At 44.0% G+C, this 60,262-nt stretch overlaps 2 protein-coding genes across 7 annotated transcripts; both read right to left on the bottom strand.

Annotated features, from left to right (window-relative positions):
* Positions 1–7,677: 7,677 nt before the first annotated feature.
* Positions 7,678–29,926, bottom strand: LOC115385354 (FAD-dependent oxidoreductase domain-containing protein 2-like). 5 transcript variants are annotated; one of them, XM_030087337.1, is made up of 12 exons: positions 21,211–21,474; positions 20,692–20,757; positions 20,492–20,583; positions 19,515–19,732; positions 19,122–19,427; positions 18,781–19,032; positions 17,517–17,825; positions 17,271–17,437; positions 17,009–17,174; positions 16,320–16,546; positions 16,044–16,214; positions 7,678–8,420 (listed from the first exon to the last, which is right to left on the bottom strand). In XM_030087337.1, the coding sequence occupies exons 2-12, from the start codon at positions 20,696–20,698 to the stop codon at positions 8,287–8,289; spliced, it is 2,049 nt and encodes a 682-aa protein (XP_029943197.1). In that variant the 5' UTR covers positions 20,699–20,757; positions 21,211–21,474; the 3' UTR covers positions 7,678–8,286. The 5 variants fall into 5 exon arrangements, with proteins under 5 accessions (XP_029943197.1, XP_029943198.1, XP_029943199.1 ...); XM_030087338.1 differs by lacking the exons at positions 20,492–20,583; positions 20,692–20,757; positions 21,211–21,474 and adding an exon at positions 29,795–29,926 and having other exon boundaries at positions 19,515–19,735; XM_030087339.1 differs by lacking the exons at positions 20,492–20,583; positions 20,692–20,757; positions 21,211–21,474 and adding an exon at positions 29,795–29,920.
* Positions 29,927–30,271: 345 nt separating this feature from the next.
* Positions 30,272–50,614, bottom strand: LOC115385360 (uncharacterized). Of its 2 annotated transcripts, XM_030087343.1 has the most exons (16): positions 50,501–50,614; positions 49,065–49,219; positions 48,146–48,305; positions 47,543–47,735; positions 47,153–47,263; positions 44,809–44,925; positions 43,709–43,825; positions 42,515–42,631; positions 41,229–41,345; positions 40,036–40,152; positions 38,749–38,865; positions 37,646–37,762; positions 36,462–36,620; positions 33,286–35,938; positions 32,730–32,867; positions 30,272–31,978 (listed from the first exon to the last, which is right to left on the bottom strand). In XM_030087343.1, the coding sequence occupies exons 2-16, from the start codon at positions 49,201–49,203 to the stop codon at positions 31,758–31,760; spliced, it is 4,593 nt and encodes a 1,530-aa protein (XP_029943203.1). In that variant the 5' UTR covers positions 49,204–49,219; positions 50,501–50,614; the 3' UTR covers positions 30,272–31,757. The 2 variants fall into 2 exon arrangements, with proteins under 2 accessions (XP_029943203.1, XP_029943204.1); XM_030087344.1 differs by lacking the exons at positions 44,809–44,925; positions 50,501–50,614 and having other exon boundaries at positions 49,065–49,994.
* Positions 50,615–60,262: the final 9,648 nt, after the last annotated feature.

Raw genomic sequence — 60,262 nt, 5'->3', positions numbered from 1 at the left:
GAAGACCTGCTGAGGAGAACAGATTTCTGATTAAATTTTCAGACGACACAGTTCTGGTTTCTCTACTGTCACGAAAGGATGGAAATCATGGTCCTGCTTCAGGCCATTTGGTAAAGGGGTCATTTTATGCTATTTTTCAGTCACGTCATATAGGTCACGGATGCCCAAAAACATAGTATATAAGTTTGTTTGCCCCAAATTCATCCTATGTTTGGAGTTTGAGCATTCTAAAAAGTGGCTCTGAGGAGCCTTCTTCAGAACAGCCTGTTTTTGACAGCCTATTTTCCGTGATGAACTTGAACGCATCTGGCCACGCCCACCTCGTAAATTCACTGTCGTTAAGAAAGCACCTTACAGGAAGTTACACCGGAAGTTTCAAAATAAAACACAATGCACGACCTCACGGACGTAAACTTTTTCCTATATGTTGTTATTCCGCCGCCTCGGGAGGAGAGAATCAGCTGAACAGGGTCCAGACAGCAGCAAACGCGGAAATTACTGTTTTATATAGAATGAACCATACAAAAGGAACTATTGGATAAAGAAAAGCACTCATTTGAGATCAAAACATAATTGTACTCATCCTTGCTGGAAGTGCTAAATTACAGCTCAATGTGGCTGGACGAGCAGAGCCACCTTGCAGAAGCGAAATGAGGTGTGTTTTTTATTTTATTTTCTGTTTATATCATGTGTTCGTGTGACATCGAGAGCAGAGAGCCTCTCCGAGGAGCAGCCCTCTTCATCCGGACGGCGCTGCCGGTGAGTGTTGACTTTGCGCCCGGCGCGCAGGTCGCCTCCGCTGGGCTCCGGAGCTTCGCAGCGTCCCGGCGAGGAGAGGAGCGACCCAGCGGCGGCGCGCGAGCCGTGCGTCTCCGCCGGCTTCGGGACCAGCTTCCGTGGAGCAGCTCCGGGCCGTTTACCCAATCGGCCCCGACTCGGCCCTGGAAGTCAGACGCCCGGGCGCCGTCACAGCCGCGGCCGACTCAAAGTGCCTCTCTGCTGGGGAGAGGAGCTCCGCTACGCTCCCATCCGAGCTAACTGTGGCTAAGTTAGCAAAAACTGTCAGCTGGTCAGCTGACCCACCTGAAGACGGCGGAGGAGCTGACTTTATGAAAACACTGGCGATGGATGAGAAAATACAGGCGAGATGAGCGACCTGTCCGGGGGCCGGCCAAAGGCTGGATTCTCTTCCGGGGGGGAATGGTGTTCCTCTTCATGACGTCAGAAAGAGGAGGATTTCAGAAGCGTTGTTTGAGTGTATATTTTCTTAAAAGTGGAGTGCAGTGGAGGTGACTGAATTTTTCACTTGTGGGGGATCATACAGAGGCTCTGGGAGGCAATATGACTGTAAAGACACCTTTTTAAAGTGAATTTTGCATAATATGACCCCTTTAAGTGGTGCGAGGAAAGTTACCTTGACTTAAATGTTTTAAAAACTAAGGATACGGTCATTGATTTTAGACGGACTTCCTCCCACAGTGTCAGTGTCATCCATGGAGAAAACGTGGAAATTGTCAATAGTTATAAATATCTGGGCACGGTGATAGATGACAAATTCAAATTTGACATGAACACTGAGAACATTTTACTGCTTGTTTATTGAGAGTTTACTCACATTTTCTTTTATCTGTTGGTTTCAATCCTTGTCTGTGTGAGACAAAAACAAACTGCAGAACATTGTCAAGACCTGTTCTAAAATTACAGGTGTGAAACTGAGAGACTTGCATTCTCTGTGGGAGCGGCAGGTGCTGAGTAAAGCACAGAGTATCTTGGCTCAGCCTCTTCATCCTCTGACTCTAGAGTTTATCTTGATGCCTTCTGGACACCGGTATTATGCTCCAGCTCGGAAAACTAATTGTTTTTCAAATCTTTTGAACAGATTATCACCTTAGATAACGTCAGTGTATCCTCCTCCTCTACTGTCAGGAACCTCAGGGTCTTATTTGATCAGGATATCTCCTTTAAAGCACACATCAACCTGGCTTGTAAAACAGCATATTTCCACTTGCGCAACATAGCTAAAATAAGGAATATTCTACCTAGAAGCGATGCAGAAAAACTCATCCATGCATTTGTTTCCACTCGACTGGACTACTGCAACTCCCTTCTCGCAGCCTGCCCAAAAAGTGCATTAAAAAACTTTCAGTTGGTTCAAAATGCGGCCGCCAGATTATTAACCGGAACTCAAAGACATGAACACATTACTCCCGTTCTAAAATCTCTTCACTGGCTTCCTGTGGAGTTTAGAGTTAGATTTAAAATCCTTCTCCTTCTGAGAATGGTGGCTGAGGTTATTGACCTGCCAGTTTCTCACATCATTAATTTAAGTCTGACTAAATGTTTTTTCCCCACACAATGGAAAACTGCTAAAACAATTCCTCTGATTAAAAATAGTAAAGAACCGTTGTCAGGTAAAAACAGCAGACCGATTAGCTTATTGCCTGTGTTAAGCAAAATCATGGAAAAGGTGGCATATGATCAAATACAAACATACTTTTCAAAGAATGGGTTGAATACAATCTATCAGCATGCATATAAAAAGGGTCATTCCACTTCAACTGCACTCACTCAAATTACTGATTATTGGTTAAATGAAATGGATAACAAAAATCTTATAGGAAGCGTATTTTTAGATCTAAGCGCAGCCTTTGATGTGTTAGACTATAATATATTATTGAATAAATTGTGCTGTTATGGATTTGAATCATCAGCTTTAAACTGGATGGAAAGTTATTTAAATAATCGTATGTACAGCGTTTTCTTTAATGGTAGTTATTCTGTGACTGAGGGAATGAGTTCTGGAGTGCCCCAGGGCAGTTGTTTGGGACCCCTTTTATTTTCTATTTTTACAAATGATTTTCCACTTGTACTAAAACATGCAACCATGGCCATATATGCCGATAACACAACACTATATGCATCTGCGCCTACTGGACAACAACTCAGCAACATCTTAAATGAGGAGTTGGCAACAGCAGCATGCTGGATTCGAAATAAAAAGTTAGTAATCAATGCAGACAAAGCTAAATGTATGTTAATTGAATCACAATATATGTTGAAAACAGTTAAAGAAAAATTACACTTAAAATTAGAAGAAACTGAAATTGAACAGATAGAAGAAATGAAATTATTGGGTGTAATTGTAGATTCCAAATTAACATGGACCAGTCACATAAATTACATGTTGCAGAAAATGGGTAGAAGCGTGGGCATGGTTAGACACTGTAGAAAATGGATTCCACAATATTTGGCCGAACAACTAGTTCAGTCATTAGTACTTTCTCAAATGGATTATGTGTCTGTTATGTGGTCAAATACTAGTGAAAATAATTTGCACAGGTTACAAGTTGCCCAAAATAAAGCAGCACGCATTGTGTTGGGTTGCCCTTACAGAACCAGTGTAACATTCATATACAGTGAGCTTGCCTGGTTGATGGTAAAGAGTCGGCTGAAATATCATTTGTTGACATTAATTAGAAATCTTATTATAGCCAAAACACCAGCAATTATTTATCGTAAATTATCATTCTTTTCTAATGTTCATAATTATGTCAAAGTAGTAATGTGAATTTTTATTAAATATTGGTACAGTAAAATCTCTTGGGAATATTGATGAAGGTAGAGGAGCATATGAGGAATATTTTCATTGAGGTGGTTTGTGAAAACAATTTGATCTTTTTCAAAAATGAATTTTTCCATATTAATATTATAGTGAATGAGATCATCTAATATTTCCATGAATTTTTATTAAATATTGGTACAGTAAAATCTCTTGGGAATATTGATGAAGGTAGAGGAGCATATGAGGAATATTTTCATTGAGGTGGTTTGTGAAAACAATTTGATCTTTTTCAAAAATGAATTTTTCCATATTAATATTATAGTGAATGAGATCATCTAATATTTCCATGAATTTTTATTAAATATTGGTACAGTAAAATCTCTTGGGAATATTGATGCACATAGAGGGCCTTATAAAGAATATTTCTATTTAGGTGGTTTGTGAAATCAATTTGATTTTTTTCAATAAATTTTTCAGTATTAATATTATAGTGAATGACGATGATGTGATATTTCCATTAGTTTTTATTAAATATTGGTACAGTAAAATCTCTTGGCAATACTGATGAAGGTAGAGGTGCACATGAGGAATAATTCTATTTAGGTGGTTTGTGAAAACAATTTGACTTTTTTCAAACATTAATTTTTCCATATTAATATTAAACTGAATGGAGTATGGAATATGTGCAACACTTTTTTATTGGATATTGGGTTTTGTTTAAATTTGTTTAAATGATTGAGTGTAAACGAACAAATGAGTCTGTATTTCTCTATTTCAATTATATCTGTTGTTTATAAATAACAAGACTGAATACAGTTAAACAACTTGGAAATGATCACACTGCTATTTTTCAATAGAGACCACAATTGCAATTTCCGAACTCACTTGAACGCTCCATCCAAAAGCTACCGTAGGGCTCAGTACAAAAGTGCAACAGATTTTTAAGTGGAGATAGTGGGACTAGCTCTCAGAGAAGTGCGGATAGCACAACTGCAGTGTCCAACGGTACGGGTGAACACTGGCCTGTCCGACACACAGATGCGCACCTTGCTATCCCCAAATCTAGGTACATAAATTACAATGTTTCATCAGGTACGCATTTTTTAATTTGGTAGTGCATGCGCACCAGCGCACCGCTTATGTGCACCCCTGTTTATACATTATTTATACATTTTAAACTACAGAGCTATTACCATGTGTGCACGACAGTTATGTGCACAGTGTGCATGGTTTATTTGGTCTGTATATGAGTGCAAGAGGTAGAAACTCAGACGTAAAGCTGATCAGGAACAGTGCCAACCAAGATAAATTCTTCATCCTCAACTTAAATTCAGAACCACTGTCTGAGAGAAGAAGACTGTCTGCATTTTTCACACCTAAAAATGCTAAATTCATGCAACAAATAGCAGATTGGGTTACTTTTGACTAGGAATGCTTGCCAAAATAATGGGCATGAATGAATTAAGAAAATATTCAAAAAAAATAACTTTTGGGATCTGTTTTCCTTCAGCATTATTACAATATTACAGTTTCTTCTGCTCAGCTTTTGTCTGTTTGCACTTCTTTCAAATCTTTAAAAGGACCTAAACGTCTTGGACCTGCAAGCGACTTTCCTGATGCTGAGTCTTGTGAGGGTGTGTTTGTTTGTCTTTCAGTTAAAGCCAGTTTCAATTGACATGTTAAATGCTGATCATCAGCAAATGTTTGGTATAATTAGGCAAATATTTAGTGGATGGGACATTTATGCATGTTCATTTATTTTTCACCTTTGTTTGCTTGTTTCTGTCAGTTGACATTTTAAGTTTCCTTTCTGCTGGATTTGGCCATGATTCTTCATGGGATTCAGGTGTGTTGAAGCAGGGAGACATGGAAAACATGCAGGGCTGCGGCTCTCCAGGAATGCAGTTTGACACCCCTGTCCTAAAATGTCCCTGCCAATGCAAATGTGCACATTTGAATGTTCTGATCACACAATATCAGTTGGAATTAAAGCTGCAACCAGAGTTGGACAGGTCCTCACATCCTTGGTGACCAGCGATTCTAATCATATCCCCCAGGTGGCGCTGTGACTGACAGCGTATTTATCACAAGTTTGAGGAGCATGCACAGCATGTGCAGGCCAGCCATGCAGCACTTCTTATTCATCCGCGCATGGCGCATTGCTCTGGAATTCATGAAAACTGGACCGCGATCACACATATGAAGTCTCAGTCAGACTGAAGCACGTAGTTGCACACCAGTGTCTATTTGTTTGCGACGTATCTTTTTTCCAGTGGGTTTCCATGGCTATGCACTTTGACTTTTGACTAACATTGTGATAGCTCTTCATGTATGCGCTGGTCAAACTCATCCCAAGGAGGCATTCACTACTTAATATGACAAATTTGAAAATCAGGTGGAATTTCAGTTCATTCAAAATGGCCTACTTCCTGTTGGGTTTATGGCACGGGTCCAAGAGGCTTTGTTGTGTGGTGGGATAGACAGATGTATATTGTCTGTCATTGAACTGATAGTAATGTGCGCGCCAATTTTGGAAGGATTTTGAGCATTTCGCCGACTAATTTCAAGGATGATATTACAAACTTTTCAGCAAAGCCTGATGCCTCAAACTGCCTGTAACCAATGTGACTATGACCGAATTTTACAGTGTGGATGTTTTCAGACATGGACTGCTGCCAGTCATATGCACTTTGGACCTGATTCAGTAATGTTTCAAGTTTTCATGGTTTTGTTCACCTGCATTTCTACTTCATGCCGCTAGGTGTGCTGTGTGAATGCTCAACCTTATGCAGGCTCTCTCTACATGTCAGAAAAAAAGTGTGTTATAGACAAAAAGAAGTGCGCCAGAAGAAGCTGTTACATGTTCAATGATGAAACAAACCGTTTTCCAGTAAAGGAGAAGTACTGAACCATCGTTTCCATGCATTTTATTCATGCAGAAGCAGTGAAATTGAATCACAGGTCTTACCCACTAGGAGAATGTTCTTTCACACCATTTACACATAACACCAAATTCTTTTGTGCAGTCTGATGTGCTACATACCAAATTTCATAGATGTACGCTGAAACATGCTGCCCACAGTAGACATTAAAAGTCAGAAAAAATTGAAGAGGGCTCCATGGAGCTATTTTGGCACACACATCCGCAATGACTATAAAATAATAAGAAAAAAAATGTTCACCAATTCTGACTTGTGTGGAATTTTCTTGCAAGTTTGAGTGTGTTTAGGCCTCAAAAATGCAGCAGTTCCAGCAGAATTAGAAAGAAGAATTCCTTACATTCAAATAGGGTCCCTCGCACCCTTGGTGCTCTCAGGCTCATGCTATGTTCACACCGGACGCGTTGCAAGCTTCAGAGGCGTCACTGACGCCTCAAAGTTGACGCGTGTGAAGTGTGGAATTCGACGCGTGTTCAAATTACACACGAAGCTTGCAACACTGGCGACGCGCGGGAGTGGGAGGAGCTTGTGTACTGTCTTCATGTTGACAATGGCGGAATCGGTGCCGAAATCGATCTGCTAAAGCTGATTTCACTTTAGCTCTAAACTCTTCAAATGTATAACTATATCAAGATTTTTTTTTTTTAATTTGGCGACAAAGTGGTCGTTTAGAGCCCGAGTGTGACGTTTGTTTGTCCGAATACCAACTGTTTATGATTTTCTTCGGGCGAATTCGGCAAAATGTAAGCCAGCCGCAGTGAGCGGCTCCAGCACGGAGAGAAGCAGAGCACACATGAACCCTGGACCCGCCACGGGGGCCCCCCGCCACGGCGCCGTGGCGGGCTGTTCCCCCGACCCAGCGGTCCAGCCTCCGATTGGCTTTGGCGGCGGGCGACGCGGATCACACCGTCGGCCGCCCCCGCCTCTCCGACCGGCTCCTCGGCGAGCCGCAGCAGGACCGAGACGCACGGTCTCACCCAGCGGTCCTACAGAGCGGGCCCGCCGCTGGGTGAGACCGCGCGTCTCGGTCCTGCTGCGGGTCGCCGAGGAGCCGGTCGGAGAGGCGGGGGCGGCCGATGGTGTGATCCGCGTCGCCCGCCGCCAAAGCCGGTCGGAGGCTGGGCCGCTGGGTCGGGGGAACAGCCCGCCACGACGCCGTGGCGGTGGGCCCCCGTGGCGGGTCGTGTTCGTGTGTGCCCGCCGGCGACCGCACAGTTTCTCACACCCTCCAGGGCCGGATCCAGATCACGGGGCCAGCGTGAGGATGAGGTTCGCTTTCGGCGGTACTTCCGCCTCTCCCGGGCCCAGTTTGACGAGCTTCTGGCCTGCATCAGCGCTCAGAGTGCTCGTCTGTGATTGGATGACGCGCGCGTTGACGCTTCGAAAGTTCAATTTTCCCAACTTCAGGCGTTGACGCCCGCAACGCGTGACGTGCGTGACGCGCTTCGCCAACGCTCGAAAAGCTCGGAAAGCGACGCTCGAAAAGCGCCTGATGCGCGTCAGGTCCGTTGAAGCTCGTCCACCATAGACTTTGAATGTAAAAGCGACGCCCGTGACGCTTGCAACGCTTCCAGTGTGAACGCACCATCAGACCTCAAATATACTCACAGCGATATTATGAAATCTCTATTAGTAGGAACTGTGTCAGAGAGAATACATGAGTGTGATACTTTGGCAGACTGTTGGGACAACAATCATAGGCCAAGTCCTGAAGACATGGAGGTTCCAGCTGACACCGGGTTGTCAGGGATTGGCAGGTCAGTTCCAGGTAAACCAAGTTCCTGATCAGCCAGAGAGTCCAGAGGTAGGAAAGTGCTGCTGAAGCTCAGAGCTGTGGATTACACCCTGCTGCTTCAGGTATCCCTGCTGGCAGAACGGTGGCGGCTTGTGGTGGGTAAGAGACGAGCGGAAACACGACTCTGAAAGATAGAAAGAAACCTTGGTTGATTCAGATATGTACAGCAAGCCAGCTGTTGAGACTCAGGGAATAATTATGGCAGAAACCTTAAACAGCAGAGGGCACCAAAGCAATAACTTATGTGCAACTAAGAAAAAGAAATGAACCCACCATTTTCACAACCTGAGCTCGACCTGCTGGGAGTGCTGGGCTGCTGCTGGACATAACCAGCTAGCAGTCAGTTGTGATTTGAATCTGTGAACAAATCCACTTCTCTAAGTTCTAAGTCAGCGGTTTTCAAAGTGTGAGGCGCGCCTCCCCTGGGGGGCGCCAGAGGGTTTCAGGGGAGGCGCGGCGCGACAGAGAAGAAAAACAAAAACTGTGGGAGATTCCGAAGCAGTCGAGCAGTGTGTCCTGTGAGATTCCAGTGTGAGGCCGGTGTAATTTGGTTTTGAGCTTTCCAACCTGGCGTCAGGAAAAAGCTCCAGAGTTTGGCTGGATTTCACACCAAAAGATGAAACTGGGGCGACTGGCAGCTTGCAAAGTTTTCATGACATGGATATTTTTTTCTTCTGTTCAGGATGAAAATATTAAAGAGTTAATGCAAACACCCATTTGTATTGTGGATCAGCTCCAGCATCCTGCAGCTCACACGGCTGGATGAAGTGGTACAGTGAATTTGGATGAATGTTGCATTAAGCTGGAAGATTTGAACCCTTTTTGAGAGTGATAAAGTTATTCTGAGTGAGAAGTTCTACTTAACTGGAACGCAGCATCATTTCAGTGGCCAAAGCTGGTTGGAGTGTCTAAAGAACCTCCAATGTTTAGGAGCCAATGCTCTTTGTTTGTAGTGTTGTTAAGTGAAGCTCTAAAAGCCTTTCAAAGACATTCATATCAAAGCTCGTTTTATGCTTCAGAGCAGGGGTCAGCAACCTTTTTGACATGGAGTGCCATTTTTAAATTTTCACAAAAAAAAAAAAAAAAAAAAGCATGTCCAACATTTTATTCCACTCTTGCAGAACACATACAAAGACATTTTGTTCCTGTTATTAACCCAAAAAATTGCTTTCATAAACATTCCACTGGTAAGAGAGTGAAAAACCGAGACTACAGTACAACTGTACTGTCTGTATATTATAACAAAGCAGTCACAACAGCACCATATCTGCAGTATAGCATTGCAGAACAGCAGTAAGGGCAAAAAAATTTTTCTTGCAACCCTCTGACATATACCGTATTGGCCCGAATATAAGACGACTCTGATTATAAGATGATCCCTATTTTTCAAATCATTTTGTGAAAATAAAAATATGTTGAAGACAATAAGGTTACTCACAAAAAGACTTTTTATTGTACAATTATTTAAACTCAAAAACTCACAACAGACATAATATTTCATGTGATTTAAGATAAAAAAATATTACTACAGTATTAAATAAAAAATATATTCTCTTTCTCAAAATAAGCAACAATTAAAGCTTGTGTCCGGAGTTTTGAAAGAGAGAAGTTTTTTGTTTTTAATCCAATGTCTCAGGTTCCGCCCTCCCTTTGCTTCCATGAGCGACCAAGCCACGCCCCCTTAATTGTGCACGCTATTATCCGTCCGGTGAAAATGAGAGCCTCTGAGTCCTCCAGCATCCTCCATGTTTAGCTGTTTACGATGGATGTTCAGCAGACAGTGGATATATCCGAGGTAAGTGGGGCGGCTGCTGCGGAGCTAACTCTCCTCTGCTGGGTGAGCGGCCGTGCTCTCTGAGTGCGACGCTGCGTGCACACTTTGATTGACAGCACGAGAATGCGGAAGCTCGAACTCTATTGGCTGATGCTGACCGGCGCTTTTTCGGATAACATGGGGGTCTATGAGACGAAGGTGGGGCTCATAAATAAATTTTCATATTGCTTTATGCTAATATTATATTGTAGTATCGAACCAGACTGACACATTTAAAGGGGAACGGTCGTTTTTATAATCTGGACCTTATTTCACATTCGTCACAACAACATTTACTCCCCTGTTTGACTTTCGTGTGATTTGCAGTTGGTTCGGAGATAATTAGATGCTCCCATATCCATATAACGGCAGCGGGCGGGGCACCGACATGCAGCCGTTACAGACGCTCTTTTCTCTTATGTTTGTTGTGGGGTGGTAGATACATGTAAATTTATTAAGTCAGCATCACTTAACGCTGTTGGGAAGTCTGTAAAACGGCTAGATTGAGCAACTCTCCGGGAGCGCTGAAGCGATGATGTCATCACACTGCGCCGCGGCGCACATTCATTCTGTTTGTTTACATGGAAGTAGCGTCTCTGCTCTGCAGTCAGACCACGGCATCTCCATTGGCTTTTTAGTCAGTCAGAGTTTATTTTCAGCTGGTTGTAACTTTGGTACAATGGTTCCAGTGTGCATATATCCTGGCTGTGAAAGTGAAATGACCAGCTGGACGTCACTGAGCTCACAGGCTCCCACTTCGTGACCGGGATTTATTGAAGCTATGGCTAATAGCGCTCAACACGGACCCCAGCATCAAAGTTCCAACTTTACCACATTTGGATTATCGGGTGTGTAGTGCCCACTTCACATCTGAGGACTTCTTCCCAGTTCAGGAATGAAATGAAGACCAGAAGATCCAGAGAATGAACCTCAAAAAGAATGCTATTCCAGCGGCTGCAGGAGGAGGACAGGTCGAGGTAACGTGATGCTAAAAATATTCATTTTTTTCTTTACTAATGTCTAAAAAAGCCGATGGAGATGCCGTGGTCTGACTGCAGAGCAGAGACGCTACTTCCATGTAAACAAACAGAATGAATGTGCGCCGCGGCGCAGTGTGATGACATCATCGCTTCAGAGCTCCCAGAGAGTTGCTCAATCTATCCGTTTTACAGACTTCCCAACAGCGTTAAGTGATGCTGACTTAATAAATTTACATGTATCTACCACACCACAACAAACATAAGAGAAAAGAGCGTCTGTAACGGCTGCATGTCGGTGCCCCGCCCGCTGCCGTTATATGGATATGGGAGTATCTAATTATCTCCGAACCAACTGCAAATCACACGAAAGTCAAACGGGTGAGTAAATGTTGTTGTGACGAATGTGAAATAAGGTCCAGATTGTAAAAACGGCCGTTCCCCTTTAAGCTCTGTTCAAAAATGATACATACATTGGAAACAAACGGAAACTCCGGACACCAGCTTTAAGTTCCCTCAAAGATTGAATAACTGCATTAATGATGTAAATAACTTTATAACCATCAAATTCAAGTTCTATTCAACTTCATGAATGGACAACACCACTCAATAATTCAGCCCTCCTGAATGTTGGGTTCAGTCTGGCCTGTAGAAAACAGTTCTTCAGAAAGAAAGCAGGAGATTTCAGCTGCTCTGAGCTTTTATTACTTTCTCCTGAAGGCTGTAAAACTGAAACAAACCAGATATACATATAACTGAACAAATACACAAGATGGATCACAACATACATCACTGTGTAAAAACAAAACTGGTCAGTATTTAAAATCAAAGCCGCTAGCTCAATGCTAACTATTAATGGAAACTCCATTGACATGCTAACGGAATTAGCATCTGTGTTGAAACTTCAAAACAAACTGACAAACTCACAAGTATCAGTTCCACCTCCACCCTGAACATCAACTAAGTATACTCGAGTACTTACACGCAGATATTTTCGATGCGCTGTTTGAAATGAACCTTAGAAAAACCAACAGCAGCCACACTGCTCAGTCTTCTTCTCTCACTGCTGCAGGCTGAAACTCTGTCCAGCTCACGAGCTCCCCCTAACGGGGCGGCGGAGTCACTGCATGAAGCAGAGGCAGTACAGCTCACTGGGACTTTGGCTCTATCCAGTCCTCCATTATAGTACGACCCCATTTTTGAGAATATCATTTCTGGAAAAAACAATGTCTTATATTCGGGCCAAGATGGTACATAAAAAAACAGCAAAAATAGTAGGCCTGCTATATCTGTATTATAACCAGGCAGCCTTGACGGCACTCTGATTTTCATATAATCTGCCACGTTAACATTTCAAAGACATGGACAAACAGCTACACAATTTAAACTAAACACAAGTGCAGACTGAGGCAACATTAAATCAAAAGATGCCTACGAGAAAGTCACTGCAATCCCTGTTCCTAGTCTTGGTCCTGCTCTGTGATCTGGGGCTTGTAGCTTGTTATTTTGAGCAGAAAACATGCCTCAGAGTGCTGTGTTGTTAACTGACTGCGGGTGGGGCTGAGCACCTGTTTCATTCTCTGGTCAAAGAGACATGTCTATGGTGTCATTATATTGCCAACATTCCGCAAGCATAGAAATCATAATCACACACAGTTTTGTGCACTCACGATGCCTCTCTGCGCGGGACCAGAGCAGGAGACCTGTTTCTGCCGTCCAGTTCCTCCAGCAGGCATCAGAGCTAAAGGGTTAGTAACTGCGTTGACAGCGCTGTGGGGAACCTGGATGGGACCGCGGTGGACCGTGGTGGCAGCGCTGTGGGGAACGTGGACGGGACCGTGGTGGCAGCGCTGTGGGGAACGTGGACGGGACCGTGGTGGCAGCACTGTGGGGAACGTGGACGGGACCGTGGTGGCAGCACTGTGGGTAACGTGGACGGGACTGTGGTGGCAGTGCTGTGGGGAACGTGGACGGGACCGCGGTGGCAGCGCTGTGGGGAACGTGGACGGGATCGTGGTGGCAGTGCGTGGTGGCAGCGCTGTGGGGAACGTGGACGGGACCGTGGTGGCAGCGCTGTGGGGAACGTGGACGGGACCGTGGTGGCAGCGCTGTGGGGAACGTGGACGGGACCGCGGTGGCAGCGCGTGGTGGCAGCGCTATGGGGAACGTGGACGGGAACGTGGACGGGACCGCGGTGGCAGCACTGTGGGGAACATGGACGGGACCGTGGTGGCAGCGCTGTGGGGAACGTGGACGGGACCGCGGTGGCAGCGCTGTGGGGAACGTGGACGGGACCATGGTGGCAGCGCTGTGCGGAACGTGGACGGAAACGTGGTGGCAGTGCTGTGGGGAATGTGGACGGGACCGCGGTGGCAGCGCTGTGGGGAACGTGGACGGAAACGTGGACGGGACCGCGGTGGCAGCGCTGTGGGGAACGTGGACGGAAACGTGGACGGGACCGCGGTGGCAGCGCTGTGGGGAACGTGGACGGGAATGCGGTAGGAGCACTGTGGGGAATGTGGATGGGACCGCGGTGGCAGCACTGTGCGGAACGTGGACGGAAACGTGGACGGGACCGTGGTGGCAGCACTGTGGGGAACGTGGACGGGACCGTGGTGGCAGCGCTGTGAGGAACGTGGACGGGACCGCGGTGGCAGCGCTGTGAGGAACGTGGATGGGACCGCGGTGGCAGCGCATGGTGGCAGCGCGTGGTGGCAGCGCTGTGAGGAACGTGGACGGGACCGCGGTGGCAGCGCGTGGTGGCAGCGCTGTGAGGAACGTGGACGGGACCGCGGTGGCAGCGCGTGGTGGCAGCGCGTGGTGGCAGCGCGTGGTGGCAGCGCTGTGAGGAACGTGGACGGAAACGTGGACGGGACCGTGGTGGCAGCACTGTGGGGAACGTGGACGGGACCGTGGTGGCAGCGCTGTGAGGAACGTGGACGGGACCGCGGTGGCAGCGCGTGGTGGCAGCGCTGTGAGGAACGTGGACGGGACCGTGGTGGCAGCGCTGTGAGGAACGTGGACGGGACCGCGGTGGCAGCGCTGTGAGGAACGTGGACGGGACCGCGGTGGCAGCGCTGTGGGGAACGTGGACGGGACCGCGGTGGCAGTACTGTGGGGAATGTGGACGGGACAGCGGTGGCAGCGCTGTGGGGAATGTGGACGGGACAGCGGTGGCAGCGCTGTGGGGAACGTGGACGGGACAGCGGTGGCAGCGCTGTGGGGAATGTGAGCAGGCTCTGTCACTCAAACCCATCAAATCAGGTGATACATAATCATAATACTGAAAGGCGCCAGCGTACAGCGTTAGTGCCACGGTGTGCCACCCAAGCATGCGTCCCAAAGATGTCAACACCTGCTTTGGAGCATTAAACATTAAAAAATGGACATTAAAAAAATAAATCAATCAGCTATCAGTGCTACAAGGCTCTCCAAAAGCTGCAAAAACACTGTCAAGGACGACAATAATGGTGTGAGTTGGGATAAATATTTTTCATAACTACGAGGGGGTACCCAAAAAGAAACCGGAAATTGGTTGTAACTTTTTATTTCTGACATTTCAAAATAAAACATCACCATCACCTTCAAAGTAATCTCCATCCGCATTAATGCAGCACTCCAGCCGTGTTTCCCACTTGACGGATGTGTCGGCAAAGTCGTGCGTAATTACCTCCTTAAGGACCGGCTGCGATTTTTCTTGCACCTCCTCCACGACTGCAAACCGCCGTCCCTTCAGCCCCTTCTTCAACTTGGGGAACAAGAAAAAGTCACAGGGGGAGAGATCCAGCGAATAAGGCGGATGGGGGAGGAGATTCATCTCATTCTTCTCCAGAAACTGCGTGACGCGCAGAGCTTTGTGCACAGGCACATTGTCGTGGTGGATCCACCAGTCTCCACTCCCCCACAACGCGGGCCACTTCCTTCTCACATCCTCATGGAGCCGTCTTTGGACTTGAGGTCTGATTTACAGTTTGACCTGGAGGGACAAACTCGCTGTGGACGATATCCTGCACATCGAAGAAGCAGATCAGCATTGTTTTGATGTTTGAGCGGACTTGACGTGCTTTCTTTGGCCAAGGGGATCCGTGGTGTTTCCACTGGCTCGACTGCTGTGTGGTCTCTGGATCGTACCCGTAGCACCACCTCTTGTCCCCGGTGATGACCTTGTACAACAGCCCGGCGTCGTCCTCCAGCTGCCGTCTGATTTGCCGGCACACGTCCACGCCAGTCTCCTTCTGCTCCGGTGTGAGCAGGCGCCGCAACATTTTGGCAGAGGCCCGGCTCGGCCCCAAATCCTGGCTTATGATCCTCTGGCAGGAACTCCAGGAGACACCCGTCAGATCAGCCACCTCTCCAACGACCCGGCGGCGATCCGCCATCACAGCTGCTTCAATTTCCCCGACAATTTTGGCTGTGTGGGAGGTGGAGGGTCGTCCTGATATGGGCTGATCCTCAATGGACATCTGGCCCTTCTTAAACCGCCCGAACCACTCACAGACCTCAGTCTTCCCCAGATCATCATCCTTGTAAGGCTTGCTGCAAGAAGGTGAGTGTTTCTGCTGCTGTTTTTCCAAGCAAGAATCAAAATTTAATGTTTACGCGCTGCTCTGGCTTCTCAGTCAATGTCGCCACTGTGGAAAAATCACAGAGCGCAGCTGCACTCTGTTACTATAAAAAGCGCCTGACAGGCGTCAGTGTCACTCTGGGAGCTCAGATTTTTCACAGATATGCACGAGGCTTACCTGCAGCACATCTGACGGCCATAAGTCGAAAGTCATTATTATTAGTATTTTATGACCAAATTCCGGTTTCTTTTGGGTACCCCCTCGTATGCGTCTGCATTTCCCACCAGCAATATTTCAGAGCGCTATGCTGACTTTTGGTCATTTTCCAATAGTTTCTTTCGGCTTGTGGACTTGTTACTTGGACGGGATGAAGAATGAAGAAACAGCTTCACCTGCATAGAAAGTCCTGAGGTCAGTCTGAAGACAGTGCTCCAGGAAGCGCCGCAGTGGTTGGATGTGAGATATGGGGCTTTCCCACTCCGCGAGGAAGTCCTCAACCATGTGGTGAATAGCTTTGGGCCTTGGTAAAGGCCAGCCCTCAGGAAGCAGCTTCATGTCATCTTCTGGAAAAACAAAACCAAAAAAACCAAAAAAAACAACAACCTCAAATTAGTTTTTTTTTTTTGATTGAAATGAACACGACATCTGTTTGCAGCGTTTCTACCCACTAGTAGGAAGAGTCTCATAGTAGTATAAAACTGGATGCAGAAAGTTGGACTTCCAAGCCTTTGTCCAATCTGTTTCTGCCCTATTACTCCCCAGGTAGTCGATCTTCTTCTTCCCGTACTGCATGAGCACCACGATTAGCCCGCGGCTGGGGACTGTATGGCCAGAGAGTGAAGAGAACTGAGGCAAAGCCTGGAGCGGGAACTCATCCAGGTACACACAGTCTGATCTAAATGGAAACAGGATGAGAATAAGATAAGAATTAAAGCTGTGAGCAGCAACACATGGGCCCTCACACACATCCACAGGCCATGGAAACCAATGTCCCTGCACTTTGATGAAAATGTGACCAAATTTTACACTGATACTCTACATGTTCTCACATTGCAATATTAAAGCGCTATTCCTGTTGCCAGCAGGTGGAACTATGACTGTGAACGATTATTGGCACATGGATGTGATCAGGGCAGCCCTGAAGTTTGAGGCAGATTGGTGAGCCACATGAGCGTTAGACAGCACTTGCTGTTTGATGGCAAAGGCTGAAACATCAGTGGCCCTTTGTGTGTCGAAGACGATGCAAACTTTCCATCAGATAGGCCTTCGGTATATACTGACAAACTCTGAGCTACTCCCTGTGAGCACGATCTCCTTCATCAGAGCGATATTCCTGTTTATCACAGCATGGGCTTACCCTCGAAGAAGTATAAGATCGCCCAGCACTGCAAACATCTGGTATGGCCCCGAGGCCTCACCAACCCTCTTCAAAATCCAAGACTGCAGCTGTGTTGTCAGCAGTGTGGTTGAAGGCCAGTTGTTTGTATGGTATCGCTGCTCAAGAACTCTATGAACAGCTCGTACTGTGATGGAAAGAACAAACTGTTAAAAAAAACACTGTGATACCTGTTCAGCCCGGAATAATAAACCATGAAGTCAGGAACAAAGAGGACTTTCACCTGTGTAACGGAAACCATGGACAAAACCACCAGCAGATGCTCGGTAGTCTCTGGAGTGACCAGCAGTTCCCAACACGAACAGGCCCGGAGTGTCGGTCGCTTCATACCAGGCCGTCAGCCCTGGGAGCCTCCCTTTGGCATTTTCACTATTCGGTGGGCAGGCAGAGCTGTGAGGAGTTTTCAAACTGTGTCAGGTATGAAGAATTATTTGTACCAAAACTACACCACAGTCACCACAAGCTTCACCTGTCGAATATGCTGAAGTTGAACCGAAATCCGAGACATCGAATGACACGGTCATAGGGTTTTCGCATTGGGAAGTTGTCGATATGATGCGATGGGAGTTCTTCTCGGGTCACGTCTGAGCTGTTCTTCACGTTTACATACTTTTTCAAAGTTAGATACAGCTGTTCTGTTTTTTCCTTCCTCTTTCCACCTGATCTGCTTGCACCATTGTCTTTTTTGCGAGCGATGACTATTTTCTCCAGACGTGACTCCACCAGCCCGTCAAGGGACTTCAGCTGGTATGTGTCTATCAGCTCATTGTTCACAGCTCTAGAAAAGACCAAAAATTCACAGTGAGTTGAGTTCATATTAGACGTTTTTTGTTCCGTTTAAAGCAGGGACTAGCAATGTTTTTAACAAGATGGACAGTTTGCCACATTCACCAGCAGGAATGTACATGAAATCACAACTTGAAATTACAAAATAAATTGGGCGGGATACAACTTTAATGGTTCTATATCATTAAATTATTTAAAAAAAATAAACCAAAAAAAAAAAAAACTTTTCACAGTGCACATGAGAAAGTCCCCTTCAGCTCACATATCACAGTGTCCAGCCCTATAATGGCTTCAGTACCTTCACTTCTACTGAGAAATGAGGGTCTCACACACAGTAACTACATCTCAATGAACTCAGCACATTTTCACATGGTTCGGTTTACATTTAGAAATACCACAAACTTAAAGGTTATAAAATACAGCTTTGGATTAGATTTTTTTAAGAAAAACCTAGATTTTCTACTGTCATGGACACATTTCATTACTGCTAAATTGTCAACATGCTCACATGCCCACATTCAGAGACTTGATCATTTGCTCTGTCTCTTGCGGTTTTGACAGAGATTTAAATGTGGCAATAAAGTGCTCATTGAAAATATGTTTGGAGTGGCCTCTATTAGACAGTATAGTGTATTTTTATTTTGTTTTTTTTCCTCCAAAGCTGTCAAACCTGGCTTTCACACAACAAAGCGTAAACATAGTGATGATCACAGTGCTGCATTTTCATTGATTACATAAAGACAGAGAGCAGAAAATATCACTCTGTCATCTTTTCAGTGACTTACAACAATTTTGCCATTTTGAAAGTTGTTCAAATGGGGCCGCCACATCTGTCTCTCTGTCTCTGCTCCAATCTTTCTCTCGCTCTCTGCTTTAGTTGTCGTCTCTGTTCACGCTGCCTTTCCCACTGATGTTGCTGCCCCCCGCTTCAAAGGATCCAGACTCACCTGAGATCCCCAACATAATGCGTTTGCCAAGCAAGTCGAACCGGGCTGGAGCTCAGCATGTGCACCCGACTCGCGCTTCCCAGGATGCTCTGGGCTGTTTCAAAGGCAGAATTCCCCTTTCCAAGGATCAGTACCGCCTGATTCTTGAAGTCTTCTGGGTTTGTTGAGATGGACTCGTAGCCCTCCACCAGGTCTGACCCCACAAAGTCTACTGTTTGAGGAACCCACAAGCCTGTAGCCACCAGAAGGATGCTGGAGAGAAGGGGCCAAAGAAGAGCAAGGTCAATCCACAAACACAAGTGTGGGTTTCTAATCTGTGAGGTCACAGTACTGCAAAGCACCTGCAGAAGTAGTGTGATCCATGTTGATCAGTCAGGAGGTAGCGCCTGGCAGTCTGTGACTGTACAGCTCGGATCTTTCCGATGTCCACACCGTACAGGACCCTCAAGCCAAGCTCCTTCACAAACATGGACAGGTAGAGAGGGAAGGTATCCGCTGGTGGGTAAAACTCTCTGCTGACTCTCTTGAACAGGAGGTTGGGATCATCGCTCAGCAACGAGTTCCAGTCGTGGCGGAGGTTGAACTCCCGGTTCTGTCTTCCTGTGTGGATCTTGTTTATGCTTATGAGCTTCCTGTGTCTGGGATATCTGAGAATGCCACAAGCCAAAGACAGAGGACATGAGCCAAAGGTGATGCAAGATGAGGAATATGTCATATCACATCAAGACTCTTACTTGTTGAAGAAGCTGCCAGGTCCCGAGTTCCTCTCCAAAATGATGTAGTTCCTTTGAGCCTTGGAGAGGAAGTAACCCATCTGAAGTCCTGCAGGACCACCTCCAACCACACAGTAATCATAGTGGTGGCTGCCATTGTGCTGGTGGTTCTCAGAAGTGCAGGCAACCAGGCAAATGAGATTGAAAAGGATGAGACAGGAAAGGTTCGGATCCATTACCTGCTGGACATGAAGTGGACATGAACCATCATCTTCAGCTTTTGCTCTCTTGTCAATTTAACAATGCACCGACACTTAGCAGTTGAAGCATTGCTGAAAAATAATGTAGGTGGAACTGTGCTTTATGAGCTCCACTACTCCCTGGATTCAATAGAACTCCTTTCTTTTCTTTTTTACATTCTTGAGCAAACTGATTATTCCATATGCATCTGACCAGACTAGTGACAACAACAGACACCAATGCTCTGTGAAATATAATTATTTATTGCCAATATCAATCACTTGAGGAATTTGTATGCAAAACATAAATACCTTATTGCATGAGCATGCGATTTTGACAATTTCAACATTTGAGTTGAACAATCAAGAAAAAATGAGCAGATTAAAAAACTGTCACATCAGTAAAAACTACTCATAAAAATTGACACGAATCTGTAAAGCACAACATATTTCTGCAGTATTGTGTGTAAAGACAACTGTGTTTATTTATGTGGACCTGACAGCTTATTTGTTCAGGCAATCGGTCCTTTGCAGACACGTGACCAAACCGGTGACACGCCCCCCCCATTCGCCATTTTGCAGGCATTGTATACGAAAACAACAGAGCAGTGAGCGCATCATAGTGATTTCATTACCTTCTTTTCGGCATTTTCCCACATGGAGAAGAACAAGAGCAACGAGAGGACACGGTACAGAGACAAACTTATAAAGGAGGCCAGGGTTAAATTGGCCACAAATAAAAACATCGATCCATATGACCTGAAAACCAGAGACTGGAGCTCTGACGCCGCATTGCTGCCTCCGACTTCGGCGCTGGACTTCATAAACTGCCTGGTTTACGGTGTCAGCGCCTACACATGTGAGCAGTTCCGAAATTATAAATCTCTGGAAGCGCACAGACATTTGACAAATGGCAGGGTGCAGGATGTGTTCGCATTTGACAGCAAAGGTAAGCTCACCTGTCATCAGTCCAGTTGTGGTTGTTGGGCACGCTGGTTTTGTCTGATTTGCTCTACGAGTTTTAACTGAGGGTAATGGAAAACTCATGTGTTATATATTGTGACAAAATGACCTCACATTCACATGCCACGTGCAAGAAAAAGGTGGTCATTGTCCAACATTGAAAACCTTGCTGTCATACTCAGAACCCTCCTGTTTCATCTGCCTGTCGCCTTAACTTCTCTTTTTGCTGTTATGTTGTCTGTTGTTTTATTTGTAATGTTTTTAACCTTGTGTAAAGTGTCCTTGAGTGTTCTGAAAGGCGCTGTGAAATTAAATGTATTATTATTATTATTATCATGCATCACTCAAGTATGAAGCAGTTATAAATGAATGCTTATAGCAGGCATCACCTTGTCTAACCACAGACAGAAACCTGTCACCCTGTCCTTGTTTTGTAAACCAGAAACAGTGGCAATGTTGGCAGTAATTAAATTAAATTAAATTAAATGTGTTGTGTACAGGTCTTGCACTCCCACCGTCTGAAGGATCCACCACTGAAGGCCTGGGCCATCATGGAGCCATGAGGAGCCAGATCACTTGGTCACTGCACATGTATGGCTGGAACAGCAGAGACGTGCACACATGTTGCAGCTATGTTGTTTAAGCTGGAAGCGGTTATCAGATGCAAAAAGACTGAAAGTGTCAGTGACAAGCTTTATTATTGTATGTCAGATACAAAAACATGCTTCCACAAACATTAGAAATAGTCTGTGTGGCATCCTGACTGGTGTGTGTGTGTGTGTGTGTGTGTGTGTGTGTGTGTGTGTGTGTCATCTTCTGTGAGCAGCCGACTGCTGTCTTCCTCAGCATCAGGTGTCACGTCCTCACTCTGGTTATTTTTTTCCAGGCTCCGAGGTCCCCTCCTCAGTCTGCAGCTCTCCAGTCTCTGCATCCCGGCATACTCCCGTCTCTGGTGCTTTCCTTAGCTGCTCCCACCTAAATCGCCTTGCAGATCGCGCTGCATTTGTTGGTGTGACCGATGTGTGTCCAGATGTAGGGATGGTGCCCAGTCTGGGTCAGTCTCCATCATTTCATAGGCTGGTTGACCTGCAGACACAGGTTAGGTTTTATTGAGAAAGCTAGTAAACACTGGATGCTTGCATAATATTGCACACTGGTAAGTTAATCACACATGCTACCAGGTCAGACTGTGAGTTACAAGGACTGTAAATACAGACAGGTGCAGAGGGATTTGTTGTGCTGATTGTTTCTCAGGCTAGAACATCGTCTGACTGACAAGCTGCTGACTCTGTTCTCCTCTGGGATGTGTTGTAAATTTAGTTTGATCAATTATAGCAAACAAATCAATGACTGTATGTTTGTTCTCAAAAGGAAATCAAATCTGATGTGATGATGTGTGCTGCAGTGTACCAGGGAGTGTATTTGTCTCTACTTGTCTGTGAGGACAGAACTGACATGACGTGTCCTCCTCTGGACAGCAGGTCTGACTGGATCTCTGAAGTCACTCCCTCCGTAAAGTTTAAATTTAAGATGAAGAAATAAAATAAACAGATTTAGCATGAAGTGATTCTCCACTGCCCTCCTCCGCTGACTGTATTTCACAAGTGAAGTTGGCTCGCAGCTGGGTGAAGCTAGTTCACAGGTGCGCTAACCGTTAGCGGCTAACGTAACTTCAATCTGAAAAAACCACATGTTCAGTAAAATTGCTACAAAACAAACTCGCTTACTTGCCTTTATGAAAATGCCGAGAGAAAACAACCATGTTGGCAGATATGGAGTGGAAAATGATGCTCTTTCATGTCACTGCTGCGACCCCCGCCGTCTGACGCCTCTTCATCATTTCCTCAGTCTGCTCCCCGTCATTTCTTTCCCATGTGGGAAACTGGAAAAAAACGGAGAATGCCTTCTCTCCTGCTCCCATTCCGTTGATGCGACTTATATGGCAGCCTATCACGCAACACGATCTTCCCATCCCACAATGCAACAGAGTGATGTCACCTGCAAAGGACCGATTTGGCGTTCTTCTCTTCTGCATGGCAAATCTCTAAATGATTCTTGTATTGAAGATGGGAATGTTTCTTTCTGACTTTTATTTTCCATGGAGATTGAGGCCAGAGCCTTTAAGGCCCGTCCATGCTTCACATGTCCGCGTGGGTGCGCGTTGCGCGTTGGTCCGCGTGACGTAAAAATCGTCATGAATTCCTGTCCGCTAGGGTCTGCGCGGACCAATCCGCGGACGTCTGCGCAGCAGCCAGATTTTGAGATGGCGTTTCGCGCTGGTTGCACCGGTATACACATCGCCAGAGCGCCACAGCAAACAAAACATGACGGTAAAAGTTAAAGTAGACGGAGCTACAGCCTGATGGCTCCACTTAAAGACACCGAGAGAGAAAAACTCGTGGAAAGAGAGATCAGACTCTGTCTGGAGGGAGGAGAAGGTCTGCTGACAGAAGTGAAAGTAACTAATCGCTCCGGCGCCGCCCCGCAATTCAGAAACAGGAAAAAAAGGCTAATGGTGCGTTCACACCGGACGCGTTGCAAGCGTCACGGCGTTGCTTTTACATTCACAGTCTCTGGTAGACGAGCTTCAACGGACCTAACGCGCATCAGGCGCTTTTCGAGCGGCGCTTTTTGAGCGGCGCTTTTCGAGCGTTGGCGACGCGCCTCACATGCGCCACGTGTTGCAGGCGTCAGCGCCTGAAGTTGGGAAAATTGAACTTTGGAAGCGTCAACGCGGAGCGTCATCCAATCGCAGACCAGCACTCTGAGCGCCGATGCGGGCCAGAACGTCGTCAAACCGGGCCGGGAGAGGCGGAAGTCCTGCTGAAAGCGAACCTCATCCTCATGCAGCTCCTGGAGCAAATGGTGAAATTCGCCAAATTGCGAACACCGCTGCAGGATGGGATGAACCCAAAAACATTGCACAGGCGCCTGACGACGCCGTTTTCTGGCTTTCTTTATTAAATAAAGCCGAGCCAGTGTCTCAATGGGATCCGCCATTGTCAACATGAAGACAGGACACAGAAGCTCCTCCCACTCCCGCCAATGAGCTGCCGCGCGTCGCAAGCATCGTGTGTAGATCAGCACACGCGTCGAAGTCATCACTTTACATGCGTCAACTGAGGCGTCAGTGACACCTGTGACGCTTGCAGCGCATCCGGTGTGAATGCACCATTAATAAACTTTAATACTTAATGATAATGTACTGACAGTGTATGTGCTTAATTTTCTCTTAATAATCCGTAATAAAGGGGCAGATAAACAGTCTGTAGTGCCGGAAAAGCTTCTCGAGGCTGCGTGAATCACCATGCCTGCATGGAATGCGCACAGCTAAGCTCAAAATTTAGTATGGGAGAAAGTGCGTCCGCATCTTTGGTGCGGAGGCTCCAAAGCGGACGCGGAAACGCGTACATGTGAAGCATGGACCAGCCTTTAGGTGAGCCTGTAACACCATGTTTCTCAGTAAAGCGTTGCCTTGAGGCACATTTTGAATTGTCCTAAAAGCATTATAGCCCACGAAGCTGATTGGATGAATTCCAGTTGCCATGATCATATCCCATCAGTAATTGGCCTTTCATAAAAACCCGTCCACCTTAACTGTTTTTCACCCAACAAGCTTCTTGATGCTGACAGACCATCGACACAATGTCGTGCAGGGAGAAGCATACCAGTGCCTGTCAGTGACTCTTTTTGGAGCGGTACCAGCACAAAAACCTTGGTGTGCTCTTTGACTCTGAGCTACATTTTATTCCACACATTAAAAACATAACTAAGATTGGATTTTATCATCTTAAGAATATAGCTAGAGTCCGCCCGCTTCTCTCTCAGGCCAGTACAGAGGTACAAATGCAGCTTTTATCTCCTATCGGTTAGATTATTGTAATGCCTTGCTCTCTGGTCTTCCCAAAAAGTTATTTCAAACCTACAACTATTACAAAATTCAGTGGCATCTGCTGACGAGGACAAGGGGGCAGGCCCACATTACACCGGTTTTACAGTCGCTGCATTGGCTCCGTGTCCACTTCAGGATCGATTTTAAAGGAATACTCTGAAGATTTTGGACCCATGCCCTATCCCGATCATTTACAGAGTGAGATAAGCTCATAAATACCTTTTTTGTGTCTGTTCGTCCAGTGCCTGGCTAACAGCTGTTAGCATCGTAGTTAGCTTAGCTCAACTACGGCAGGTGAAGAGGAGACAGAGCCAGACTGAGAAAGTAGACAAAATAGTCCTTCCAGTGGTCCAGGGGACGGCGTATCAGCACGTGAAGTAAATCCGAATGGTAATAAAACATTTTAAAAGATGTGTTTTCTTTTCAATCCCTTAAAATAGCGTTTTGATAAACACAGACCTGCACAAGCACAGTGCGCTGCGGAAGGATATACCGGCGCACAGAGGCTGAGTCTATGCTTCTACTGCTGTGCTCCGGTATATCCTTCCGCGGAGCTCTGCCATGCGCAGGTCTGTGTGGATCAACACTTTATGTTAATTAGTGATGTGTCGTTCGCGAACGTAACGGCTCTATGAGCCGGCTCTTTGAAGTGAACGACGGGAGCCGGCTCCCCACCAATCAGGAGCCGGCTCCCTTCCAGACGCTTTTTTTCTCTGTCTGCGCTGCTTAGTGTGCTGAGCAGAGGGGGGAGGGGCTGCAGCCGAGCACACACACACACACAGCAGCAGCACAGTGAGCACAGGAACGGGTCAAGAGAGGAGAGAGAGTGCAATATGGGGGACAAAAAGAAAGAAAGTAAAAAAGAAATTAGTCATATCAGGAAAAGGAGCCAAATTTGGACTCATTTTAATTATATTGATGGCTCCAAAAGCAGAGTGCATTGTCTGCAAGACCAAAATGTCATATAGTTCCCTCTGAGAGAATCGTCTCTAAACAGGTCAGATAATCACCGATGGAAGAAGCCGAATCAGTCGCTCAAAGCTGAGGCACTTGGCGTTTCTAAATGCCAATCTTCAGTAGAGAGTGCTGTTTTTTTTCTTTTTGTTTTACACATTTTAATTGATTGATTGATTTATTTATTTTTTGCGTGTTTTTCAGGGGTTCTGTGTTGTTTCAGTCTAAATTGGTCAAAAGTTGAATTGTAAATAGTTAGAAGTTCTTGTATTTTATAGTTTATTTATAGCATTGAAGAGTTAATATTTGTAATTTTTATTTTGTTGTTTTGAATTTTTTTTCAGGGATTCTGTGTTGTTGTTTGACTTTAAATTTGTTGAGTGTATAACAAGCTAAAATTGTTTGTATTTGAGAATTTATTTTTTTGTAGATCTGTAAATCAGTCTGCCCCAGAGCAGCTGTGGCTACAACAGCAGCTTACCACCACCGAGTATGGTGTGAACAGGTTAATGTGATATTGCAGTGTGAAGCGCTTTGGGCTCTGTCATGCAGGGTAAAAAGCGCTATACAAGTGTAGTCCACTTACCATTTACCATTTAAATTTATATTTCGTGTGTTTTTCAGGGATCCTGTGTTTCACTTTAAATCTGTTAAGTATAAAAAAGCTAAAAGTTTATTCTTGTATTTCATAGTTTATTTGTTGTTGCACTGAAAAGTAAATATTTGTAATTTACATTTTGTTGTGTCATGTGTTTTTCAGGAATTCTGTGTTGCTTGACTTTAAAGTTGCTTCGTGTAAAAAAGTTAAAAGGTTAAATTAGTTGAAAGTTCACTGCAGAGTGAAAAAATAAAGGCTATCATAATATAGTAGTATAATACATTTTTTTTTATTAATTATTAATTCATTTTGTGCATAACGTTACATTATTATTGGTAATATATCGATTAAAGCAACAAAAAAAAATCTGAAGAGCCGTTTGGGAGCCAAAAGAGCCGACTCTTTTTAGTGAGCCGAACTGAAAGAGTCGGTTCCCTAAAAAGAGCCGGAATTCCCATCACTAATGTTAATGGATTGAAAAGAAAACACGTCTTTTAAAATGTTTTATAACCATTCGGATTTACTTCACGTGCTAATACGCCGTCCCCTGGACCACTGGAAGGAGGATTTTGTCCACTTTCTCAGTCTGGCTCTGTCTCCTCTTCACCTGCCGTAGTTGAGCTAAGCTAACTCTGATGCTAACAGCTGTTAGCCAGGCACTGGAGGAACGGACACAAAAAAGGTATTTATGAGCTTATCTCACTGTGTAAATGATCGGGACAGGGCGTGGGTCCATAATCTTTGGAGTATTCCTTTAAAGTTCTCTTATTAGTTTTGAAATGTCTTAACGGCCTTGCTCTTTCTCATTTAGCTGACCTGTTTTTACCGTATCGACCCTTGCGGCCCTGAGGTCCTCTGGCAGCGGCTTACTGTGTGTTCCTAAAGCCAGAACCAAGACCCATGGCGAGGCGGCTTTAAGCCATTACGGCCCCCGCCTGTGGAACAGCCTGCCGGAGAACCTCAGGACCGCAGAGACTGTTGATGTTTTCAAAGGGAGTTAAAAACATACCCTTTTTAATCAGACTTAGATAGACTGTATGTAGGTCAGCTGTCACCCCCTGGCTCTACTGATCACCTGCATACCGGTGCTAATCACACACACACTGGGATTCAGGTTGGTTCTTAAAAAAGAAAGAAATAAAAAAAAATCAGTTTTGCAAGTTATATAAATGATCCGCTATTGATAGAATCAAAGGTACGATATCCTCATATATAATGTTTGCAAAAAAACAAAAAACAAAAAACAAAAAAACACTCACGTTCACGTTTTTCACTTATGGGGGTAGGATTAGGTTTTTTAAGTTTTTTTTTTCTCTTTTCCTCCAGCTTTCACATTCACTTCTTCTGTTTTCCCTTTGTTTCCTAAATGTCAGTATTATCCATATCACATGTCACACCTTAGAATATTTCCACATCATCCTTTAAATCTCAAAACATCACACACACGAACAGTCCTACACCCCCATGCTTAAACCAGCTAGACTTAGTCACTATAGATTTGTACACTACACATGCTTTCACCTACACAAACACTCCACTCCTCTTCATTCACAGATCCACAGCAAAAACATGCATTCTCACTCTTATAAACACCACACACACTAACATACATCTCCACACACGCACACACACACATTTACAGATACACACCAATACACGCACGTACAGTGCCTTGCAAAAGTATTCACCCCCTTGACCTTTTACCTAATTTGTTATATTGCAACCTCTAATTTGAACATTCTTTTCAAATCAGAATTTTATTTGATGGATCTGCATAAAATAGTCCAAGTTTTGAAGTGAAATGAGAAACATAAATCCATTTTTTTTTCTTTTTTTAAATATAAAACTGAAAATTGCCATGTGCATATGTTAACCTCCTTTGTTATGAAGGCCCTAAAATGCTCTGGTTCAACCAATTACCTTCAGAAGTCACACTATTAGTGAAACAAAGTTCACCTGTGTCCAATCTAAGTGTCATATGATCTATCAGTATATACACACCTCTTCTGAAAGGTCTCAGACGGCAACATCTAATAAAGAGGTGCCGCAAACCAAACACCACTATGAAGACCAAAGAACTCTCCAAACAAGTCAGAGACAAAGTTGTTAAGAAGTACAAGTCTGGGTTAGTTATTAAAAAATATCTAAATCTTTGAAGATCCCCAGGAGCATTTTTGTGATACTGTACTGTTATATCTATTATTATCACATGGTATTATCATATTACTATAGTTAATATTTTTTTTATTATATTTAACTTTTATAATTGCTATTATGACTATTACTTCCATTGTTACATTCTAATCATCACAGTATGCTGTTTCCATATTAATTATTATATTGTATTTTATTTTGATTCATACTAAGTTTCAACATGATAAATACCATAAACAGTAAAGAATCGGTTACAACATCGGTCTCATTAAAACCATCTGCATATCTACAAACTACTATAAAATACGTGTTTATTGATGTTTTGTTCGGGCCATGGTGTCCAGCATCAGTGTCTCTCATCCAGATTTAGTCTGATCTTCCTCCAATCTTCTTCCCACAAATAAAATTCAGTCAACATCCAATGGTAATTTTCTGCAAGAGCACCACAGATTTCATAATTTTCCCCATAAATGCATAGAAATAGAAAACATTGCCACATAAGCATTGTTCATGAAAATACCTGTATTGCTGTTTGTTCTGTGTACCTGGTCTACTTTTTCTTGATGTATTTTCCAAGAGCAGAAACAAACTAATGAAAAAAGATTGTTGTTTTCTATTGTCATTACAAAGTGGGATATTTGGGAACTGAAATCCCTATGGTCTGAAATGAACTGTGCTCCTTTATTTATTGAGCACTGGGGTGGTCTTTACCCCAGGAGAATTTGATTCTCATCTGACGGTTCCACCTTAACTTTCAATAAAAATATCAATTATAATAATTGTGGCAATAATATGTGATAATAATAGATATAACCGTACAATATCAGTAATGCTGATCAGAATCATACAACCATAACAGCAATCAAGTACAATATACATCCTTTAACCGATTCTCTCAATAAAAATCTCTGCCTGAAGACTTTATGACTTCATCTCATTCTGTTTATGTCTGTGTGTCCTCCATGTATGGTGTTTATAAGAAACTCCATCAGACGTTGAAAACTGATGGATTTATGGTCACTTCTATGCAGCATACAGCAGCGTGAATGGGGCGTCTCCGTGTATGACGTCTGCTCACCCTCGAGCAGATTCACGTGACAACAATGCCGGTTTTCGTTGGTTGTTGCGCTATTTTAGCCCCGCCCCTTCCCTTTTTTGATTGACAGGTATATGTGACAGGCTTGCAGCGGCGCACCACACAAATTTACCGGTCATTTTTTTCAGTTAGTTGGGACCGAGTTGGTGGGGAGTCGGGACTGACTTGGCTTGCGGCCGGTGAGGTGAGATGACTTGGATTGGGGCCGTGGCGACTGTAATCCATGGTGTTTATGCCTCACTCCGCGGCTGTCCTGTCTCAACCCCCCGGTTGTGATGTGTCTCTCCGCGGCTGTCCTGTCGCACGCTGCCCCACCCCCCCGTTCCAATGTATCACTCTTCCAGCCTTTCTGTCTCACTCCTCCTGGGATGGCAGACTGCGACATGTTTCAAACGCGGTCTTTACCTTTTCGAATCAGCCGATCCTTCGCGCAGACCGTCTGGAGGTGGAAACACATCACCGTGGCCAGATGTGGTTTTCCATATTTCCATCGTGTTATTGTCTAACAACAAACAAAAACCAACTCGTCGTCTGACCTGGAAGAAAACACTGGAGGGCGGGTTAGACGAGGGGGGCGTGGTCATTGACCATAGACCACTGCATCACAGAACTGGTCTTCATAGAAACACACATTATAGACCTGAAATACATGACACGACAGCACATAATGGAATGACATGTTTCACCATAAAAGTGATCATAAATCAATCATTTTAAAACTTCTACTCAAGTTTGTTGTAAATATTAGACACTGAGGACACACAGACACAAATACAACCAAAGGAACTCAGAAACTGTTCAGGCTGACTGAGGTTTTTATTGAAAGAATTGGTTGAAGGATTTTTACTAAATTTAATTGTAATTCATATTATGCATGCATCATTCTGGCCATCATTATATTGAATTGTTATATATATATATATATATATATATATATATATACATATATGTATACACACACACACACACACACACACACACACACCTATACCTACTTAGGCCACCTCTGGGGTCGCATGACAGAACACCCCACTTTAGGGAGCACCACTTTCTGAATGGGTTAGAGAGAAGCTGAAAACATTTTCAAAGGGTGGAGGATGTCCACATTACCAGGATCACTTGATATATTCAATTAAAGCTTATTTTGTCCACTGTGATTTTAAACCTGGACTCTGGGGACAAATATTATTTATGTTATAATTGGGGACTTAGGTTATACACAAAGTCTGACGGAGATCACCTTTGGGATCCTATTTCAAACAAGAATGGTTTCAGCAACTTAAGAATCTTCTACCCCTTATTCTGTTCCATATATGAAGTGTTTGCAGTTTGGGTTACCAAAAAGTATGTTCTGTTTAAACTTTTCCTGGGATATCCTAATAAAGAGATTAATAAACTCTTGAGTCTCCATTCATTACTTATCTTAAAAGTTACAAATTGCCAGTGGCATCTCAAGCACAGGAAGTCTGGTGGGGCACAATGCACACTAACATGCAAAGATTTCATCAGTGAATCTTAACTCAAAGTACCTCATTAATCAGATCATCAGCACACGTTAATGCAACAAGGGCATTAACGTAAGTTTAAGTTGCATTACCAGTGACAGCGTTTTAGTTCTCAGAAGTGGCTTATAACCCTGTTTTACCGCAACCAATTACAAATCCAAACCATCAAGCTGCAAGTTATATCACCACTGCGGCACAAAGCAAAATTTCAGAGCAGGAAACTGCTTTATGCTCTTTAAATCACAGTCAAGACAACCTCGCAAAAGTGTAAAATATGCTCACCAGTGACGTTTACAGCTTGAAACGTCGATTATGATCTTTGATCTGGGCTAACGAGTCAATCATTTCTCTGTCTAAATCACACCAAGCTGTGAATAAACTGTTTTTATCGATAAGAGTTCTGTACCGCTCCAGACTGAAGGACTGGTTTCTGTACTATCCCACCTCAGTGATATTCAAATCTTCTGGCTTGTGAGCTCCCAATTATTTAACTTGAGCAATTCACACAATCACACAGCACAGGGAGCAAAGTTTGAAGAAAATGCAATGTATTACTGACTTTTGTTTGGCAAAAGGAACGATTACATTCTGGAAAAAGGAGCACAACATCACAACACCTCCAGTCAACAATTATTTGATGCATAATTGCTCTCAAAAAAAAAAAAAAAAATCTTTTCAAGCTTGCTTTTCTATTATTTCAAGTCATCTCAGTTGAACTCTTTTCAAAAAATTTTGCTGTTCACTTTATAACATTTGAACTCTTTTCAAATTGCTTTGCTGTCTAATCAATTTAAACCATTTTTTATGTTTGACTCTGTCAAACTTTTAGCCGACAGGCATCGAGGACAAAAAAAAAAGTCTCTCTAGATGCTTGTCTGTCTCTTCAAAGCTGTGATTCTATTTCGCACATAATTTTTGACATCTGTCCATGTCCGTTTTTTTAAGGCCAGTGGTTCACTTTTCAAACAGATCATGCAGTTGTGTTTTGCTGGAACAGTGAAAGTTTCAATGAACTTCATCAGGTGTCTCTCAACCGCGTTCACTTCTTCTGCTTCCCATTTGCGTCTGGATTTTCTTGCTGGTTCTGAGAAGAAAGGAAGAAAATGCAGCCTTATATGTCAGTAGTTTGTGAGCCATGTGCACATAAGAAGGTATCATCCATATTATAAGACTCTAGTGCTTGATTTGCAACTTTTAGCAATTCAAGCTTAAAACACCTACATTTGACTGGACAACACAAGGTGTTATGATCAATAAATACTGTTAAAGGTGTAATATAGGATGTTCTATTTGCTTTCAGTTCCGGGTGGATCATCAAAATAACTGGTGGGTCTGTTAATCATTCTGACGAGCTGGTTTCGTAAGGCCGTTCTACGTGCTCGCTCCCAATAAGCTTCTCCCTTTTGCGCATTCAGAGTGTTTATGCAGCCGTGAGCTTCTGTTCCAGCCAGTACTTACCGATGGCGAGTCTGACATAATGAAACTGTAACTGTTTTGGAAAATAAGCTTTATGAACGAGGCCGATCGCAGAAACTGTAAACAGAGCCGTGCACGCCCGGAGAAGAGGAGATCGCGCTCGCACGCTTCTGCCATTATAGCCAACACTGTGACAGGCTCTTAAGAATTTTAAAAACAAAATCAGTAAACATTCTAAAGATAAGAACGAACTATGTCTAATATATGCTAATCTTGGCTAGTGTATGGAGGTTAGCTTTGTAAGGTCATTCAGGACCTGGCCCAACCTCCATGGCTAATCAAGAACAAGTACAATATTTTGGACAGAAACAACACCATGAATTATTGTGTTTTGATGGCTGTGTGATGTAACTGTTCACCTTGTGTGGGAGGAGTAGCAGGTGCTGGTTCTGAAGATGATACATCGAAGCCAGGATTTGTGTGCTCCATGTCAGTGCTACTAAGCCCCTCTTCATCACTTGAATCATCCTCTTCTTCATGCGAGTGTGGTACTTTCTCTGAGGAAGCACAGGACCAATGGAAAAAAAGAAAAGCTAAATTAAATGGGCAGAATAACTGAATCTTAAAGGAAAAATTCAGTTTTACAAACGCAGCAACATGATCGAGTTTTCATAAAGCAGGGCTTCTCAACTCTGGTACTCAAGGGCCAAAATCCTGCTTGTTTCAGGTCTCTCCCAATTGCAACGCTCCTGATTAAAATAAGGTTTTGATTCTGGGCTTCTTTGCAAGGTTAATGAAAACATCAACTTTAGCTTGAGGTGTGCTGAAGCAGGGAAAGAGCTAAAACATGCTGTTCACCAGATCCTGAGGACCAGAGTTGAGTAACCCTAGAGTGTAAGAGGCAATGTTTCAAAAGATAAACATATTTTGGCAATTGCCACCAACTCCTATATTAAAACCAAAGTATTAACCAACCTTCAGGGTCGATTTCAATGTCGTCCAGCTTCATCCCTTTGTACTGCGACACAGTGCCCTTCTCCATAGCCAGCAGCACTTTGCTCATCCGAGCGAGCTGCAGAGTTCCTTGAGGCAGACGGTAGTACTGTCTGTGTATCCGAATGTCATGGCCTAAGAAGTCAGCAAGTTGGTCACACTCATTTTCATCAAGGTTCAAGATCTGTGACATTGTTGCAATATGTTTTCTGAGCTTCGTTGAGGTCAGTGCTTCAGGATGTTTGGCACCACAGAGTTTGGCATATTTCTGAAGACATTCTCCCCCTCTGTAGGCTGACAAAGCTTCTGGTCTCCCAAACATGAATAAATTCTCACGGAGTACACCACAGCTCTCCCTTTTCTCAGCAAGCAGCTCCATTGCAGATACCATTGATGGTTTCAGAAGGACAGGGACCATTCTCCCACGTTTCCCTCGGATCTCCACCCTCGCGAAAAAGTCACACATCTTCCTCTCAAATGTTGTCAGACATTCAGCCACGTCTTCATGCAACACTGATTTGTTCCGGGACCGAAAAGCAGCCAGTGACATGCGAGATACCTCTCCTGCTCTTCTCCTGTTGAATGTGATGGCTAAAGCAAGCGTTACTTTAGCCAGGGCGGCATAGTTTTCTGGAGTAGGGGAGATCCTTAGCATCCTCTCCAAAAGTAATTGGTCATTTTCCATGTGAAAATTCAGTTGTTTCACATCTTCAGTGAATGGTAACACCGGTGGCACATTCCACTTGGCCTCTTTAAGAGTATTCAGTGCTCCTGAGGAGATGAACTCTTCCCATCTGGTGTCGTGTATAGCCCTGTAACTTTTAGCATGGTCTGCAGTGGTGTGATCATCAAGCATCATAGCATTGCTCTCAACAATACTAGAAATTTTCTTGAGACTGTGGCCAAGCTTGAGGGCTAAGGATGGAGTGCAATATGTATTGGTTTCAGCATTGTATCCCGCTGCCTCTTTCACTGCACGAATCACATGAGGAAAGTTTTTGGGGATGAAGAACTCTTCCATCTTCTTCAGAGGGGTAATCTTTTGAGCTACAAAGAGCAGTCTTCCCACTTCTCTCATCTTTTGCCTGATGTAGTCATCATTGTTGTTTCCTTTGTTCTTTAGTTTGTTGAACATGTATTGTCCCAGTTGGAGGATACATTTTTCATTCTGGACAACTTGTGACACGTCATCATAGTTCATGTGAGTGAGAATTTTCTGGAGTCCATCACTAACCTCAAGACTGACGGGTGTGGTAAGAGCACATAGGGATCGGACTCTCTTTCTTCCAACTTGGGGTGCATCCTCTCTGGTCTTCTCAGGACACACTTTGACATGTTTCCACAATGTTTTTTTTGAGTAAAGACCTTGGCAGTGAGCACAATGAATAAAATCTGTACCATTTCTTTTCTTCTGCGTACGGTAACGTGCAGCAAGATATCCAGTTCCATTTCTAACCACATTTATATTATGGGCAAAGTTTCCTCTGTTGCGTAGAATGGTGAGCCGAACTTGTCTTTCTTTGGATTGTTTTGGGTAGTAAAATGCTTTTGCAACGTCTGCTTTGTCAGCATGGACAGTCTGAAGATGTCGAGCAATTTTTGATGTTGCCTTGGAGCAATAAATGCAATAGTTCCTTTTGTCATACACTCTACGTCTTCCAGTATTTGAGGTAGACGCCACATGAATCGACCTTTCCTTCACTGGGCTGACTGCTGAGCTGCTTTCCGTTTCTGAGCTGAAGGTTGAGCTGCTATGTTTCGACGGACTGAATATTGATCGTCTCTTCTTCTTCTTTGAGCTGAATGTCGAGCTGCTTTCCTTCTCTGGGCTGAATGTCGAGCTGCTGTCCTTCACTGGGCTGAATGTCGAGCTGCTTTCCTTCTCTGGGATGAATCGCCTCTTCTTTTTTGAACTGATTTTCAAGCTGCTTTCCTTCTCTGGGCTGAATCGCCTCTTCTTCTTTGAGCTGAATGTTGAGCTGCTTTCCTTTTCTGGGCTGAATGTCGAGCTGCTTTCCTTCTCTGGGATGAATCGCCTCTTCTTTTTTGAACTGATTTGCGAGCTGCTTTCCCTCTCTGGGCTGAATGTCGAGCTGCTGTCCTTCTCTGGGCTGAATGTCGAGCTGCTGTCCTTCTCTGGGCTGAATGTCAAGTTGCTTTCCTTCTCTGGGATGAATTGCCTCTTCTTTTTTGAACTGATTTTCAAGCTGCTTTCCTTCTCTGGGCTGAATCGCCTCTTCTTCTTCTTTGAGCTGAATGTCGAGCTGCTTTCCCTCTCTGGGCTGAATGTCGAGCTGCTTTCCTCCTCTGGGCTGAATATCAAGTTGCTTTCCTTCTCTGGGCTGAATCGCCTCTTCTTCTTCCTTGAACTGATTTTCGAGCTGCTTTCTTTCTCTGGGCTAACTGTGCATCGCTTTTTCACATGTCGAATGGTCGTACTCTTTTTCCTTAGACTGTCCCATATTGTTGATGATAACAGAGGAAATTTTGAATTCAATGGTGTGCTTTGGGTGGACAAAGGAATGCTGTCATCGGAATCAGAGCCAGTTCCCTCAGTGTCAGGTATATAATCAACATCACTGCCATCTGTGTGACTGCTGTGATCAGTTGATTCACTTGAGCCAACTTGTTGGTCCTAAAGAAAGCGGAAAGTGGAGGTATAAAGGATTACTTGGAAGTTTTACAATCATACCTCATTTCAGCGTGTTCACTGCTACTATCCAACAATCGCTAAAAACTTCATGCATTACTGCATCACTTTCCATCGCAAACTTGGTTCAGATCCAGAAAACCTCAATCACCACCAGCCCATTCCCAACCTCTCATTCATCTGTTAAATATGAGAAAGGACAACTGCAAACTCAGTTCTACACTGATTCACAAAACCTCTTCAAGTTATTGCAGTCTCTACTCAAAAAAGTACAGAAACAGCCCTTGTCAAAATCGCAAATGATCTCCTCATGGGAGCAGCATCTGGCCTTTACACCATAGCACTGCACTGGCTGGCAGTTCAGATACGTTCACAATATAAAATTCTTCTGCTGACATCCAGATGACCAGTACCTCAGGTACAGAATGTTATCATTTGCATTGAATAACATAAAATGACCAATCCAAGTGTTGAGACATAACATTTGATCACTATGAATTATACTCACATTATCCAACTGTTGGAGCTGCTTATCAAGGTGTGGAAACTGATGCAAGAGGAGAGTACGCTGACTTTCAATTGCACCGCGTTTTTCCTCTGAAGACATGTAACGTTTCAAACATTGGTCATGGTGCAGTTTCAGTTTAGCAATCCTGGATTTGAATGCCTGAGAAAGATAAAAATTAAAAGAAAAAAGAGTTACTTTAACATGGAAATTCAAATCTACACTGGTTTAAATGGTATGTTCTGGTTTATAAAATTTATCTTACATAAACATGTATTATTTTGATATAGGCAAGCTCACAATGTCAACCAAATTGAGGATATCAGTAGATACACCTAAAATATTGTCCTTACAATTATACAAACTGGAAAATAACAATTGAACAACAAACGGGTTACAGATGTCTATAATAAGAAACTAGAATTTGGCACTCAGACAGCACAGACCTCCGACACAGCTCAAATCAGTCACCAACAACAATAAGAACAACATATGTAAGGGATTGCCAAATGGCGGCCCGCGGGCCGGATCCGGCCCACCGAACCATCCAATCCAGCCCGTGAGAGGATTCCAACACATGCACGTGCACGCATAGACACGCATGCACGAACACAGGTACGCACGCATTACCCCGGGCCCTCGAGCAGATGCACCCACCCCGAACTGACGGTTCTCTCCCCTGGTGTGCGGGTGCATGCCTCCGTCGCCGCAGCCCCCCTTGCCCCGCGGCGCGTGCGTGCCGCATAGGCCCCCTGTCGGCGGGCCTGGCCAGCGAACTATGTGAAAGACCTCCCTATCTCTCAATGATAAAGAATCCTTTAAAAAATTCTTGGATCCAGACAGTGATCCGGATCATCACCAAAACAATGGATTCCAAGTTAGCCCAAGACCCACCTTTACACAAAGTGTCATTGCAATCTGTCCATTACTTTTTCCTTAATGCTGCGAACAAACCAACCAACCAACAAACCAACAAACCGACGTGATTCCATAACCTCCTGGCGGAGGTAATAATAAAGAAAAGAATAGTCATTGAAGACCACAGCTGTGTGGCCATGACACAAGATGTCATCTTTGAAACAAGCTTTGTGCTGTGGGACGACAGTTTTAAAGTCAAAACTAAAACATGGTATCACAGTACCGAATATAAATATTACTTGAACTGTCTTGTTTGTAGAGTCACATACCTTGTTAACCCAGGAAGAGGATGTCTCCACATGCTCGACAGGAACCGCTGACAAATGTTTGCTGGTCATGCAGTCATCCATGACTGACGTTGCCACAGGAGAGGGGGGTATCTGAAGCTGAAACAAAAAAAATCAACAAAGTAAGTTGGGTTAAGCAGACACAAAGACAAGACATGCAGGACAGGGACTCTCCAGAAACAGGGTTTGGCACCTCTGGGATGTACAGTGTTGAAGATGCATGCTGTTGTGTTTTCTAACAATTGTACCAGATTCCATTACAGCTAAATTGAAGACCGCTCACCAACTGTGGACACACAAAACCTGAACCTAAAATGGGGGACATTGCTAGTTTTGTCTCTCTTTCAACCACAATACAAAACCATCCACATGATTGGGGACACTTGACACACAAAACCTGAACCTAAAATGGGGGACAATGCTAGTTTTGTCTCTCTTTCAACCTCAATACAAAACCATCCACATGATTGGGGACACTTGACACACAAAACCTGAACCTAAAATGGGGGACAATGCTAGGTTCGTCTGTATTTCAACCTCAATACTAAACCATCCATATAATTGGCGACACTTGACACACACAGACTGAACCAAAATCTAGGGAAACTATCGTAAATGTTGACATTTTACCACCAATATGCAAGTCTATCATGAGTACTGTCTCATCAACAAACATACACTGATTATAGAAAGCACACTGAAGAATTACAGACAAGATACATTACAGTTACAGACCACTGCTACGTGAAGGGAAAAGAGAAGTAGACTAGATTACAGTCTGTACTCACACCTATTGATCAGATAGTGAGTTGAGTGTGTCAATGGATTATCTCTGTTATGAAATGCAGCTGTATGAGTTTGAGGCAAAGACTGCAGAAAGGTGATTGTGGGTATTTTGGCCACCTGTGTTGAGGTATGCTAAAGCATTACATCTTGTGTGTGCGCTGTCTGTCCAACTTTAAGCACTGTGGGATGAGACTCTTAAAGCCAAAAATGATGAATCGGTGTTTTAAGAGATGGTATCACAGTACTACATACTGTATTAATATGACTTGAATTCTGTGATTGTCTGTAGAGTCACATACCATGTTAGCACAGGAAGAGGATGTCTCCACATGCTCAACAGGAGCCGCTGACAAATGTTTGCTGGTCATGTCGTCATCCATGAACGCCGTGGCCACAGAAGAAGGGGGTATCTGAATCTGAAAAAAAAAAAATCCACAAAGTAAGTTGTGTTAAGCAGACACAAAGACAAGACATGCAGGACAGGGACTCTCCAGAAACAGGGTTTGGCACCTCTGGGATGTACAGTGTTGAAGATGCATGCTGTTGTGTTTTCTAACAATTGTAACAGATTCCATTACAGCTAAATTGAAGACCGCTCACCAACTGTGGACACACAAAACCTGAACCTAAAATGGGGGACATTGCTAGTTTTGTCTCTCTTTCAACCTCAATGCAAAACCATCTGCATGATTGGGGACACTTGACACACAAAACCTGAACCTAAAATGGGGGACAACGCTAGGTTCGTCTGTATTTCAACCTCAATACTAAACCATCCACATGATTGGGGACACTTGATACACAAAACCTGAACCTAAAATGGGGGACAATGCTAGTTTTGTCTCTCTTTCAACCTCAATACAAAACCATCCACATGATTGGGGACACGACACACAAAACCTGAACCTAAAATGGGGGACAATGCTAGTTTTGTCTCTCTTTCAACCTCAATACAAAACCATCCACATGATTGGGGACACGACACACAAAACCTGAACCTAAAATGGGGGACAATGCTAGGTTCATCTGTATTTCAACCTCAATACTAAACCATCCATATAATTGGCGACACTTGACACACACAGACTGAACCAAAATCTAGGGAAACTATCGTAAATGTTGACATTTTACCACCAATATGCAAGTCTATCATGAGTACTGTCTCATCAACAAACATACACTGATTATAGAAAGCACACTGAAGAATTACAGACAAGATACATTACAGTTACAGACCACTGCTACGTGAAGGGAAAAGAGAAGTAGACTAGATTACAGTCTGTACTCACACCTATTGATCAGATAGTGAGTTGAGTGTGTCAATGGATTATCTCTGTTATGAAATGCAGCTGTATGAGTTTGAGGCAAAGACTGCAGAAAGGTGATTGTGGGTATTTTGGCCACCTGTGTTGAGGTATGCTAAAGCATTACATCTTGTGTGTGCGCTGTCTGTCCAACTTTATGCACTGTGGGAAGAGACTCTTAAAGCCAAAAATGATGAATCAGTGTTTTAAGAGATGGTATCACAGTACTACATACTGTATTAATATGACTTGAATTCTGTGATTGTCTGTAGAGTCACATACCATGTTAGCACAGGAAGAGGATGTCTCCACATGCTCAACAGGAGCCGCTGACAAATGTTTGCTGGTCATGTCGTCATCCATGAACGCCGTGGCCACAGAAGAAGGGGGTATCTGAATCTGAAATAAAAAATCCACAAAGTAAGTTGTGTTAAGCAGACACAAAGACAAGACATGCAGGACAGGGACTCTCCAGAAACAGGGTTTGGCACCTCTGGGATGTACAGTGTTGAAGATGCATGCTGTTGTGTTTTCTAACAATTGTAACAGATTCCATTACAGCTACATTGAAGACCGCTCACCAACTGTGGACACACAAAACCTGAACCTAAAATGGGGGACATTGCTAGTTTTGTCTCTCTTTCAACCTCAATGCAAAACCATCCGCATGATTGGGGACACTTGACACACAAAACCTGAACCTAAAATGGGGGACAACGCTAGGTTCGTCTGTATTTCAACCTCAATACTAAACCATCCACATGATTGGGGACACTTGATACACAAAACCTGAACCTAAAATGGGGGACAATGCTAGTTTTGTCTCTCTTTCAATCTCAATACAAAACCATCCACATGATTGGGGACACGACACACAAAACCTGAACCTAAAATGGGGGACAATGCTAGGTTCGTCTGTATTTCAACCTCAATACTAAACCATCCATATGATTGGCGACACTTGACACACACAGACTGAACCAAAATCTAGGGAAACTATCATAAAAGTTGACATTTTACCACCAATATGCAAGTCTATCATGAGTACTGTCTCATCAACAAACATACACTGATTATTGAAAGCACACTGAAGAATTACAGACAAGATACATTACAGTTACAGACCACTGCTACGTGAAGGGAAAAGAGAAGTAGACTAGATTACAGTCTGTACTCACACCTATTGATCAGATAGTGAGTTGAGTGTGTCAATGGATTATCTCTGTTATGAAATGCAGCTGTATGAGTTTGAGGCAAAGACTGCAGAAAGGTGATTGTGGGTATTTTGGCCACCTGTGTTGAGGTATGCTAAAGCATTACATCTTGTGTGTGCGCTGTCTGTCCAACTTTAAGCACTGTGGGAAGAGACTCTTAAAGCCAAAAATGATGAATCAGTGTTTTAAGAGATGGTATCACAGTACTACATACTGTATTAATATGACTTGAATTCTGTGATTGTCTGTAGAGTCACATACCATGTTAGCACAGGAAGAGGATGTCTCCACATGCTCAACAGGAGCCGCTGACAAATGTTTGCTGGTCATGTCGTCATCCATGAACGCCGTGGCCACAGAAGAAGGGGGTATCTGAATCTGAAATAAAAAAATCCACAAAGTAAGTTGTGTTAAGAAGACACAAAGACAAGACATGCAGGACAGGGACTCTCCAGAAACAGGGTTTGGCACCTCTGGGATGTACAGTGTTGAAGATGCATGCTGTTGTGTTTTCTAACAATTGTAACAGATTCCATTACAGCTAAATTGAAGACCGCTCACCAACTGTGGACACACAAAACCTGAACCTAAAATGGGGGACATTGCTAGTTTTGTCTCTCTTTCAACCTCAATGCAAAACCATCTGCATGATTGGGGACACTTGACACACAAAACCTGAACCTAAAATGGGGGACAACGCTAGGTTCGTCTGTATTTCAACCTCAATACTAAACCATCCACATGATTGGGGACACTTGATACACAAAACCTGAACCTAAAATGGGGGACAATGCTAGTTTTGTCTCTCTTTCAACCTCAATACAAAACCATCCACATGATTGGGGACACGACACACAAAACCTGAACCTAAAATGGGGGACAATGCTAGTTTTGTCTCTCTTTCAACCTCAATACAAAACCATCCACATGATTGGGGACACGACACACAAAACCTGAACCTAAAATGGGGGACAATGCTAGGTTCATCTGTATTTCAACCTCAATACTAAACCATCCATATAATTGGCGACACTTGACACACACAGACTGAACCAAAATCTAGGGAAACTATCGTAAATGTTGACATTTTACCACCAATATGCAAGTCTATCATGAGTACTGTCTCATCAACAAACATACACTGATTATAGAAAGCACACTGAAGAATTACAGACAAGATACATTACAGTTACAGACCACTGCTACGTGAAGGGAAAAGAGAAGTAGACTAGATTACAGTCTGTACTCACACCTATTGATCAGATAGTGAGTTGAGTGTGTCAATGGATTATCTCTGTTATGAAATGCAGCTGTATGAGTTTGAGGCAAAGACTGCAGAAAGGTGATTGTGGGTATTTTGGCCACCTGTGTTGAGGTATGCTAAAGCATTACATCTTGTGTGTGCGCTGTCTGTCCAACTTTATGCACTGTGGGAAGAGACTCTTAAAGCCAAAAATGATGAATCAGTGTTTTAAGAGATGGTATCACAGTACTACATACTGTATTAATATGACTTGAATTCTGTGATTGTCTGTAGAGTCACATACCATGTTAGCACAGGAAGAGGATGTCTCCACATGCTCAACAGGAGCCGCTGACAAATGTTTGCTGGTCATGTCGTCATCCATGAACGCCGTGGCCACAGAAGAAGGGGGTATCTGAATCTGAAATAAAAAAATCCACAAAGTAAGTTGTGTTAAGCAGACACAAAGACAAGACATGCAGGACAGGGACTCTCCAGAAACAGGGTTTGGCACCTCTGGGATGTACAGTGTTGAAGATGCATGCTGTTGTGTTTTCTAACAATTGTAACAGATTCCATTACAGCTACATTGAAGACCGCTCACCAACTGTGGACACACAAAACCTGAACCTAAAATGGGGGACATTGCTAGTTTTGTCTCTCTTTCAACCTCAATGCAAAACCATCCGCATGATTGGGGACACTTGACACACAAAACCTGAACCTAAAATGGGGGACAACGCTAGGTTCGTCTGTATTTCAACCTCAATACTAAACCATCCACATGATTGGGGACACTTGATACACAAAACCTGAACCTAAAATGGGGGACAATGCTAGTTTTGTCTCTCTTTCAATCTCAATACAAAACCATCCACATGATTGGGGACACGACACACAAAACCTGAACCTAAAATGGGGGACAATGCTAGGTTCGTCTGTATTTCAACCTCAATACTAAACCATCCATATGATTGGCGACACTTGACACACACAGACTGAACCAAAATCTAGGGAAACTATCATAAAAGTTGACATTTTACCACCAATATGCAAGTCTATCATGAGTACTGTCTCATCAACAAACATACACTGATTATAGAAAGCACACTGAAGAATTACAGACAAGATACATTACAGTTACAGACCACTGCTACGTGAAGGGAAAAGAGAAGTAGACTAGATTACAGTCTGTACTCACACCTATTGATCAGATAGTGAGTTGAGTGTGTCAATGGATTATCTCTGTTATGAAATGCAGCTGTATGAGTTTGAGGCAAAGACTGCAGAAAGGTGATTGTGGGTATTTTGGCCACCTGTGTTGAGGTATGCTAAAGCATTACATCTTGTGTGTGCGCTGTCTGTCCAACTTTAAGCACTGTGGGATGAGACTCTTAAAGCCAAAAATGATGAATCGGTGTTTTAAGAGATGGTATCACAGTACTACATACTGTATTAATATGACTTGAATTCTGTGATTGTCTGTAGAGTCACATACCATGTTAGCACAGGAAGAGGATGTCTCCACATGCTCAACAGGAGCCGCTGACAAATGTTTGCTGGTCATGTCGTCATCCATGAACGCCGTGGCCACAGAAGAAGGGGGTATCTGAATCTGAAATAAAAAAATCCACAAAGTAAGTTGTGTTAAGCAGACACAAAGACAAGATATGCAGGACAGGGACTCTCCAGAAACAGGGTTTAGCACCTCTGGGATGTACAGTGTTGAAGATGCATGCTGTTGTGTTTTCTAACAATTGTAACAGATTCCATTACAGCTGAATTGAAGACCGCTCACCAACTGTGGACACACAAAACCTGAACCTAAAATGGGGGACATTGCTAGTTTTGTCTCTCTTTCAACCTCAATACAAAACCATCCACATGATTGGGGACACGACACACAAAACCTGAACCTAAAATGGGGGACAATGCTAGTTTTGTCTCTCTTTCAACCTCAATACAAAACCATCCACATGATTGGGGACACTTGACACACAAAACCTGAACCTAAAATGGGGGACAATGCTAGGTTCATCTGTATTTCAACCTCAATACTAAACCATCCATATGATTGGCGACACTTGACACACACAGACTGAACCAAAATCTAGGGAAACTATCGTAAATGTTGACATTTTACCACCAATATGCAAGTCTATCATGAGTACTGTCTCATCAACAAACATACACTGATTATAGAAAGCACACTGAAGAATTACAGACAAGATACATTACAGTTACAGACCACTGCTACGTGAAGGGAAAAGAGAAGTAGACTAGATTACAGTCTGTACTCACACCTATTGATCAGATAGTGAGTTGAGTGTGTCAATGGATTATCTCTGTTATGAAATGCAGCTGTATGAGTTTGAGGCAAAGACTGCAGAAAGGTGATTGTGGGTATTTTGGCCACCTGTGTTGAGGTATGCTAAAGCATTACATCTTGTGTGTGCGCTGTCTGTCCAACTTTAAGCACTGTGGGAAGAGACTCTTAAAGCCAAAAATGATGAATCGGTGTTTTAAGAGATGATATCACAGTACTACATACTGTATTAATATGACTTGAATTCTGTGATTGTCTGTAGAGTCACATACCATGTTAGCACAGGAAGAGGATGTCTCCACATGCTCAACAGGAGCCGCTGACAAATGTTTGCTGGTCATGTCATCATTCACTGATGACGTGGCCACAGAAGAAAGGGGTATCTGAATCTGAAAAGAAATCATCAACTCTGATCAATAGTTACAAATCACAACAGCATGCATCTTCAACACTGTACAACCCAGAGGTGCCAAACCCTGATCCTGGAGAGTCCCTGTCCTGCATGTCTTGTCTCTGTCTCTGCTTAACACAGCTGAATCCAGTGATTCTGTCTTCACCATGCAGTGAGAAAAGTCCAGGGATGAGCCTGTTAAAGGGCAACTTCGGTTTTTTGACATCTGGATCTTATTTCTAGGTGTGTGCATGCTCATATACTCACTCAGACAAACATGGTGCAGCTCGGAGTCCTTCAGAAGTTATTTAAATCCAACCGATTTAGCCGCACTTAGCTGGGGCCACGGCAAGGAAGCTTCAGCGCGGGACATAATCTCTGCAACATCGCTCATTTCGGCTATATTTCTTCATCCATCGCCAGTGTTACCATAAAGTCAGCTCGTCTACCGTCTTCAGGTGGGTCAGCTCAGCTGACGAGCTGACAGTTTTCACTAACTGAGCCACAATTAGCTCGGATGGGAACGTCGCGGAGCTCCTCTCCACAGCAGAGAGGCACTTTGGCTGGGCCTAAGCTGTCACGTCGCGCAGGCGTATGACTTCCAGGGTCAAGTTGGTCCGAGTCGGGGCCGAGGTGGGTAAACGGCCCGGAGCTTGCTCCACGGAGTCTCTGGAGGTCTCCAGGCCGGCCTGGCTGCACCGCGCCACGCACGGGGATCCGCCGCATTCTGCCTGGATGTCTCTCCTCACCGAGGGTCTCTGGAGGTCCCCAAGCCAGCGGCCGGCTTGGAGACCTCCAGGTCCTCCCGGTGAGGGGAGAGACCCAGCAGCTGCGGTGCAGCCAGGCTGGCTTGGAGACCTCCAGAGACCCTCGGTGAGGAGAGACATCCAGGCGGAGCGCGGCGCGGTGCAGCCAGGCCGGCCTGGAGACCTCCGGAGACTCCATGGAGCAAGCTCGGGACCATTTACCCACCTCAGCCCTTACTCGGACCAACTCGGCCCTGGAAGTCAGACGCCCGCGTGACGTGACAGCTGAGGCCCAGCCAAAGTGCCTCTCTGCTGGGGAGAGAAGCTCCGCGAAGTTCCCATCCGAGCCAACTGTGGCTCAGTTAGTGAAAACTGTCAGCTGACCCACCTGAAGACGGTAGATGAGCTGACTTTATGATAACACTGGCAATGGATGAAAATATATAGCCGAAATGAGCGACTTTCCAGAGATTATGTCCCGCGCTGAAGCTTCCTTGCCGTGGCCCCCGCTAAGTGCGGCTAAATCGGTTGGATCTAAATAACTTCTGAAGGACTCCGAGCTGCACAATGTTTGTCTGAGTGAGTATATGAGCATGCACACACCTAGAAATAAGGTCCAGATGTCAAAAAACCGAAGTTGCCCTTTAATTCAATCAAGTGAGCTGGAGCAGGGACAGAGCTGACACATGTTAGACAGGCACCCTCCAGGATCAGGGTTGGCTACCACTGGTTAAATAAAGACACTTAGAATTAGATCAACAAATGTGAAAATATTTGTTGCATTGCAGTTAGATCGCCGTTCCCAGATGTCACCACTGTATACAGATTCCATTACAGTTGAATTCAAGAACACTCACCAACTGTGGACACACAAAAACTGAACCTAAAATGGGGGTCATTGCTATGTTCGTCTCTCTCTATACCTCAATACAAAACCATCCATATGATTGGCGAGACTTGACACACACAAACTGAACCAAAATCTAGGGAAACTATTGTAAAAGTTGACGTTTTACCACCAATATGCAAGTCTATCATGAGTACTGTTTCATCAACAAACATACACTGATTATAGAAAGCACACTGAAGAATTACAGACAAGATACATTACAGTTACAGACCACTGCTACGTGAAGGGAAAAGAGAAGTAGACTAGATTACAGTCTGTACTCACACCTATTGATCAGATAGCGAGTTGAGTGTGTCAATGGATTATCTCTGTTATGAAATGCAGCTGTATGAGTTTGAGGCAAAGACTGCAGAAAGGTGATTGTGGGTATTTTGGCCACCTGTGTTGAGGTATGCTAAAGCATTACATCTTGACATCTTGTGTGTGCGCTGTCTGTCCAACTTTAAGCACTGTGGGAAGAGACTCTTAAAGCCAAAAATGATGAATCGGTGTTTTAAGAGATTGTATCACAGTACTACATACTGTATTAATATGACTTGAATTCTGTGATTGTCTGTAGAGTCACATACCATGTTAGCACAGGAAGAGGATGTCTCCACATGCTCAACAGGAGCCGCTGACAAATGTTTGCTGGTCATGTCGTCATCTACTGATGACGTGGCCACAGGAGAGGGGGGTATCTGAAGTTTCAATAAAACATAGAATTAATACACCACTTCCATCAAATACATTGTGGTGATTAAAGCCCTTTTATCTGTTTGCAAAGCCAGAAGTTGTAATCAGATTAAATGAAGCTGTCGTATGAAAAATGTATTTTTTAAGATTTAGATATCAAGGAAAGAATGGTGCATCATGATTTCAGCATCATGAGAGCTTTTTGTTCAACATTAGTCATGGCTGACTTGTTCCATTCCTCTTCATATTACACAAGATCATAGTAATGTGATGAGATGTCATACCTGTTTGCGCCAAGGCCAATCTGAATCACCATAATCATATGCAAGTTCTTCCCCTGGTACAATATCTCTGTTTGCAAATAGGCAGAGGTGAGGTATCCCATCCACTTGGACTGTCCGCATTTTGCAGTTTGGATTCTTGTGCTCATCATTGACTAGTCTCCCAAGTGAATGGTCCTCCAGAGATGCATCAAGGCTATTGAAAGGACAAAAATTAAAATGATCAGATCGTGGTCACACCTTTTGCTTGGATCAAAATTAGCTGTATATGTAATTAGATAGGAAAAACTGAAACACAAATAAACTATTTTGTCATTTTTAGAGCCTGGGGTACAAAATATAAATGAAAAACCTGATAGAACAGCTTAGGTGCAGGGAATAATATCTTAATGTACTGTAGAACTATTCAACTGCTGTGCATGTGCAGTGTTCAACTGTATTTGCTGGAAAAATAGAAGTTTTGGGCCAGGACTCGGCATCAGCAGATATTCAACAATAAGTGACTTGGATCAGGATCAGGAAAAAAGTTGATTGGGACAGTCCAATATTTAATGATTCCTTCGTGTAAACTATAGCTGCAACAATGTCATACTTAACATTACTTACCACCACATTTTCCCATTCCACTGAAAATCAAAGAGGTACGCTGCTTGGGTCTCACTGTAGGTCTCAATGACTGAAAGACTGTCTTGACTAAGAAGTTTCCCTCTGTACTCCACGATGAAATCTCCTTTGCTAAAAGGTTTTGAAGCAAAAACACCTCGCCCTTTAAGAGGAAATAAATGCATACATGTTAAAAAAGTTTGTATCTGCCAGATCAGTCTACCACATTTCACGTTAGAGATAATTCATATGCAAGCTTGTAGGTGAGACCTGTTGAAACATTCACACTGCTGCAGAATATACCAGCACATTAAGTTAACTTTATTGTATTTATCACTTATTTTATATAGCATTTTTCACCACTACACTAGTATGAAGTACATAACTTCCTGTTGCTCCACTGTAGTTATCCTTATGATCCTTTTGACACTGAAAATGCTGGCAAAATAATTTGGATTCAAGCCGAAGGAGAGGACTGGGAAGGTGACAGTTTTGATTAAATGTGAAAATAAAAAAATAAAAAGTTATAACCACAGTCCAGTTTCTTTTGGGTCCCCCCTCGTATAACATGTTCCCTACATTGAAGCTGCTGTGACAACCCTTTTTTGTGTAAAAAGAAAAAGTTAAGATTTTACCATCTGAGGTTGAGAGATGTACACATATGGGCATGCAGCCATCAGAATAAGAATTTATAATGTCAAACTTAGAAAGTTCCAACACACTATGTGTTGAAAAAGCAATGATGCCTTAATATTTACGTGAAGCTCACAAAAAGACAGTCCATGCAGCTTCCCAATCAGAGGATTATTTGAAATGGAGAGAAAGTGCTCAAAGCCAGGTTTTTCATTTGTATTATTTACTTTGAAAACCAAATTTTATACAGTATGTGTATGAAAAACATTTGAGGCAGGTAAAGACTGACCTTTGTGAGAGTTCACAAATGCCTCTCTGAGACCAGGCTTGTCAGCTTGAAGTTGTATATATTTCTCTGCATCATGTTGGGGAATGATTCGCAACTTCCTTCTGGATGACTCCTTTGAGCAGCAGCCACCATCAGCCATCTCTGAATCTGTTTAGCTGAGAAGAATATATGCATCATTAACATCTATTTGAAACCAAACTTAAAATGTTATTTCACCAATATAGAACATTATTATATTGCTTAATCACGATATTGCATAAGCATGATTCTATGGGCAGGAAACCTCTGAGCAGAGCTGCTCACCTCTTTTGCATACTGTATTGTGTCAACAGTACAAGAAAGTAATTCAAAATAAAAGCTATCATTGTATACTTCTCACTCCAGCTGAACCTGAATATTCAGCATGCCTGTTGCAGGGTTACTTCTTAATTGTAGCCCATCATGCACTTGTCTGCAGTAGTGCACATGTACATTGTGCACCACTGCAGACAGCTCCACCCCAGTAACTCGTCGTACTAACAGTATAAAACTACATAAAAGCCCTGCATTGAAACACCTTCAGTACGAAGTCAAAGCGAAGCTGACTTATCCATGTTTAAAGTGCTAACTGTGCAGTAATATGGTCCTTGGCTGTGTTTTATGCTACCTTATCTATAAAAACATGTTTTTAAGTTAATATCACTTCCTAATATAATGTGAAAACGTGTTGTATTGATATTCTGCAATCACCATGTTTGCACCACTGCTGTCACAGACACACACATGACCAGCAGGCCAATATTGCTCCTCACAGCATGACAATATTAAAAGAGGTAGCAGGTTCAGTCCAGTTGCAAACTTAAAGATGGTCAGAATCAAATACTGGTTTCCGCCAGACCTTTTCAGACCGGGCACCCCGCCCACGCTAAATTCTGCAGCACCCGGACAACGGACAAGAAAAAAAAAATAGCGTTGTGTTAGCGTCAGCAATTAGCAGTTGCACAGTGCGGAGCAGCAGCTGCACTCTGCGCCGCTTCGACGCTCCATGTGAGCAGCAGGCACTGCTCGGCTTCGCTCCGCCCCAGCAACTCTCGTGGATTTCACTCCCCCCCCCCCCCCCTCCCCCCCCCACCCCAGCCAAACTTTAATCCTGCAGGAAACACTGAGTTTGCTGCAGTGACTTGCTTAGCTAATAAAAGTTCCAGTCAGCCCTCCATGAACAAGCTGTCCTCTCAGAAAAACTGAAATAGTGGACAACGAGCCACATTCCCTCCCTCACCTCAATTGCAAGCTTAGCTTCTGGAAGTTAGCATACTGTTTGCTAGCTGAGTTCAGCTCATCAGTCACAGCCACAGATCCTTAGTTCCATGATTTACTGTTATCCTCTTGCCCTCAAACCACATGCCTGACACAGTGTCATTTATCAAGCAAAGTAGAAAGCTAATCATGTTACTTACCATCAGCCATGTACTCCTTGCCTGGGTCCTGTCTGACTGCGCCGTCCGACTGTGGCAGGATTCCCGCGAGTAATGGAGATGTGGGCGGAGCAATGTTAAAGTTTCGCGCGCTGCTGTGAAAAAAAAATCTACAAGATCTTTAAAGTGGAGGCAGACAGAATGGCTGAAAATAAAATGGAGAAAAACACTAATCAACTAATATAAGCCTAATGACCAGATATTACATTGAGGATATAGATATTTGAGAAAGAAGAAAAATAACATTAAAAAAGAGATTTTTTTTTAAATATAATTATTACATATTAACAAAAAAAACCTGGAATAATTTGAAAATTAAATTGACAATAATAAATATAGTAAAACTGAACTAAGGTTCTGCATTGAGAAGCTTACAATATAAAAGCAAAGCAACACTTAAACTATCCAAGTTAAAAGTATTCACTACGCAGTAAAACAGTCCCTGGCTGCATTTTACATAATTTTGCTGATACATAATGTTTTTAATTTTTTTTTTTTTAAATAATATTACCTGGTAGTTAAATCTACATGAATACTTCATATTTATATTCTATGAGATCTCCATATGTTTCTACCATCGCTGTCATGTGTAACCTATATATGCCCTCATGCCTCCCCAAAAACTCCACCAATGAGGGCTAATGCTTTTTTTTTTAAACAAATTTCTTCAGTTCAAAAATCACAAAACAACATCTTCAGAGGTCAGACGACAACGCTGTCAGACACATCCCACTCAGGGAGAGATAAACTATAAAATCACCGAGCCGGGACCCATGGCCTCACCGTGGAGGTGTTCTGATGAGGTTGACCTTTGACCTGTGACCTCAGCATCACTCTGGGGTGTCCTGGGGAGCTGAAATTTAACACGGAGGATGTACCAGCAGCCCCGAAACATAATCTAGAGTTTTATCTTCCTATCTCAAAGCGTGGAGGAATTCTCCTGTGATCAGACTGCAGCATCAACAGGGGTCCCTCAGGGGTCCGTGCTTGGTCCCTTACTCTTCTCTCTGTACACCACCTCACTTGGTGCAGTGATTCGCTCCCATGGCTTCTCCTACCACTGTTATGCTGATGACACTCAGCTCTTCCTCTCTTTCCCACCTGACGACACCACAGTCTCAGCTCGAATATCAGCATGTCTGGCTGATATCTCCACCTGGATGAAGGAATGCCACCTTCAGCTAAATCTGTCTAAGACTGAACTCATGGTCTGTCCAGCTTGTCCATCTGTCCAGCCTCAGATCAGTGTCCAGCTTCATTCGAGCCTACTTTTCCCCCCACCTCAACCAGAAACCTGGGTGTCATGATTGATGACCAGCTGACCTTTAAGGTTCATGTGGCCTCAGTTTCTCGGTCTTGTCGTTATGCCCTCGACAACATCAGGAAGATCAGACCCTTCCTGACCCAACAGGCCACACAGCTTCTGGTTCAGGGTCTCGTGATATCACGCACTGACTACTGCAACTCTCTCCTGGCGGGTCTCCCTGCACGTACAGTCAAACTTCTTCAGATGATCCAGAATGCAGCAGCACGTCTGGTCTTCAACCAGCCCAAAAGAGCTCATGTCACTCCCCTGTTCATCTCCCTTCATTGGCTTCCAGTTGCAGGCAGGGCTTTCCAGCGAGCAGCCCCTCTCGGCAGTGCGTCGCTCCATCTCCGAGTTAGCCCGGGACGGTTGACGCGACCCCGCAGCGCCCTTGGGGTTCCCGTTCAGAGAGTTTTGGCGCATGCCAGTGGTGGGGTCGGGCGGGGCATGCCCCTGCGATTAATCCTGGTTCGAGCCCTCTAAGTCAATTGCTTGACGAAATGTGGGTAAAACGCCACCGTTAGCCAAGAAACCCCGATACCCAGGATTAGGGTTGAGGTTGGGGTCTCTCCAGGTCTGAGAGCTCTGAAATGGCTCACTGGGGTTCATAACGTCACCACAAACAACCCCTTAAGTTTTGAGCCCGTCAGTTACCCCTGTTTTAGCACCATGCACTGTCAAAAGTGGGCATTAGCAGCTAACGGCTAATAAAAGCACCCTTTTACTGTTTGAAGTATTTCTACAAGTTGGTGAGGGCTGACCCCATCCCGAAGGTGTGTAAGGTCATGACAAACAAGGTGTGAAAGTTTGAGATGGATAGCTATCACCGTTTGGGTGCTATTAATGTAAACAGCTGATTTTAGCTTTTTTTTTTTAGCCTAAAATGGTACATTTAGCCCCATTTACATATTTCTACAGATGCTGGAGAGCTGAAAGCTGGCACGCTGGTGTATGAGGTCACTACAAACAAGCTGTGAGAGATTGAGCCAGCCAGCTCTCACCGTTTTGGATTTATTAATAAAATTATGAAAATGGAAAATGAAGAAATTTGCATTTTTTCGCTATTTCCTTTTGTCCTACAGCCACCACACCTTACACACACAAATAGGGTGTAGATATGGTTATTTCCATTCTACTTTGAGCTTGTTTGGTGCAGTATTTCAAAAGTTGTGAGCAAAAGATGCTCCGTTAAGCGATTTTTGGAATTTCCTGTGAGAACGGGCTCAGAAGACCCCCTGAAACAGTTCCGCTGGGGCTAGAGGGAGGAAATCTTACAGGCAGGTCAGGGATCCCCTAGGAGAGATATATTGAAGCCTCATCCTCCTAGCTCCAACTGTTTCAGAGTTATTCAGTGAAACGTGTGCTTGACCTCTTGACCTCTCGAACTCTGCCCCGACAGTTGGCCATTCCCTCCCGTGCCGAATTCTCCCCAACCTCTCCGGACAGCCCGGACCAAGATGAAGCGGAAAATGTGGGCCGGGGTGTTCGGCAACCCCGGCAAGGCCAGGAGAGCGACTTCGGCACAAAAAAAAAAAAAACACATCTAGATTTTCTCCTCACGCATAGGAGTCAAAGGTCAGACGACAACGCCGTCAGACACATCCCGCCCAGGAAGAATGTCAACTATAATATCACCAAGCTGGGACCAACGACCTCAGCGTGGGGGAGTCTTGTTGAGGTTGACCTTAGACCCATGGCCTTGGCATGACTGTGTTGGAGAGGTAGGGAGTGGAAAGGTGTGTGGAGTGTTCTCAGTTTGGCAACACTACAGTTTGCAACATTATACAGAAATATGAGAACATGTTTCAAATTGACAGAGACACCACTGTGAGCACACAGATGTGCTTAAAAAAGGCAGGAAAATGCTTTGGAGCCACTTCTGTTTATAACTTTGTCCAAATAGTCAACACAAGTAACTCTGATGTTTACTCCAACATCAGCAAGGTGCTGAAACTCTCTCACTGGCTTTTAAGCAGTGCAAGTTGAGAGAGGGGATTCTCACATCTCAACATCATCAAAACCAAGTACAGAGCTCATCTGTGTCATTCATCTCTCAGCCCTGGTAGACATTCACATATCAGAGAAGAACACGGAAACGTCTGAACCGAAGCAAGCTGAATGCTCAACCAGGGACATTCAGATGCATATGCAGCATCCTCATCATCGACCATGCAGGAAGCTGAACTAAAGGACAGTTAGAGGAACACTGAGGAGAACCATGAGGAAGACTGCACTTACTAAGACCATGTTACATGTAGGATGAGTACCACAACAATCTCCTCTTATTCACCTGAGTAATTTACTGAAAAAAGCTACATACATCCTTGCCATTACATATGAGTAAAGTGGAATATTGGATCCAAACTCCTCAATTTAAATTCATTAAAATATTATAGCAATATTTGGAGGTCTGGGCACTGGGCCCAGCAGAGCTGTCAGCTGACCTGAATCTGGACATCAACCTGATAAATAGTCAACCACAAATTTTTAATTATTTTCACTATTATTTTCCGATGAGTGGTCTTCGGAAATAGCTTCGGCTGGATGATTATGACATATCTCTATTTTGCTCAACAGTTAGCATGGTATTTACAGTATCTTTGCTTTGATTCAAATATGCTGCACTCTTGACAGTAAAATACACAATGGAATTCATGTACACAATCATAACATTGTAAAACATCAACTTAATCTCTACCTAAAAACTACTGTTCCATCAGTGGTATTGATCTATATTCCTAATGTAAATTTTAAAAACACTTCCTGTTTGTGCCTCTCGTTCTGTATGGCCCTAATATGTAGCTGTCATCGTGTCCGATTCTACTTCTTTGCATACTGTCTTCTGTGAGGAAGTGTCTGCAGCTTTTGAAGAGTAAAAGATGTCTGAACGATGTTTTGATTTCCTCGTTGCCGTTTCGCAGCTCATCGTGGCCTCATAGATTTTTTTTTGCCTCAATTACCAAAGTTTGGAATGTACCATCCATGACTTCGATTAACTTCATTCTGCACTGATCAGCTCCTTCATTTTTAAATAACTGAAATCCTCAAAATGATGGGAAAAAAAAAGGTATCTGACCAGAAGAAGGTTTCCTACTCCCTTCCTAAGTTTTGGCACCGAAGGCCCTGAAAAAAAAAAGGCTTTTTAGCTGGGCCCGTTTTTTTTGTTTTTGTTTGTTTGTTTGTTTGTTTGTTTTTTGGTAAAAAAATCAGTAATCCTAGGGTAATTCTGGTAGTTGTTAGGAAATGTATTCAATAAAAAATATCTACTGGCAAAAATTAATAGGAGTGACATCAACAACCATAGATCTGTAATGAAACTAAAATGGCATTTTGCTTGGTTGACAAGTTAAAAGACATCATAGTTATTTACTAAACCAGCTAGTACTTCTTTTTTCCTCCAGGAGTTTACACTTTCTGGTGTTCGCCATCAAAATGGGGACATACGTATTATGTAGTTCCTTACACTTCCACCAGGGGCAGATCCAAATTATACACAGATTGAGTGGGGGGTGGTGGGGGGGGCACACACACTCATACACAAAATCAAAGAAAACACATTTTTGGGGTCAGTGATGATTTTAAGATAGAAATGCATGTTGGAGTCTGTAGAATACAAATATAATGAAATCTAATTGGGGACGGTAAATTTTGTCCCCAATTGCAAAGCCGACCCCAAACAACTGGTGTGTATTCTGAAAATTGTCCCCAATTTTAACTTAAGTCAACGCACATACATTAATAATAAATAATAATAATGCATTGGTTTTATACAGCGCTTTTCAGGACACTCAAAGACGCTTTACATTGCATTCTTCATTCACACCATACTGGGTGGTGGTAAGCTACTGCTGTAGCCACAGCTGCCCTGGGGCAGACTGACGGAAGCGAGGCTGCCAATCTGCGCCATCGGCCCCTCCGACCACCACCAACCATTCACTCTCACAGCTTTCATACCAGGCAACGTGGGTGAAGTGCCTTGCCCAAGGACACGACGACAGTTTTACGCCTGTGGGAGCGGGGATCGAACCGCTAACCTTCCGGTTAGCTGCGTCGCTGCGTCTTCCCGCGCTGATGACATCATCAGCGCGACGGAGCAAAGTGAAAGTAAACAACGCAGCGGAACACAGTCCCCATTACCTGTAGACGAATCTCCCCTTCCCCACGGATCCAGAGCAGCGCACTGGTCTCGCTATCTTGCCAATGCTGGGTCGTCTTGACGAAGGAAATCTCACGCTGTGCCCAGAAACAACAACTAGCGCGTTAACGTAGCCACGCTGCGTCGACGTCATTGCGTCAACTCGCGTCTGCCTTTCACACTCCCTTTCGCCGCTCCCACTAAAAAGCCGGTAGTAGCGACCCGCTAAAAACCCACGTCGATTGCAGGGTTGAAAAACCCGGGTCTCATGCCAAGTGAACACTTTCACACTGCCATGAGGACCCGGTTAATTAGCGGGGTTACACAGGTTTTTTTGGCCAGTGTGAAAAGGGGTATCAGAGGTGAGGCTTCTTCTTCTTCTTCGGTTGCTGGCAGCTTGCAGGCAGCTTGCATTCCATGCGGGTGCACTACTGCCACCCGCTGGTAAAGGTGAGGCTTGTCATGATGTGCATGCGTTAAACTGCGTTAAAACGTTTTGAAATTAATTACATAACTTAATTAACGCCATTAATGCGTTAGGCCTTAATCACACATACGTGGCTGTGCGGGCGCGGATCTGTCCGGGTTTGCATGGTGTCTGCGTGGAAAAGTCAGAACTGCATCCAAACAGATCAGTCCTTTCACACTGCACGTGCGTGGCCCGTTCAAATCCGCGCGGCGATAGAAATCAAGTCTATTTTTCTGCACGGACTTGAGCAGGCTGTGCGCGGCGTCTCATTGAAATCAACGGAATAAAAACACATCTCGTGTCAGCTAGGCTAAGCATGTATTGAACTCATGTCTGCCACAAACTGGTCACACCAGAGACTTTCCAGTGTTCTAGTCCGTCTATTTTTCCGCGGCTTGGAGCGGGTCCCATTGAAAACAATGAAGACAGGGCCTCGTTGTCATATATGCAGATATATGTTCCGTTTGAATTTACTATTCGGCGCAGTTGAGAGGAGCGCTTGTCCATGGCAACAAGTAAATTTGATTTGATGGGAGAGTTTTCACTTGGGCCCATTAGAATAACATGGGGAACTTCAGCCATCGCCACGGCAACACCGTTGAAATTACAATATGGTTACCATTTGCTTTTTTGATGGGGACCACATGAAGAATTCATTCGCTCTCTACTGGTGTATTTCCTTCCACCTTCAAGCATGCAGTCGTAGAACCTAAACTTAAGAAACCTAATTTGGACCAACATGAACTCAAGAACTATAGGCCAATATCTAAACTCCCCTTCTTGTCCAAAATATTAGAAAAGATAGTGGTGAAACAGCTCACGTTTTTTTACAACCTCTATGACACATTTCAGTCAGGCTTTCGTAAACCTTGCTCTACAGAGACTGCGCTACTGAAAGTGTCCAGCGACATCCTGATGTCTGCTGACTCGGGGAGGTGCACAGCGCTGGTCCTGGTGGACCTGTCCTCAGCCTTAATAATAATAATAATAGTAATAATAATAATAATGCATTGGTTTTATATAGCGCTTTATTGGACAGTCAAAGACGCTTTACACTGAATTCTTCAATCTCTCCATACTGGGTGGTGGTAAGCTACTATTGTAGCCACAGCTGCCCTGGGGCAGACTGACGTGACAGAAGTGAGGCTGCCAATCTGCGCCATCGGTCCCTCCCACCACCACCAACCATTCACTCTCACAACTTTCATACTTAGGCAAGGTGGGTGAAGTGTCTTGCCCAAGGACACGACGACAGCTTTACGCCTGCGGGAGCGGGAGCCTTCCGGTTATGACACGACCCGCTCTACCATCTGAGCTACTGTCGCCTTTGACACAGTGGACCACCAGATCCTGATAAACCGGCTGCAGGACCTCACTGGCCTGTCGGGTCCAGTGCTTCAGTCGTTCTCCACATATTTGGCTGGCAGGAGCTTCAGTGGGTCATCAAACCAAATCATGTCTGAGCCAACCAACCTGCAGTGTGGTGTGCCTCAGGGCTCAGTTCTGGGACCCCTCCTGTTCCTTCTGTATTTGCTTCCTCTGGGTCAGATAATCCAGCAGTTCGGTGATGTGTCCTACCATCTATTTGCTGACGACCTTCAGCTGTACTGCTCATTCAAGCCTTCTGAATCTCACAAACTGAGCTCGCTAATGAACAGCTTATCACTAACCAAGCAGTGGTGCAGTGACAACAACCTCCAACTCAATTCAGATAAAACAGAGACCCTCATCATTGCCCCAGACAGTGACATCCCCACTATTGTACGAGGGGGTACCCAAAAAAAAAAAAAAATTTGGTCAGAAAACAATAATAATAATGAGTTCCGACTTCTGGCCGTCAGATGTGCTGCAGGTAAGCCTCGTGCACATCTGTGAGAAATTTGAGCTCCGAGAGTGACACTGACGCCTGTCAGGCGCTATTTATAGCAACAGAGTGCAGCGGCGGTCTGCGATTTTTTCCAAAATGGCGACATTGACTGGGAAGCCAGAGCAGCACGTAAACATTAAATTCTGCTTTTTGCTGGGAAAAAAAGCAGCAGAAACACTCACCTTGTTGCAGCAAGCCTACAAGGATGATGCTCTGGGGAAGACTCGGGTCCATGAGTGGTTCGGGTGGTTTAAAAAGGGCCAGATGTCGGCGCGTCAGGTCCGCTCAGCCGTGAAAACAATACTGAGCTGCTTCTTGGCTGTCCAGGGTCTGGTCCACAGCGAGTCTGTCCCTCCAGGTCAGACTGTAAATCAGGACTACTACATGGAAGTCCTTAGACGGCTCCGTGAGGATGTGAGGAGGAAGCGGCCCGCGGAGTGGCGGAGTGGAGCCCGGTTGATCCACCACCACAGTGCGCCAGCGCACACGGCGCTGCGCGTCACGCAGTTTCTGGAGAAGAATTAGATGAATCTCCTCTCCAATTCGCCTTATTCGCCAGATGTAGCCTCGAGTGACTTTTTCTTGTTCCCCAAGTTGAAGAAGGAGCTGAAGGGACAGCGATTTGCAGATGTGGAGGAGGTGACAGAAAAATCGCAGCCGGCACAAAACGGCACTTTTACGCACGAGTCTGACGACGCATTCGTGAAGTGGGAGACACGGCTGGAGCGCTGCATTAATGCGGATGGAGATTATTTTGAAGGCGACGGTGGTGTTTTATTTTGAAATGTCATAAATAAAAAGTTATAATCAAATTCCGTTTTTTTTTTTGGGTACACCCTCGTACAGCACCTTGGTGATCTGAGCCGCTCAACCAAAACTGAACTGAGGAATCTCGAGGTGATCTTTGACAGCGCCATGTCACTAGACCACCACTCAAGGCAGCTGGTTAGAACCGGTTTCTTACAGCTACGCAATATCGCAAAGCTCAGACACATGGTATCAACGAACAAGCTTAAAATGATCATTCTTGCATTTATATCCTCACAGCTGAACTACTAGAACAGCCTGTTCACTTTCCTTAACAAGAAAGAGCTGGCTCGTCTTCAGTATGTCCAAAACTCTGCTGCTAGGCTGCTGATTAGCACCAACAGGAAGCCCCACATCACACCCATGTTAAAATCCCTCCACTGGCTCCCAATTGCATTCCGTGTCCAGTTTAAAATCCTGGTGCTGACCTTCCGAGCCCTACATGGTCAGGCTCCCATGTACAGAGACCTAATCAAGCCTTACAGCTCGGCCCGAAGCCTGAGGTCCTCTGATCAGAATTTGCTGAGAGTTCCCCGTACTCGTTTTAAAACTAGGGGTGAGCGCTCATTCATATCCACCGTCCCTTACCTCTGGAACGAGCTTCCTCCAGACCTGCGCTCCCTGAACTCAGTGGATGCCTGCAAAAAAACACCTAAAAACATTGTTTAAGAAGGCGTTCTGGACCCTGTGATCAGCGCTGTCTTGGCAGTAACTTATACTGTCTTTATGATTTCTTATCGCTTTTTGTTGTTTTTGATTTTATCTGTGAAGCACTTTGTGAAGATTGCTCTGGGAAAGTACTATATAAATAAACTTTACTTACTTTATTAGATATGTGTTTGCTGATCTGGTGTGTTGATTTCAAAATAGAAAATACTGTATTTTTTTTTTTTTAACAGCTTTAACCAGCCTAAACTGCACTAATTATGTTTTTTATGTTTTTTATTTTTCTTTAATTCACATGTGCATCTGCACTTTCCACCAGCAGAAAATGGAAGAGTTTATGGACTTGGTTTTCACATTTTTCCATCATTTTTGTCACCAAGTGTGATTCAATGCTGCTGTGATAAAATTAAATAACCCAGTGCAGCAAGGCTCGGTCTGACTAGTCAAGTACATGGAAACCTAATCTCTTGCACCTTGGTCTTTTTGCATTATGT

This window comes from Salarias fasciatus, unplaced genomic scaffold, assembly GCF_902148845.1.
Source record: "Salarias fasciatus unplaced genomic scaffold, fSalaFa1.1, whole genome shotgun sequence".
In the NCBI taxonomy this organism is placed as follows: domain Eukaryota; kingdom Metazoa; phylum Chordata; class Actinopteri; order Blenniiformes; family Blenniidae; genus Salarias; species Salarias fasciatus.
This window is presented reverse-complemented; position numbering and strand designations above follow the sequence as displayed.

Bases quoted from the DNA above. Each gene is read 5' to 3' on its own strand.
- LOC115385360 (XM_030087343.1), bottom strand. From the start codon at position 49,203: ATGGCTGATGGTGGCTGCTGCTCAAAGGAGTCATCCAGAAGGAAGTTG. The intron at 47,736-48,145 runs GTAAGTAATGTT...TCCTTTCAATAG, and splicing joins TGGAATGGGAAAATGTGGTG to CCTTGATGCATCTCTGGAGG. The intron at 43,826-44,808 runs GTATGTGACTCT...TTTTTATTTCAG, and splicing joins CCTCTTCCTGTGCTAACATG to ATTCAGATACCCCCTTCTTC.
- LOC115385354 (XM_030087335.1), bottom strand. From the start codon at position 20,698: ATGACAGGTGAGCTTACCTTTGCTGTCAAATGCGAACACATCCTGCAC. The intron at 17,438-17,516 runs GTGAAGCTTGTG...AACTCCTCACAG, and splicing joins AACTTCAGCATATTCGACAG to CTCTGCCTGCCCACCGAATA. The intron at 17,175-17,270 runs GTGAAAGTCCTC...TTTCCATCACAG, and splicing joins CCATGGTTTCCGTTACACAG to TACGAGCTGTTCATAGAGTT.